The sequence below is a fragment of the Chelonoidis abingdonii genome, chromosome 6 (genome assembly GCF_003597395.2).
Source record: "Chelonoidis abingdonii isolate Lonesome George chromosome 6, CheloAbing_2.0, whole genome shotgun sequence".
NCBI classification, from domain to species: Eukaryota; Metazoa; Chordata; order Testudines; family Testudinidae; genus Chelonoidis; species Chelonoidis abingdonii.
In genome coordinates this window covers 24,723,114-24,795,202 of record NC_133774.1, presented here as the reverse complement: position 1 = coordinate 24,795,202, position 72,089 = coordinate 24,723,114, and the positions used below count along the sequence as shown (strand labels likewise).

The window sequence follows — 72,089 nt, the reverse complement described above, 5'->3', positions numbered from 1 at the left end:
GTCTTGCTGCAACAAAAGGGATGACCATTACTGTAAATCATAGCACGTAGCCGCTTTACAGGCCCTCCTAGAAGCTGTCTGCCAGCAACCTGCAGCCAGGATGGGTTGTTTACAGCAAATCAAGTGGTAAAAAATCCCTGATCTGAAAGTATCTGCAGTCTGACAGGAGAAGGAAAATAGTAACGTTGATCATACTAGAGGGGTGCGCACTTTGTTACTTCTGTAGACCAAGTTGTACACCCAGTGAGAGAGAGCCATAGATTAGGCTGCTGCTGGTGATATGTGTAGGTAGCTGCAGGGAGTACCACAGAGATGCCCCACCAAATTGGCGCATGGGGGTGGATGGGAAAGGATGTAAAGGAGAAGGTAATGGCGATCAGAAAAGAGGGTAGAGATGGCATCATGGGATTACAGCCATCCCCCAGCCCCTGCGTGCAGAGCAGCTTTGTTCTCCACTGTCCCGTTACTTGTTAACTTACCCTCCTCCCCTTCCCACCTGACCCCAGAAGTTCACACCCCTCTCCCACTAGAACACTCCTTTGTGTGTCCCCCCACAGACAGGGGCCTTCTTCATCCAGAGTCAATACTGGCAGAGGTTGATCTGAGAACTCCAGGATATTTTATAAACAGAACCTCTTCCCCTCTCCCTGCAGCAGATAGACAGCGCAGTGCCATGAAATCAAGCACAGGGCCTCACTTAGCTTGGCGAAAAATAATTTACAAAGTGAAGCTAATAACTGCTATGTTTGAGCAGGAGTTTTGCACAGTGTACAATGGCTGGAAGTCAAAAGGACAGACGAGTGTTTGGATAGCTGGGCATCTTATCGCTGTTTGAACTGGAAGATTTTAAGAGGAGTCTTGTGATAAAGTACCAGCATTCTGATCGCAGTCTCACCAGTTAAACCACCCGGGGAATAAACCTGATGGGCAAAGCTGTGTCTAATTGACAGATCAGAAAGGGCTGGGGAGAATTAAAGCACTAATTGGCCTGTTAGCTCTTTGAGTAGCAGATGGTTCAGGAAGGAAGTGGAAGGAAGAAAGTGACCATGGCTGGCTGGCTGGCTTTGACAGATGAGCTGCTCCCTCACCTCTGCTTGGCCTACGGGGCGGAGGAATTCTGTGATAGCAGAGAAGGTGCTGCACAGTGCTTTAATGGTGATGGGGGGAACAGCGTAAATAAATCCCATGTGGTATCTACAAGCAGAGACTTTCCATATGCTCTGTGTGAACAGAGGAAGACTGGCGCAGAGGGGATGCCTTGTTTTAGGGTGGGTTAGCTGTTGCCTGATGTAGCGTCATTTGATAAAATATAGCACGTGGCAATTTTAAAATAGAAAGAAAGTAAGTGGAGGCTGCTAGTTTCCTAAAATGGGAATCTCAACATTAGAGTTCCTTCCCCTGCACTTCCTTCCCTCAAATGGGGAGAGCCACTCCCTTTGAGAATGGCCAGGATTAACAGCTGAAGGATCATACAGATTGGTTTGGGGAAACTAGGCATTGAGTGAATCTGAGGCTGCCCTTTTTCAGATGTGGGCCAGTCACGACCTAGTTACAGCATTCACAAGTAACATACCTGCCTGCCCCATGCTAGGGCTGAATGTGCAAGTGAGCACAGTAGTGAGGCATGTGTTTTTCTGTACATGGTGTTTGTGGCTAGAGCTAACTGGAGAACAAAAACTCCCCTTCATGGCAATTTTCAGGGGAAGTTGCAATTTGTTTTCATTCTGCATTTTGTGTGGGTGGCCAGGGCACTAACCTGGGATCAGAGAGACCCAGGGTCGAGTCTCTGTTCTCCCTGCTTCAGAGTGATCTGGGATGAAAGCCTCTGCTCTGAAGCAGGCAGAGCAGGAAAAAAGATTGAACATCTCTACTGTCTCTGATGTGCTTGACTCCTCGAGGAGGGGGCTGCTCAGGCCACTACTTCTGGAGGGCTCCAGCCAGGTATGGAAGCCTGGAAGAAGGTCTCAAGATGATGTGCTTGGCACCCGCAAGAGGTGGTTATCCCATGCCTAGTTCCGTAGCCTCTGGCCCTCTCCCTCCAACCCTTCCCACTAGCCCTTACGCCAGTACTGCTCCCTGTTTACCATAAAGATGAACCAAGTGGGCTCTGGTGAGGTCCCATCACAATGAACTGCTTCTTGTTCCGGGGTGCAAGGGAGTTAGGGATGAGATAAATCCTAGAGTGTCCATGATCAGGGTCTGGAGCACTCTGAGTCTATACTTACACTATCAGCTAGGGATGAGTCCCAGCTTATGTATGTATACCCACAATAGCTCTTATGCCATTAGCTTGCTAAGAGGAATAGTGTAGCCCTGGTAGCCCAGGCAGAGGCAAATGGTGGCACAGGCCAGCCACACTAGGTACCCCTGCGGTTTAGGCAGATTTGTTCTCAGCATGGCTAAGCCATGTCACTGCTGCTGTGGCTACACTCCTATGCATCCTTGTGCTAACTCTTCTGTGGGAATCATACCCCTAGCTCATGATGAAGATGTAGCCTACGGGTCTGACTATACAGGAAGTGGAGGTGTGATTACTGCATGGATCAGCATATCTTGCTAGTTTTAATGTAGCTAGCATGGGTAACAACAGGAGTGTAGACATGGTGGCATGGGCTAGCAATCAGAGTCTCAGCCCTCCAAGGAGTCTGAATGCAATCTCAGCTCGCTAGACTTTGCTGAAGCCCTTGTCACCACGACTACGCTACTCTTTCTACCTGTGCTAGTTTAGGTTACACCTTCACTTGCCGTAAGATTCCACTGAGCAACACAGCCTCAGACTGGGAGACACTGGCTCCAGGCCCATATTTAAGGAAGGGAAGGTTCATAGTGGGAGGTGGATGAGATGTACTGCAAAACCTAGTACTACTCAGGGGCACACACACTCACCCACGGCCTGCACTTGTGAGTCACCAGCCAGCTGTTGCATGTATAGTGTAAGACCAAATGAGAGTGTCAGGCTATATTTGCATATTACTATGTTTTGCTACTAAAGGTACCTTCATACATCTTCCAAGTAAGTAATGATGCAGAGTTTTCAGGCTGTTAGGAAAAATGCTGCTTTCAATCTCTCTGTACATGTCTGTCCTTAGTAACGAAACACATGCTGCATTACATTTATATGTCACTTATTGCTAGTTTGAGGCACAGTAAAAGAAGATGGAGATTATAAGGTGTGTAAAATAGTAGGGATCTGCAGTAGGAAGCAGATGCCAGTGACCAAGAGAAATTTAATCTTGAACCTTATAGATCCTGAACCACCCTGGGCTGTGACTTTGTCAGATCTCATCAGAAAAGCAGAGCTAGGTCTGGTCAGTACTTCAGTAAGAAACATCCCAGGGGATGGAGGAAGTGGTGTTGGTTATTTAAGTGGAATGCTTCTCTCTGAGCATACCAAGCCAATGCCCATCATGCTACTAAAGGGCATTTACTGATCCAATTAATGATCACCTTACGTTAAGTGCTGAGCAAACATGTAAATAAGAGAGTTCTTGTTTCAGGGAGCTCTCTGTCTAGGATTGAGATAACATTCAAATATGGGGTGAGGAAGTGAAAGGATGAGGTAACAGCAAAATGAACATGTCATGTGTTATAAGTGGCAGTCTAATCTCACTATTTGCCTAACCATTGCCAGTTGTCATCTTTTGTGTGGGATGTAAAAAACCTTCCCAGCTATAGATGGGGTCCAGCCACAAAATACAACTCTGGATTTTGAATCCCTTGAAAGTTTGGGGGTGGAACTGCTCAGGAAACTTACATTTTTCCTTTGAATAATTTTAACCAGATTTATTTAGGGATGTTGGCTTCTGGGTTTCTATTAAAGCCAATATCTAGTCATGGCTCAGAGATGCCATTTAACATATCCCAGAAGTAAAGATGTTAACTCCAGTAGCCTGTCTAATTTCCAGGCTGAGTAACTACATTCTTTCCACCTAAATTTCCCTTCTAGTACTCTTCCCTGCGTTCAGTACCATGCTATTGTTCAGTATTGTGGTGCACAGTTAAACAGCTATCACCTTCTGTCCACATTAGAAGAGGAAGTTATTCCTCTATGTGTGTTATGATTTTATTTGCTGAGATTAGAGTTTAAATAAATGCAATGCCTCAGACTGTTGATTGGTTTCAGGCAGAAACTAACTAGTTGAATACAGTTTCTACCTTGGACTGTAAATTAGAATATTTTTAAACTAGAACTCGTTGTCAGTAAGAGAACTTTTCACAAACATTTCCACAAAAAGTTTTCCCCCTTTTTTTATCATCAGAAAAGTTTGAAATTTGAATGCTTTTTTTGACCAGCTCTTCTTGAAACTCAATCCATGTTCACAAACAAAAGTTTGCAAACTTCAGCAAAGTGTTTGGTGAATTTGACCAAAGACTCAGATTTGTATCAAAACTTCCTAATCAGTTGAGCTCTGTTTGATTTCCATTCTTGTTCAGAAAGCTGCTCACCACACTAGTCCCATTATTCGTCATTTCTCCAACAGGCTCGGCAAGAAACACACCCACTGCGGTAGATTCTGGTGGCAAGGAGTCCAGCTCTCTCCTCCCTCTCAGTTCCCAGACACAGTTCACTGGAAAATAATAGCCCAGGATCCAGTCTGCAGGCAATTTGGTGGGTTTATTGCGGCTAAACAAGGAAGTATATTCCGAAGTCCTTCACACCAGTTGGGCTATCTCTATACGAAAGTTAATTATACTTGCAGTGTCCCTCCTGGGATGTGGGGGAGGGGTGCAGTGTTGTGCTTTCACTTACAGTCTCTTATTTGCTTATTCTGCCTGTTTAAACTAAAAGCAAGGCCAGAAGCAACATTATTATGTCTCGTCCCTATTTACTTCACATTCTCCCAACAATTATTATCCATCTGGAATAAATGCAGTTAAGCCAGTGGAGTTTCTCCATATTTACAGAGCTGTAACTGAGGCCTGATCTACACCCAAAACTTCGGTTGGCCTAGCTACATTGCTCAGGGCTATGACAAATGTAAAACTCTGCCTGACATAGTTAGGTTGGCCAAGCCCCCCCACTAGAAGAATTCTTCTGTCAACCTAGTTATCACCTTTCAGCAAGATGGATTACCTAGAGCAGTGGTTTTCAACCTGTGATCCATGGACACCTGGGGGTTCGCAGATTAAGCGGTCTGCATCTCCATTTGAAATTTTTTTAGGGGTCCGCAAATGTGAAAAGATTGAAAACTGCTAACCTACATCAGTGGGGGTAAAAAAAACCTTTTGTCAATGTAGAGAGTGTCCACACTATAGCAGCACAACTGCAGTACAATGCTGTTGTCACATAAAGACATACCCTGAGTGCAGAATCTGGCTCACGCCCTTGCAGCCACAATGGAAGAAGGGGAACCAAAAAGCTCGTTGTCATATTTGTGGATGGTAAATGAAAATTGGTGAATTGCAGCTATTAATAATTCATGAGCCTATGAAGCTCCAGTGTACTTCATGTAGCTTTCCAGATCCTCTCTGCTACCCTCCTCCCCACCTAATGTACACCAGCCACTCATGCTTTCCCTCGCCTGAGCTGAAAAGTTTCTTACCAAATGCAAAGGTAGAACCACTTTTATTATGCTGCTAGGCTGCAGCAAAATGACACAGAGAAAAACTGTAAACCTGCCTTGTGCAGACAAAACTGTCTGAGGCCCCGTCTCGTCTTTGGAGGGGAGAAAATTGCAAACTGTCATGTTCTTGTTGTGTTGGCCTTTTCAAGTGAATCATATAAATGTTCTGTTTGATTTCCCCACGCACACCTCTCCCCTGATGTGTTTCACATTCTGCCGCTGCCCAGTAAAATCCTTGGTATGTGTTCATCAAACATCTTGACTTGTTCTCATGGCTTACAATGGATTTGAAAAAGGTCAGTGTTCTCACCAGGCTAATGTCACTGGTGAGAGGAACCAATCAACAACAGCTCAGCAAGATACTCTTATTGGCCCCAGTACCATACTATACTTTAACTACTACATATATTCATGCCCTGGAATTACTCCAGGCAAAAGGCTGAGCTGTAAAGCCTTGGTATACGTTCATCTCTCACTAGATGTAAGCCTGGTCATGGCTATACGATGAAAAATGAATGATGACTAGTGTGAGTAGATTTGAAAGCCCTTTAAGTAAAGTGATGGTGCTATAGTTAGGTGCAACGGATGAGCTTTTCTTCTTTGTCTTTTTTTAAACATTGTTTCCTTCTAAATCATCACTGTCAACATTGTCCTGTGAAGAACTGCAAGATGTATTTACACGTATTAATAGCTTCAAAGGATTTTGTGAGATTTTCGTGAGTGCTAAATCAATAGAGTGTCTCAAACTCTGAAAGTTACTCATGTGAGCCTCCCAAAATTGACCTAAAAGAAAGATTGATCACTTTTTTCCCCAAGCAGCTTTTGAATCTTTGGGGATTCTGTTCTTTCTGCCTTTGGTTATTTATTACCACTCTCTGGCAGATTGTTCTTTTTTCCTGCAAGTTGCAAGATTTGGGCAAATACAAAGTGGAGTAGCCAATCTGCCTGAGCAGCTGCAAAAGAGTCTGAATGGGTTCTGACATCTGTCTGCCTTTGACTAGGAGAAGGAGGCTGCTGTTTAGAGCCCTAATACAGGCAGGTGCAGACACAATCATTCCTACTGGAGTGATTGTATTATGTCCCATTCAGCATGTGCGAGCCTTACAGTGGATGGGCTTAAAGAGCTGATCGTGCAGTTAATGGGAGTGGAGAGTATGCCAGCACGTCCCTCGATGTGCTCATCACCTTGCGTGTTTGGGCCACAAAAGGAATAAAGCCCATGATGTTATGAATAAACAACAAGGCCAAAGTGGCCTGGCCAGCCTGAATAGATCTGCTGTGAGCATGAAGCTATAGGTCAATGGTAAGGTTGGGAAGGTCTTCCTGTGAATTATGGATGTGTGTTCCCTACCATAAAACAACATTTGGCTTCTAACCCTCAATCTCAATCTGCGACCACATCATAGGGAAATGTTAACGCAGAGCAGTGGCTGGAAAGATTCGATGCCTGGCATTTGACAGCTGTAATTTAAACAGCTAGAAAGTATAATCTTTTCACAACATAGAAAAATTGAAGGGTGCCAACAATTTTTCCTCTTCTATGATTGTTAGCAAAGTGCAGAAATTATCTTATTGTGTTGGCTTGTGCCTTTTTTGGGGGGGTCATTCAGCACCAGCAGCCAGGCAGAATCAATTTATCAGTTCAATGAAGTGCACATTATTCCCTATCATGTCACACTTATTTTTAAAGCACGGTGCAGCGATCAGAGGAAACACACACACACATAACACACATTCATCCACAACAACACACACACACACCACACACACACAAACACACACACACACACACCACACACAAACACACACACACACACCCAAAAAAAAGTTCTCATTAAAGTCAGAGAGAAAAATCATTACTGACAAGGATGTGTTTAGCAATGGCGCACAGGCTTGGGAGTTAGGCAACTTGGTTCTGTTCCAAGTGCTTTGCACGACTGCTTGTGACCTTGTAAGTTATCGCACTCTTTCATCATTGACCCCTTGTCTAATCAGACTATAGGCTCTGCCTGGCCATGGCCCAGGAGAATGGGATCTTGAGCTTATTTGAGGCTGCTGGGTGCTGTGTTAATACAAATAATAATCTTACATGATTTGTTGACACATCGCTAAGACAGGTTTAGGACGGCTGAATTTGTGATTAATGCATAGTACTAGGAATAAAAAAGTCATGAGGTCTGGCCCGCAGACTGGGCCGTCACTCAACTGAATTTGCTCATCTTTCAAATGGATGTCATGGAGTGCTGTCGGGCATAACATAAATTAAGATTTGTAATGCTCTTTTTAGACCTTTGCATTATTATTATTATTCAGTTTGAGTCTGAATGTGACACTGGTAACATTGCAGCTTCAGCTAAAAGGATCACAAAATAAGCTACATGATAAAGGCTCAGTCATAATCAAACATTTTTTGTAACGGTTTGTTTCTGAGAAATGAGTCTGGCCCTTGTTGCAGGTGACACCACTTGGCAGAAGAGTTACAGACATTTTTTGCTGAGGACTGAAGTTGGGCTATTTTTCACCCACAGGTCACCCTATTTGTATAATGCCTTTGAGATAGAGGGTTCAGATCTGAGGCAGGTGCTCAATGACTTGAGATGAGAGAGGCCTTGTGAGGATTTTAGGGATATCTTAAAAACCAGGAGAAAATGAAATCCTACCCTGCTCTCCAAGCCCTTAGTGTGAGAAAGTGAGTAGAAGGTTTCTGCACATGCTGGAATTTACAGAGTTGGGTAACAGGAAGACTGCTTAAGCTGCGTATAGTCAGAGAAAGGGGAAATGAAGGCAAAGAGGGGGATTTCAGCAGGTGGGCAAAGGGCATTTCCTATATAGGTGTTGCTGTGAGGTTGGCATATTTTCAGACACAGAAGATGCAGAAGAAAATTTTAGGGCTTAGAATAATGCTAAGCTTATGGAAGAAGTGCAGAATATAATATGTCAGTGGGTTTGTTTTTAAAAAATAGCTCAGATACCTTGTGTGTGTCTCTGGCTGTCCCCAAAAGTAAAATAAATGCATTCAAAGCAGAAGAATGTGATCGTTTTACACAAATGCAAAAGCCAAACACTGACAGAATCCCAAGAGTAAAGTGCTTCCTTCAAGCCTGTGTCTTAGTGCTGGAGACAGAGGCAGCCAGTGACTGCAGCATCTCTGTCCATGAGTCCTACAGAATTGTAGTACCATCTGACCTTTCCTCACACTGCACTAAGGTAATAATTGGAAATACATCAGTTTTCTAGAACTGGAAGAGACCTTGAAAGGTCATTGAGTCCAGCCTCCTGCCTTCACTAGCAGGACCAATTTTTGCCCCAGATCCCTAAGTGGCCCCCTCAAGGATTGAGCTTGTAACCCTGGGTTTAACAGGCCAATGCTCAAACCACTGAGCTATTCTTCCTCCTTTCCTCCCTCCCCTTCACTACACAGTGTGAAGCTGAGATTGAACGCATTGAAAAGCTCTTGTTCAAAAGGGGGTTGGCACCAATCCCTACTTGAAGCTCAGGCTGCAGTGATTCTAAAACATGCCTATGTAAAACTCCATTGACTGGCTCCTGTCCCTGCCTCAACCCACCTTCATTTGCCTAATAACAAGGACGGCAGCTGATCCCACTGCAGATACTGTCCATCTAGGTATAAACCAGGTGTCATGTGACCAGGACATGGGCAGGAAGGACCAGTGGTCAGAGCTGAAATCAGAGCCCAGGGTCAGAACCAATGATGCTGGATCAGTTTGTATAGTGAAGATGGTGAGAGCCATTGAATCAAATTGTAAACCCTGTATGTGACGGGACCCACTTTGAGCTGGGGGTGCAACAGCACTCCCCTCCCCCGCACCTCTAGTTCCATCACCAATCTCAGAACCAGAGTCAAGGCCAGGAACTGGAGCCAAGGGCCAAACTTAGGTTACTTAGAGTGAAGTGGAGCAGGGAACAAGCAGCCACAGGTGCTATCACAGCTTTGGGCAAATGCTTTGAGCAGCCACTGAACAACTCGTTAGTTAGATGACTCAAGGGAAGTAAAAGGAAGCCTTTCCCACCAGTATTAAAACTGTCTTAAATGCCTTCATTTCTTTACGCGAAGCTGGTCCAATGTGCAGCCTGAACTCCCTGCAGATGGTCACATGTGGGTGATTTCATTCCCTTCTGTGCATTTATCCCCTAGACCACAACAAAGACTAAATCTAGCTCTTCTAACAATGCAGGCTAGGCAGTGCTAGTCCTGCAATGTAGGCTGGGCACATCACATATTAATTACAATTTGCAGTTTAATTGTACATGTAAGCCTCTTGTTGAATATTCAACTATTTAGTCACAGTACGTGTAAGTTAGTTAAATTGATGTGCAGAGGTCAGTTGTGAGAATTCCTTGACTGATGATACATATTGAGTGTAATAAACCAATATGCTGTTTTATTTGCCTGCAATTTACTGTGATCTATTCATCTTTAAGGCAAAAGAAGTTTTAAATATCAGCTCAAAACTGGCACGTAATGAACATGGCCTCTTTGACAGCTTGGAATCTAATGGAATCTGGTGAGAAGAATGGCAGAAGACAAGATGCTCGAAGCAGGAAGAAGCTAGCTTCTTTTCCCCTCAATATTTGGGCAAAGAAAGCACTGCCTTTCCATTCCACGCTTTGCAGACCTAGCCTTGTCTGATTACCATTGCCCTATTTGCTTATTGCATTGTCTGTGGAGACCTTGTCCCATTTCTCTCTTGTCTTCCCTTTAAAACATGCTTGCACTATGTGTCAGAAAACCAGAAGCGCCTAAATGCCTACTCATGCTGTCTTTACACCAGTGTGAGAGCAGAATCAGGCCAGAAGTGTCCATTTTTACCTGTGATTTTGTTTTTAAACTCAATCTATATAGCCATAATCAATGTTCTCAACACACAGATAGCTGGACACCAAATACAAGAATTAGTAGAGCATTATTGAAGTTGATTGAGGAAACGTGTGAAAAGAGATCAGTCTTACATTGTGCTCTGAACATGGCAAGCCTTGCACTGGCGCTGGCAGCAGGACATGCCATAGTCAATGGCCTTCCACTCTTGGCCCAAGGCTTTGCCAGCTGCAGGGTCTGTGTTCTCTGAGAATCTTAGAGGAGAGCACAGATAGAAGAGATTCCAGACACAGGTGCTGGAACTGGGGGTGCTACCGCACCCCCTGGCTTGAAGTGGTCTCCATTATACACAGAGTTTACAGATTGGTTCCATGGCTCTGAGCACCCCCCACTATACAAATTGTTCCAGTGTCCCTGATTCTAGAGGCTCCAAGGATGTAGGCCTATGTGGTATTGTGGATGTGGCTGTTGGATTTTCATGAGCATGTTGTATATTACCTCATCCTTTCACGCAGCCATCCATACACAAGCACAATTGCCTGTGGAAGCTATTGCATATTTGATTGGCATTATTTCTTTTCACCAGACACTCAACCTCTTAATTGCTCCTTTTTTTTTAGTTTTCATGGATGCACATTTGCACATTTCAACCATCCCTCAGTTTTTTTCACAAGAGCACTTGAGACTTATCAAAGGGCTTAGTCTTTCATGCGGATACAGAAATCTCATGCACTCATGCTAATTATGTATGCCAAAGATTTAGCCTTAACACATCCTTTAGCCTTGGATAGGTCCCCAGCTTCCTTTGTGAGGCTGACACTCAACCTTCATGGAGTGGTTTCTGGTAGCATGTTACGAGCTATTTCACCCTACAGTCTCTCCTATTCTGTCTGAAAACCCGTCTGGAAAATTCATATTGACAGAAAATATAAATACAACATATATTGCTCCTGAAGGTGCTTTCATACTGGATAACAAGACATCAAGCAATGCTTTATAGAAATGCAAAGGATTATTATTGTCCAGAGCAGATGGAAAATACTAGTGTGAATACACATCAAGCACTTTCAGAAATATTACTGGGAGAGAAGATGGTGATCTCATTGACTATACGGTTCTGCATCATGACTATCAGAGTAGCGAGTGAGTTACTGGAAGCTCTTTAATTGTACGGTTCATGTTATAGTATGGTGGGTGCGTCTGTAGCACCTTTCCTATGTAACTGTTTCATTGTGATAGAAAGATGCTCTTGGGGTTAATATGTAACTCTGGGCACATAAGATCTGGGTTCAAAGCTTAGCGCTTACATAAACATTCTTGGTGACTTTGGGCAAGCCACTCTCCTCACTGTTCCCATCTGTAAAGTGGGAATAGCATCATTCTACTAAACATTCAGACCGGCAAATGCAGGGGCAGGGGAGGAAGGAGGAGAAAATGCTGGTGTTACAGTGCTTGTTTTGTTTGGTAAGTGCCTATGAGACTCAAATAGACAGCACTAAAACATATATATTTACAGCCAGCTCCTCAGCTATGGAAAGCGGCAGAGCGCCACTGGAGTATGTGAAACTGCACTAATTTATACCAGCTGCGCGTCTGATAAAGTAGTAGTATTGAAAAAAATTAATGTGCTGCAAGATATGTATTTCCCAAGAGCTGAACTGCTCCACTAACAGTTATAGTGGAACTATCCTCGGCTACTGCAATTTCAGGGACTACGTGTGATTCTCTTTTCTTACTAGAAGTGGCTAACAAAAACTGGAGTCTTTTAACATTACACATGTGAGGGGCTCCAGAGAGGTTGAGCAACCAGCATAGTGACTTAGCTGCATGGCCAAATACAGAACTTTCCACTTGATCCTGTTTTACGATCTCCTGCTGCCTAAGTGGATGATCTAGCAGTTATTTTCATCACTGTGATCTCTGTTTTCATCCTCCAGCTGAATGGCATTAGCGTGATTTGAGAAATTAAATTAACCTAAACCACTTTTTTCTTTTGAGAAAAAATATTGGTAATTGTCCTCTCATTGCTAGTTTATTGTAAGTAGAAAAAAATCTGAGCAGCCCCACCGAGCTGGCTTCTTTTTCTTATATCCTAACATATCCAGCCTCTTTACATTTTTTTTTAAATGCTGGGTGATTGACATTCAGGTTGGTATTTTACTAACAGAAATATTTTTTCCCATGATTTCTAACTTTGAAGTTTCCTTCTTTTGGGTGGTTAAATTATATACATTTAAAGGCATAACATTTAACTGAGATTTCCATGGGTCGGACTTATGCAAGACTGACATCTACTGTTAGAAAACGAAATAACTTCTGGCATTTTATAGCTCTGGTATGACTTGGTACAACATCTTCTTTCACTGCATTTCAAAGTACCTTTTTGGGGAGAATATGGCAACTTTACTCTCCTGATACTTAAATATAAATATGGGTCATTGTAATATAATTCAATTGTGAGACCAAAAGCAGGGTGCAGTGGGAAACCCACTACGGCACACTAGTTAAATGGGATATTTCCCAGGGAACTAAACTGAGCCTAATGATTCCTAGGACTGCTGCCTACATGGGACTATTGCTTCAGCACCTACATTGTAGTAAGTCCTGCCTCAACAGGGCTAGCGGGGGTCTGATTCTTCACTACCTTATACCTCATGTAATCATTTTATAGCTGCACAGGTGCAAACGTCTTCAAGGCAGTAAAGAATTGGGTCCATGGTCTTTAAACAATGCTAGGAAGGAGAATTAAGACAGTGAGGGACCAAGGAGGCTGGGTTTTGATTTTGTTAAAACTTCTTGGTTGGATATTGGTTTGGCAAAATTGAAATTGGGGAAGGTTCAGATCCAGGTTTCTGATATGGGAAAACTGAGGTTGTTTGGGGTTCCCTAAAGCCGGGGGTGGTTCAGATTGATGTTCTGTTGTAAGGAAAACATCAGTTCTCTGGGATGTTCAGCTAATAGGGTTCCTTTTGATCCCTCTCTAAAGCTAACTCTCTTTTCAGAGTGGCAAGGTGGACAGCCTTCTCAGCAGCTTGTTGGCACAGTATTTATCTACTTCAACTACACTTCCAATCCACCAGGGTAAAAATCACTAAGCTGTTTATGTCTGTTATATTTACCTCTGTAGTGAACCAGCAGGCTTGAGATGAGCAAAGCAATTTATGAACCACTTCAAGAATAGAGTGGTATGCTCTGTTAATTGGAAATTTCATTTATGTGGGATGAAAGGCCAAGCACTGGGACATCCCAGTGAAGTAGATTGTACTGTCCTTACAGTAACTGGAAAACTGTATTTGTTGTCTCAGAATAATAAAGAAACATCAACTTGAGTAACTCAACACTTGCTGCTACTCATTCTCTAGGAGTCTAGGACTTACTGAGGAGAGCAGGAAGAGCCTAGCTTTTCCTTGGGGACTCCCAAATTCTCTAATGTCCCTGTCAAACAGTTTAATCAGTGCCCGTCACTAGCAGCCACCTACCCTGCAGGTTAGATCAGTCAGAGCAGCAGGGGACTGTGGGAAAAGAGCACAAAAATTCAGGGGATCCAGCCTGTTACACCAGAATTTGACATTCCTGCATGTACCCCAGAACATGACAGTCACTACTGCAGTCAGCCATTTTGTATGATCAACCACTGCCAGCTGAAAACCAAATATTATATAGCTAGGAAAATCTTAGGCCTTTGTGAGACACGGTCAGATAGCTGCATGCTTGAGGTTTGTTAATTAGAATGGGAAGATGGGACTGGAAGTTATGAAGGACATTGAGTGAATAGCAACCTTGGTTTTAGATGCCCGTTATTGATTTGGCTAGAAATACTAGAAATATTTTGAGACAATGAGTAGTTTGTTGACATTAGAATTGGTGACCCAGTGAAGGTTATAATGCTGACTCACTATAGTCTATGTGTTTTGTTAGTGTTAGCTATAAAAGATGTTTGGTTTTTTTGCATACTTAGCAGTATATAGCACTTCATATGTTCAAAGCACAGCTCTCAGAAATTCCAGCTGCAGCTGTGAGTGCTCAGCTTCTCTGCAAACCAGACCCCAGGGTCTCAAATTCAGCATCCAGAAAATGAGAAACCAAACTTTTCACAAGAGGTCAAAGTGACTTGCCCAGTACCACACAGGAACTCTATGGCAGAGGCAGGGATAGAATCCAGGATAGCCAAGAGGACTTCATTCACTAGCCACCATTAAACTTTTGCATCAAACGAGGCAGAGGTCCTACAGAAAACAGCCTCATTCATTACACAACCCTGATTCATCTCATGAGCAGGTCCAGCCTGCCTAATAAGTGAGGGAAGGCCCTGTAGAAAATACAGTATTGATCATCTAATTAAAGACTGTTATAATGCATATGTACATGGGAAGCAAATTAAGGTTGCACAGTGAAACTTCTCTGGCATCTTATCCTGGTCCCAGTCTCCTTGCCCCAGCCAAGCCATTCTTGGGGATCTCCATCCAAGTCCCAGTATTCACTCCCCTCCCCGCAGCTCCTCCATCTTTTTTGCCCATCAACTCCCATATGCCCTGTTGGTCAACTCTCACTCTTTCTCCCCACTGGTTTTTAGTCTGACAAACTTTTCACATGGACTGAAAGTATTTACAATACATCCAGTAAACATGTGGGTGAATAGACTGAACTAGCTTAGTAGAAAACATTCTTAGCGGTAGAACTCCGTTAGAAAAATCAGTTCCTATTTTTCCAAAACGTGGTAGCGGCAGCCCCATGGTGTTGTCTATTCATGTAGTGTAGTTAAACAGTTTATACTCAACGACATTACATTAATGAAATCTGAGAGACTTTGCTTCAGAGTTTAAGGCCAGAAGGGAAGATTAGCGAATAATCTAGTCTGAGCTCCTGTAAATCACAAGCCCGTTACATTTCACTATTACCATTGTATTGAGCCTCACACATTGTGTTTGACTAAAGCAGATCTTTCAGACAGGCATCCAGTCTTGATTTGCAAACATCATGAGAGTGCGAGGCCACCACTTTCCCTGCCAGTTTGTTCCAAGGGTTAATCACCCTTGCCTTACTTCCAATTTGAATGTGTCTGGCATCGGATTGCAGCTACGGATTCTTGCTATGCCTCTCTCTGCTAAAGAGCCTTTAAGTACCCAGTATTTTCTCCCCATTAAGGAACTAACACACTGTAGTCGAGTCCCCTTTTTGATAAATTAAACAAATTGAGCTCTCATTGTAAGGCATTTTCTGCAGCCCTTGAATAATTTTTGTGACTTCTTTCTGCAACCTTTCCATTTTTTCCCCCAACATCCTTTTTAAAATGTAGGACATCAAAATTAGTTGCAGTATTCCAACACCAGTCTCAGCTCTCACGTCCCTATACCTCCTTATACAGCCAACGATTGCACTGGCATGGCTAGCCACAGCATCATACGGGGTGCTCATGTTGGGTGGCCTGTCCACTATGCCAGTCCCTAAGTCCTTTTCAGAGTGTCTGCTTTCCAGAGTGTACAGCCCCCCACCCTGTAGGTGTGGCCTAGATTCCTTGTTGATGCACAACTGTGCCTTTGACTGTATTAAAATGCATTTTGTTTGAATACGCTCAGCATACCAAGCAATCCAGATCGCTCTGAGTGCTCTGTCCCAATCACTATTTACCACATGGCCAGTCTTTGTCATCCTTTCCCATTCCACGTTGAGGTCATCTACCCAGCTCCTCACAACCAGCCTTTTTCTGGTTTCAACTCCTGGCTTGCTCACTCCTCCTCTTCTCACAATCCCCCCCTCCCCGACTTCAACTTCCACGTTGACAACTCATCCAATCTCTTAACTGCACATTTCCTCACTCATTCAACCTGCAGACCTAGATCAACTCCCCTGCTCCCCAAAAGGGTGGCTTACTTGACTTGGTCTTCATCAGCCACCGCTCTCTCTACTGAGCTTCCCCTCCAATAGCACTAGGGATGGGGGTGATACTCAGTATTACAGTGTCCATCAAGTACTGCAGGCTTCTTGACTGTTCTGACTCTCCTCCCTGCTCTTTCTGTTGACAGGGTTATTGATTCTCTTTATGCTCCTCTCCCCTCTTCACTTTCCAGGCCCTTTAAAATCTATCCCCAAACTACCTCTATCTTTAGTTTTGCCTTTGCAGCCTCATGACCAGCCTCTTTTAAGAGGGGGCTCATTTTTAGGGTCCAAGTCTTCAGGTTCAGTTGTACTGAGATGTAAAATGAACACTACCAATGTGGTCACTCTGCTGTACCCTACAATCCACCACATGCCCACGCTGAACCTTATGAAAGACACAGTTACCAAAATTTTATTTTTCTTAGTAGTCTACTTAGAACAAGATTAAAGTACTAGTACAATATTTAATCCGTCATTAACACTTCCATTGTCCCTCACTTCATGTTACGCCTTAGTCACCTGGCTCCATTTTTTGCAATCAGATACCAAGAAGTTGTGTTGCATCATTTGTGTAAAACGGTCTTTCCATAGACACATGTAATGTCTGAATAATATAGAAAGGTGTTTCATGGTTGATTTTTATTGGCTCATTTGAAGACCTATTTCAAAATCAACCTAGCGCAAATAAGATGTTACAATGGGATTTAACTGCTTTATGAAACTGATCACCCTTTTTACACTAAACCAGGTAGGGAAATAAAATCTGTTAGAATTCTTCTTCAGCATGTTTGCATCGACAGCGTTTCAACTGTAGCAGCCTCTCCACAGTATCAGCAACTGTTCGTTCACCGTGCACCTTGTTATCTCGAGTACGGATATTAACTGTTCCACTTGCCTTCTCCTTTTCACCAACAACTAAACAAAGCCAAAATCCACAGATTAGTATAATTTTTGCTCAAGGCTTGATTAAAAAATAAATAAAAACCACACTTTTCTTTAAATAAGAATTATGAATAAGAACATACTAATGCTTGACAAGACAACTGAATCCTACACTGCATCCTCCTTTGCCCCCATCCCTAAACTTAAAGCTACCTTTACTAATTCCAGCAGACATACTGAATAATGAAAACCCCGTGACTGACAGTGCTTCTGTTAACAATACTGTGTTATACTTCTAGGGCCAGATTCTCATCTTTGCTGCACAACTTCAAGACTCAGCTCTTGGGCACATGTGCACAGACTCATTAATGCATCGAGATATATAGGAATGCAGCCTGAATCAGTGATTAGAATGTGGCATTCCTCATTTAGCATACACTTGACATGGGAACTATCAAGTTATTGCAAACCATTTAATGTGATCTTTGACTAAGCCAGTGTCTTGCCCTGTTGATTGAAAGGCACCAAAATATTTTTCCTGATGCAGTGTCAATGTATTGAGTCACTAAACAGCAATCTCTTCAGCTAACAAAACAGCAGAGATTGGCTCCATAGCGTGTACTACCCAGTCATGCACAGCTGGAAGGATGCTGGCTGTGAAAGAAACTTAAAAAGGAATCTACAGGTGTAAACTGCTGCTTCTGCCTCACTCACTCACTGGGAAAATGGGTTAGATCAAATTTCAGCTGCATACAAGAAAAACAAGTCAACCATTGTATTACATGACCACCACATGCTATTTCTTTACCTAGGATAAAATTATACTGTGCAAGCTGAGCATTTCTGATCTTCTTGTTCAGCGTACACCCAGGATCCACATCTACATCAGACATTAATCCAGCATCATGGAACTGCTGTCTGACCTAAGTAATAAAAGGACAAAATCTTACTTAAACCCTCAACCATGAGAGAATATGTAGGTTTTGAGTGAAAGGGACCATTTGAGGTTTGACAGCCAAAAATTAAAATTAGATTTCTGTTTTGCTTTCGTTCAGAGGCAGACACATTTTGATAGTGCTGAAATTGGTAGTGCCGAAAATGTGCACAGGACACTGAAATATGGAAGAATGGCTTGGACATGGCAGGAGATCCTCACACACACTAAATCACTAAACAATCTAGTACCCAGATCCATTAGGATAGATACTCTACGAGAATTTAACAATGTTGAAGCCAGGAGAGCTATAGGTCTTTGTGATCAGAAGAGCCTTTAAAGTTTAGGCCTAATGAGTTTGAAAGAGATATACATAGCACTATTTGGGTGGACTGTATTTTGTTTAATAGCGCAAAGACACCTGTCTTTTCCACCCCCATCGTTACTCAAAATGAATGTGGGCATTGAGGGTCCACCTGAGTGGAGTCAGTTGCAGGATTAGGATATAAATGTAAAGATACTTTCTCCATGGGTTTTCCCTCTAGCTGCAGAGCTGAGCAATTGCCTTTGCCTCCACAGTCAGAAACATTCTCTCCAGCATCAACATTTGTTGCTTGGATATCCAGAATCCAGACTTCATGCTTCTGATGATTAAGGTCCATTTAGAATTTAGGCAGCTTAATTTATCGTCTGAATACAATATAACTTACTTACAATAGGAATTTATATAAAACCGTTAATTAAAAACGGAACTTAATGGCAATTAAGTAATGCAACTAAATCACAAATTTATCTTGGAAAAAATGAATTCACCTTTTGTGCATATTCATCACATGTTGGTCCCACCGGCACCACCATCACTTGCTGAGGAGACAGCCAGAGAGGCCTTCAGAAAAAAAAACAATTATGTAGTATTTGGTGTTAACTCTTTTAGACATGCTTAATCCCCCCTTACACCATCCAGAGTGTTCACTCCCTGGTTGGACAATAAGTTTATTTTTCAACGTTACCATTTGCCTGCATAGTTTTCAGTTAGGATAGCAATCATTCTTTCCACAGATCCTAAGATGGCCCGGTGAATAATAACTGGCCTTTTCTTATCATCACCATCATGGCTGTAAATAAAAGAAATATTGTAAACTGATTTAATATGCATACAAGTGACAGGAAAACTAGACTGTGTAACTACTATATACTAACATTTTTAGCTGTACTCACCTCACAAAGGTAAGGTTAAATCTGACTGGGAGCTGGAAATCTAGCTGGATTGTAGCACACTGGTGGTATCGGCCAATGGCATCTTTAATCTTAATGTCAATCTAAGAAACAAGTCAAACTTTTAGTAGGGTCTATAACAAACAGCAATGCCCTCTTATAGCAAAGAGATTTTCAAACACTTCACACTGAGTGAAATCTATTCTAAGGAACCATATGAATACATCATCTATGCCTCTCTTCAGCCCAAGGTAAGACATAAGTGGTTTTTAGGGCCTGGTGTTGAGCCCTCTGACAGAAATAAATACAGGAGGTTCACTAATTCAGATTAAATTTGCACATTGGTTCAGTGCACTGAACTCACTTTCCATGGAGTTCTCATTGAATCTATTCAATTGTACATGGGAATAACTTTAAAAAGTAAAAATGAACAATTATCATCAAAACCAAGACTTCTGCAACATGTAGCTGAACAAATTCCAGGCCTATTTAACTTAAAATATTATCTAATCAAAACGTGTCAGCTTCATAGCCTACATTACATGCTAAAGGGCACACCTCCATCAGTGAGCGCTATCAGTTGAGGAAGAGACCATGGAGTAATGAAGATCATACTCCTTTATTTTGGATTGCTCAGTTTCATCAAAGTAACTTGACTCCCGGATCTGAATGTATGCATATTATGCTTTTCTTTTGAATTCAGGCTGCAATCCTGAAAAACCCTTGGCTGAAAGTTAAGTATGTAAGGAACTATTTGTAGGATCTGGGCCTTAATCATTTAGCAAGTTGTCCCTATTATTCCACCACTCTACCACTGGTGGGAAGGGTGGGGGAGGAGACCTGTTTTTTTATTTTATTTACATACAAAGCCAAACTTTTAAATCAGTTTAAGCTGTTTTACTAAACAAACTTCCCAGTGACCTTCAGTCAAAACAAAAAGTGATTTAAGTTTTATTTTTGGGGGGCGGGGGCAAATAAACATGGTGCCATTTGTTGTCCAAGTATTTTGGTGTTAGTCAGTTTTTCTGGATTTTTGAACACTTTAAACAGACAATTATTCATCAAAATTCTTAACAGAAGTTGTGCTGCCTAGTATTCTCATTAATTTAGTCACCCAATCATGAAGTTAAAAAATAAAATCCCACTTAGTTTAGGGCTTGACTACATGCACAGCTGCACCAACTTAACTTAAGGTGCAATTTTAAACAGTTTTAGTTAAACCACTGCAAGAGGCTACATGGTAATTATTTCAATTCAGCTTTACTCTATTAGGAACAGGTTTAAGCTAACCTGAAATATATTCACACAGATGTATGCACCAGTCTAAAATGATTTAATTATGTGGGTGCAAGCTTGTGTATAGACAAGATCTAAGGTGAATAATGAACATTTGTAACCACCAATAGTTTGCTGACAGTCCACATGGTGAAATTTGTTCAAATCATTTTGTGAATATTTATAACTAACCTACATTCATAGAAATCAAATCAGTTTGCTACTGATCTGTGAATGGAAAAGTAGGCTATGTTTATTGAATAGCTTATTCAAAACAAGTCATCTGAAAAGTTTTACTCAGATGCCTGTAAGGGGCTTACTGTTCCCTGAAAGAGGTGTCAATATTATTCTAACTCCATTTTCCTGGATAGTTTTTGAATGCAATACTCATGTAAAATTATTCACACAAGAAGAATAGAAGCACACTATAGTAGTTACAAAATTGCAAATACCAGAAGCAATATTTTACTTCAGGTAGAATTGTTCATGGCTAGTGTATAATTAAAACTTGAATATTAGAAACCAAACTAAACTGCTGCTTTAAAAAAACAAAACCAGTGAGAAGCTACTGATCTCTAAACAGAAATTCCCAATACTCCGAAAACTTTCATACCAGGCGTAATAGTGCCACCTTCTGTTCATGCTTCCCAAAGTGTTATCTATTTGCTCATTACAGTAACATTAATCCTTATTGTTTTGTCTGTGTAAATTGGGTTGATTTCATGAAATAAAAAAATATTAAGCACAAAACAAGTTCTTGGAAGTTGTAGCATCTAACATGAAAACAACTAAGAACTTTGCCTCACTACTTTAGAGTTAGCCATCAAGCTACATACAGGAGGGAAAAAATTACATCCCGGGAAAGCACATAACTCCAGACTGAGCATCCTGAGACAGCATAAAGGACAAAGGAATTTATTTCAAAATCTTTGCTTTCTAAGGGTAGGCTTTCATATACATGACTTAGCAATTCCCTCTGGAATACATTTCATTTTATATCCTCCCTCCCAAGCACTGCAGGATGCTTTAATGAAAAATTAAAACTACTCAATGCACCTGGCTGAGTCTACAAAGCTAGATCATGAGGGAGTTTGTAGGATGACACTCAGAACTGGGGTCTGTCAGGGGACGGATGAATCCCAAGCCTCTCGTGTGATTAAAAATACCATAACATCTACTCTAAATTTACTATCATTTTGGGAACTCCAGAAACTGTGGGGTTTGGAGTACTATACTTCTTTGAAGTTCTCTAAGGAGTGTTTCTAGTGCTATTCCACTGTCTATCCGCAAAAAAAAAATGTTCAAATACTATGGTGATGGGAGTGTTATCCCCTCAATAGTGTTGAGACACTTACTCAGGAAAGATGCTAACAAAATATTTTAATTTACTAACCTTAGGTCCATAGAAAGCTCCATCCCCAGGGTTCAATTCCCACTTCTCACCAAATTCATTGAGGCTGTTTTCAAGTTGCTGGGGAAAGGATACGTGTTTTTAGTGTTTCACTTTTTATTTATTTCATGTGCCATATTTTTTCTTCCACATAGTACAGTGTCAATTACACACACAGAGAGCTAGTGAATACTAGGTCATTCACTACCTAATTGTCAACAATGCTCAATTATAACTGGGGACCCAATCTTGCTTCCCTTGCTTGTGCAGTTGAATTTAGCAGTACTACTATCATGATTAAGGTGCAGCTTGGCTCTTGGATGGTGGTTCAAAATTCTGAGCACACACATACTTGAGAAAAAAAAACTTATCTTGCTTTCTTCTCCATTTTAAGTAGTCACATCTTCTGGTCCTTTCTTTAAAATGAATTCAAGTTCTCATATCATCATCTACCATGATCTCCATACACTGAGAGCTATTACTAACCCATGGCAGAAAAAATTAAAAATGGCTGTACGAGCTGAATTGCTTACAGCCATTGCTGCCACCAGCCCACCTGGAGGTCCATTTTTCCCCCTCAGACATTCCAGTTTCCCACTACTTGAATATACAGCTAAAACCTCTAAACAGGCCAGTGAAGTTACCTATTACCTTTTCAGCTTGATTCCACACTTCAATATCTCCAAGGAACTTTTCAGGACGAGTGGAGAGGTCCAGTTTGAAGGAAAATCCAAACACACCATACACAGCTTGCAAGAACTCCAGACAGCTCTTTATCTCCCCTTCAATCTTTTCATGAAGACAAATCATATTTAAGGCTTTGTGTTGTTTGCATTTTAACACATCATCTTATTCAATAATATGCTTTACCTGCTCCATGGCACAGAATATGTGAGCATCATCCTGCTGGAACCTCCGTACTCTAGTAAGTCCTGTAAGGGCTCCTGACAGCTCGTTACGATGGAGAACTCCAAAATCTGCCATACGCAGCGGCAACTCACGCCATGATCTTGGTCGATGGTCAAACATAAGGCTAAAAGAAAAGGTTCATTAATCCTGAATGAATTTCAAATAAACTATTAAAGATCCTCAGTGTACATTCTGATAAGCCAGGTGCTAGCAATTCCAGTAATACCTACAAGTTGTAATACAGCACAGAGTCAAACCCAGAGAAAACTTTCAGGGGGAAAAAAATTCAGGGCTGTTTGGAAGAATGATAAAGAAGGTTTTTCCTAAGAGCCATACAACATCTGAGTCAAATATTACAATCTGGTTTCCTAAACTTCACCTGTGAGATGGTGATACATAGACACACACGTGTTTTTTTTTTCCCTCCCCCCTTTATCCTCCCACATTCGCAGATGCATAATGCATTCAACAGTTTCTGCCATTTATTTTGGTCTTGTGCTGGTCTGTTCAGACTTCTGAGTATCACATTGATGATCTGGCTTTTCTCTATTGTTCTGTATAATGTTTTTCTAGGTTGCCCTTTCTCTCTCTCCAGATGGTGTCCATATTATCACTTCTCATGGAAGTAGTGTTGGTGGCATCCTTAAAGTGTCTCTTCAATATGTCCATCATCATCTTACCATATTTGGATCTTTAGATTGGTTTGCTCTACTTAGGCCTGGTCTACACTACTCGTTTAAATCGATTTAACGCTGTACCCGTCCACACTACAACGCCCTTTATATCGATATAAAGGGCTCTTTAAATCGATTTCTGTACTCCTCCCCGACGAGAGGAGTAGCGCTAAATTTGATATTAACATATCGGATTACGGTTAGTGTGGACGGAAATCGACATTATTGGCCTCAATTCTCCCGCGAGACTGAGGAGGCACGCAGTCCTCACCATCAAGCGAGTACAATTCGGCTAAAATCTTTGATTTAACATACTCGTGATTCTGGGTTCTTCAGTGCCTTGAGCGGAATACTATTCGTACCTCAAGGTTTAAGGTGCGTGTGGGTCTGCCGTGAGTGAGTGTGTTGTCAGACGCTGATTAGTTGTCGCATGGTGCCACAGTCGTGCAGCCCCTGTACCGCTCTGGGACAGCTATGTCTGACCTCGGATGCAGAGCGGACAGTGTAAACAGGACGAAGAAGGCCCCGACGCAACCTTGATTACCGTTCCGTTTGCTGCCAGCGTGGAGCATACTTATCAGCATCGGGCTCGGCCGATGCAGTCATCAAATCCAAAAAAGAGCTCCAGCATGGACGTACAGGAGATACTGGATCTGCCTCGCTGTTGGGGGGAACGAATCTGTTGTATCAGAGCTCCGTTTACAGAACACGAATGCCAAGAGCGCTGATTGAAAATACTGAAATCTCCAGATCGCACAGCGCCGACTGCTATGTGGACAAGGTACTTGGGAAGCCAGAGGACTCCAAATGGACGCTCATGGATGGGGGCACGTTGGTTACTGAGGGACTCCAGCTATCCCACAGCCAAGCGTCTCTGGAAGTATTTGCATTTCTTTGGCTGAGCTCCCACATGTCTTGTAGGTATCAAACACAGTGCGTCTGGCTCGCGGTTCAAGTGGAATGTCAGAATACATCTTCGCTCATTTCTTCCCCCCCGCCCCCGACGTTCGAAGAAAAGGGAAAGATAATCATTTCGTTGACTTCTTTCAGATGCACCTCTATGTTGTTACTGAATTGCTGTGGGGACGCCGATGGCCTTGCGAGCAGTGAAGAGGCAGTTATCGCTCCTCTGCCCTCCCGGGGTAGACGGGTACAATAGTGACTGATATCCGATCCGGTCACGCCATAGCCGGTTGAGGTGTCTCCTTGGCTGGCCTTAAGTGAGGCTGAGTCCTCCCCAGCCGAGTAGTAAGAACAATTATTACGTACAATATGCTGGCAGTCATCGTCGGGCATCAAGCCCGTGAGTGCCCTGGCTGGCCTTAAGTGAGGCTGTCTGGGGGCCCAGGTAAAAAATGGAATGACTCCCAGTCTCCCATAAGATGGAATGAACGCTGGTAACCGTCTCCTCATAGCAACTGGGCCTGAGCCCAATCAGCCCTCCCTTTCCTGTGTACGAGAAAAATCTGACTGCCTGGACCTGTCCATACGCAGCAGCAGCTGTTGCCCTCCCCACAAAAACCGCTAATCCTGGCTGGAAACATTGCGCCAAGAGCTGCCTCCCCTATAATCAACAAACATGGTTCTTATCCTTGCATTCTTTATTAACCTTCATGACACAAATGGCAGCACCGCCCACGGTAGCCCAGAAATTTGGGGGAGAAGGGAAGCAACGGGTGGGTTGTGCAGGGGCACCCACCTATAATACTGCACGGAGCAGCTGTGCCTCTGATACACTGGTCCTCTAATACACTGCCCTTATTCTAGGCAGGACTGACTCTATTATGAATCCATAAGGACGGGATTGACTCGGGAGTCAACCCAATTTGCTTTTGCGTTGCGCCCTGCCGGCCGACTTTTTATCCCGAGAAGCACTCATTGATAAGCAGCGACAGTAACAGAGGGGAGAGATAACCGCATTCATTGCCAGTTTAGTATCCGGCAAGTAACGGTACACGAATGACTGTAACCATCTCTGCTATCATCAAAAGCAAGTGAATTCCTGTGTGTAGCGCTGGCAGTATCGCCTCTCGTCCGCGGCATTCATACACATACGGTGCGGAACAAAAAAAAAAGCTGAAACGGCCTCCATGGTTGACGGCATGGCGCTGCCAGGCGAATCTAGGAAAAACGGCGCGAAAGATTGTCACTGATTTCCCAGGAGAATGACTGGGACGACATTTACCCCAGAACACCGTGACAATGAATGATTAACCAGAATCCAGGGTGGGAATGCAGGAATATGGATACGCCTACGGTAAGAGCTACCTGCACAGATGGCAACGCTTCAGAAATCGATGTTAGCCTCGGACCATGGACGCACAACGCCGAATTACTGTGCCTAGTGTGGCCGCATGAAATCGAATTTATAATATCAGTTTTATAAAACTGATTTTAGCTAATTCGATACTATCCCGTAGCGTAGACATGGCCTTAGAACAGGGCTGGGCAAACTTTTTGGCCTGAGGGCCCTATCTGGGTGGGGAAATTGCATGCAGGGCCATGAATGTAGGGCTGGGGCAGGGAGCTGGGCTGCAGGGGCGGGGTGTGGTGTTCAGGGAAGGGCTCAGGGCAAGGAGCTGGGGGTTAGGGTAAGGGATGCAGGAGGGGTTCAGGGTGCAGACTCCAGCCTGGCACCATTTATCTCGAGCGACTCTGGGGTGGCAGCAGTGCACAGCGGAGCTAAGGCTCACATTACTTTGCCCTCCCCTTATTGATGAACAAACCAACTTGTTTTGCTGTATCTGCCAAAAGCTGTGTCTTCTCTTCCATTAAGGCAATGTCATCAGCAAAAACAAGGTCACCCAATTGTGCTGAATCATAAAATTCCTCGGTTGCCTTCTGCAGCTACTTTCTTCATGACATAGTCAGTGACCAGGACAAACAATACTAGGAACATAATATACTCTGTGTCTTACTACAGTTGTCACTGCAAACCACTGGCTGGTGTTGTCACCATCTCAGACTGCACATTCAGCATCATCATATAAATCCTTGATTACTGTAATTATGCCATAATATGCCATAATTCTCCAGAAACTGTCTCTGGGTACACTATCAAAAGCCATCTGGAAATTTATAAAATGTATCACAAAAGGTACTTGCCACACCACACTTTGTTCTATAATATGTCTGAGAACAACAATGTGGTCTGAACATGATCTCAACAGTCTAAAACCCACTTGTTCCTCTCTGAATTGAAGGTCTGTTTGTTTCTTTATATGTTCCAGAATGATGTTGCACATGATTTTGCCAGGTACCGAGAGTCATGTGACTTCTCTCCAGTTATTGTAGTTGGTAAGGTCACCCTTCTTTGGCAATATTATTATAAGGTCTCTCTTCAATGGGGTTGGGTTCTTTTCTTCATTCCATATTCTACCCAAAAATAGAAGGAAAGTCTGGACAGTTATTTTGTCACTTTCTTTAGGCATCTCTCCAGCAATGTTAGCCCTTCCAGCTGCTCTCTCATTTTTGAGTCTACTGATGGCTTTTCTAACTTCTTCCACTGTAATGCTCCTAAAATCAATATCAAGCTCTAGAGGCAGGTCTTCAACATGTATTTTTAGTAGTTCACTTCGGCTCAATTTATTTAAAACAGCTTGAACACGTTCTCCCCATCTTTTCCTTTCCTCTTTTTGTAGTAAGAATCTTTCCATTTGCACCTTTAATAGGCCCTCCAGGACTGCTAAAGTTTCCTGTTCGTTATTTGATTGTCTTATACAAGGTTCTAAGGCACCTCTTTGGCTACCATATTCAAGCTCTTCACATCAATATACGCCCTTTTATCTCTTCTATCACTCCTTTTTACCTTTCTGTCCAGAGCTCTGTAGTCTTCTTGCCATTTTTTTTGTCTCTTAATGTGAGCTTTTGCTTTACACTTATTCTTTGTTCCACTGCTGCCCAAATAACATCGTTAATTCATTCTTCCCTTTTAGATTTCATTCTTATTAGAACTCTTTGCACTTTGTAGAAACCACTCTGAAGTTTCCCTCAGAGTATCAATGTTTTGGTCTTCCTCATTTAACTCCATTAGAACACCAAACCTGTTATTCAGTGCAAACTGAAAGCACTTTTTGTGCTTGGGACTTCTAATTGTGTGCTATTGATGTGCGGTCTTCTTTTAACCTTCTTCATCTTTAACTTGATCTTCAGTATAGTGATACAAAAGTTATGGTCACTGCCCACATCTGCTCCCCTGTACATATCTCTTCCAGCAAGCTGCAAAATATTCCTGAAATGCAGAAGTGATCTATCTGGTTCTTTTTAATATCATATGGGGAGTTCCATGTCACTTTAAGGATTTCTTTTTGAGAACATTTTGTTCTACCTATCACTACCTTGTTCATGCTGAAAATTTCTACCAATTGTTCACCATTCTGGTTCATGTTCAAACACCTGCCACACTTAGCCCATAATTTTATCCAATCCATCATTGCTACTTCCAACCTTTGTGTTAAAAATCACCCATAGTCACTATGTCATGTTATGTTCTTGGACCTTGGTTAACACATTCTGTAACAAATCATAAAAAGCATCTTTTTTCTCATCTGGCGTTTCACCAGTTGGCTCATAGCATTGCATGACAATGAATTTAGTCTGAAAGCGAACAGGGATAATTCTTTCATTGACTGATTCCCGCTCAGTCAGTGCCTACTCTACTTCGTTTGACACTAGGATTGATTTGTGAGCTTCATGGTCTACCATCCTCATTCCTACAGAGATGATGGCCATATTTGTTTCTCTAAAAGTGTAGTTTGTTCAAAACTGTCCATCTACACTCACTGATTCCAAGGACATCAAGATGGTATCTATCCATTTCCTTAATTACTTGAGCAGCTTTATTAGTTCCTTACACTGTTTTCATACTCCAAAATCCAATTTTCATCATTGATCTGGTCTTCAGCATAAGTCTTCTCAGGACACGGGCTTCCTTATGGTTCTAACCAATGCCAGTCATATTCTTCCCATAAAGTTCACCCATTGCATACACTAAAAACTGGCACTGCACCTATGCACAAATACCTATATCAGGCATACAACGTTTTGGGGATCAAAGGAGGCAGCCAGTTTTGAATATCTAGCCCTTGAAATTATTGATTCATAGCATTCATAACTGTATCACACTGAACTTAGGCACTGTAGAGTATATGCTCCTTAATTATCAGATATCACCCTTGATAGTGTTTCAAATGTGGGTGCCTAAGCAACAGGTCTGTATGTGAGAGGTGCAGACTACTGAAAACCACCACGAAAGCGTGTACATCTTGGCATCAACTAAAATCAACCAGAGAAAACACGAGAAAGAGAAAGCTACAGAGCTGAACTGAAGATATCAATTAAGAATGTGTCTCTAAACTAGAGACTTGTGAACAGCTAGAAATTCATACATGATCTTGCATCAAATTAAGCAATAGTATTAAAATAAATTATTAAAAAAATACCAGAGTGCACCTGGCTTGGATTTTTTCACAAATCGAGTGGAAAATATGAAAGCTGGAGCTAGTTCAAACAAATTGGCAATATTTGATGAAATAGGTGCTATATAAATACCAGTGTCCTGGGCAGTTCATGGGCTTCAGAGCAAAGACTTCCTTCTCCACCTCAAATGAAAACATGTTTTCACTGTAATGTTGCCAGTGCCCTGATGTAATCCAGACTTTGCTGTTGTAGATGTTTGGAGTGACAACCTCCTGGAATCCTCGCTTCCGATACTCGCTCTGAAAGAATAGACCCAAGAAACAGAAGAATTAATAAGGCAGGCTAGAATAGCAATGCTCAACCTGTGGCTTAAAGCGACATTTGTCTCTTTAAGACAGCATTTGCAGTGTATGACTCAATAAAAACGAGCAAAGTTGCTCCCCTGAAAGATGCAAGGCAATAATGAGTAAAACAGGCAGGGGGTGCCAAGATTCCTTCCCATTCTTTGCAGCTGCCAGACAGGGTGAAGGGGTGGGGAATAAGAGAAGAAACATGTTTCTCCATCCCAGCAACGATAGAAACAATCAAGAATCAGTCTCCATTTGTTAAAGTCACAAAATAATTGGATGCGCCTCGTGATATTGTATTGCAATGTTTGCACTGTAGTGCAGCACAAATACATAACATGGTGCAGTGACAATATAAATATCACAGCAGAATGTCAAGATGTTTTCCCCATCTCTTTTGCTTTCTTACATGCCATTCTCCAAAAAGTAGCTCTCCAACTCTGCCATGCTAAATTCAATAACCTATTAAACAAACATATATTACACCACCTGTGTACTGTATACAATATATATTTTTTAAAAGCAGAATGCATAACATTTAAAATTAATCCCAATTGTATTGCTATATGGTCTTCTAAAACCTTTTTAGCTCTTTGTCTAGAAATCTTATTATAAAACACAGGAGATAAAAAATCCAAAGATATTACTTACCCTGATGAATTCAATTAATGTGTTGTAGATGTAAGCTCCCTTTGGCAAAAAAAAACAACTGCCAGGACTGAGCTCATGGAAGAAATATAGTTCTTGGTCCTGCAGGAAAACATTGGTACATCTTAGTTTTACCTGGTCTGTTTAGATTCTGATCATACCCTTTTCCTCTCACAATGTTACAGCTAAAGTCAGGCCTGAAACATTAGTTCTTACTACACATCACTATCCAGATTACAGTATTGTTTAGTTTTTTAAATTTAACCCTACTATAAAATAGCAACATGCAGTAGATCTGATATGCTTCCCTGTGTAACTATCTCCCTGTCATGAGCAATAGCTTAAGCTTAAGGTTTCCTATTTTAATATTGATGTCCCTACATACACCTGTCATTTCATGCATCTGTGTGTGATGGCTTCTTAATTACACCCCTCAAGGTTCATCTTATCTGCTATTACTACTAACAATAACTAGTCCTGCTGTGACATTTTACATCTCCCCAAAGCACAGTTCAAATAATTAATCAGTAAGCTGATACTTCACTGGATTGTGTTCCTGCTTTAGGGCAGGAGGTATTTTAGTGCGTTGCTGTCTCCTTTCTTGAAACAGAAACAGCAGATTAACAGTTTATTCAGGACTAACTATTAATCATCTTGTCCAAAACAATGCATTTTCATTAAGATGATTTTATTTTACTGGAGGACAAAGAATAAAAAATGTGGCATAACTACAAACACTAGAAATACACGTCAGCAATAATCAAGAAGAAAAAAGTTAGAGTATATAATGGATTCTAGAGATGTACAAAGAAAAATCTCTAAGCAATGAGAAGCTATAAGAGCCTCCTCTAGGAACAAGCTTCCTCTTGGGCTTCAACACAGCACTAAAATAAACCCATTGCTGGCTATAGATCTCCTGCTTTACCCAAGATCAGAGTTTTCATGTTTTGTGCACAGTTACTCCGTGTAGGACAGTTACCATCCTGTTTAGGTTTTTGATTATGTGTAAAATAGCCAAAAACTCTCTAGAAAGATGCTTATTTGTCTACAGTCCATTGTAGTGGTTTTGGGGCTCCATTCTGAAGAGGACAATCACTTAATTATGAAACTTGTTATTGTATTTTCTGTGAATCACATCATCTGAATTCTGAGGCATTAGCAGATAGGTGCTGTCTTTCATATGCTTTTTAAATCACTGAGTAGTCTCTGGCCAGAATTTTAAAAATACACTAAGTTTGTCTTACACGTCCAATCTTTCTGTGATCTCGATTTTTAGCCTCCTCCTGGAGCTTCTCCCATTCCTTTAACATTTTTACATCTGGGAATGAAATTCCATAAAGCCTTTGGAGGGTTTCCATATCAGACTTGCCTTCCCAATATGTTGAGGAATTCTGAAGACAGATAAAACGGCGTAGTATTAGAAGGACAACAGCATCCGCCATTATGACTGCCACTGTACAAGCTCTGTGATATGTTCTTTAAAGGCATGCAATAAATTAAAAACGGAACAGCTATAGTTAAAAATGAAACTGATAAAGGCACTATGCAAAAAGAACACAAGCATGAATACAGAGCTCTTAGATTTTTAATCATGATGAAAGCTAAATTTACACACTAAAAAATAAAGTTCCCCGACTGTAGCAAAGATGCACAAACACAAGTTGGCTAACTGTGTGAAAAGGTGGTTTAAAGATTTCCTCTGCTGCCCTCTACTCCTCAAGCTGCTTGTGCATGATCAGTCCCCTCTGGCTGCCCCAATTTACAATAAGAAGCAGTTACAAGGGGCAAAAATTACAAGCCAGGATTGGCATAGCATACGGTGTACACCCCTTTTCTTGAGCCATGTCCCCTCTCTTGCTATGCTATCACAATATGACTGCATCACTGGAAGGTCACTGACATCAGAATGCTCCTCCCTCAGCGGGGCTAAACTAAGTTTTATGATCAGATTATACCAGCAGTGTGGCACAAAGGGCCAGACCCCCCCCCATTTTCCCAGAGATTTGGCCCACGGTGTCAATACATAAATATCTTTGTTTGAAATTAGGCATAGAATCTCAATGCTTACCTTATGAATTTTTAACGCCTTTATTTTGCCGGTATGTCTGACATGAGGGCCCCTGCACAGATCTATCAAGGGACCACATCTGTGGAAATGCAAACAAAGACAATGCTCAGTTAGCCCACATTATGTTAGTAAATACTACAGACAGTGGCATTACAGTGTGTGTGCATGTATATATATATTTTTTACCTGTAAACTGTAGTAGTTGGAGTGTTGACTTTTTCATTCAAGATACGACACTTGAACTTATTATACTGGGAGGGAACAGAATGGCAGAATCTATGTTAATTCTTCACGACTCGAAACTGCGATTCAAAACTCAAGTATTTGTTATGTGCTATTGCCACTGTATGAAAATCTATACTACTAATTTAAAAAAACCCTTCAATGCGTGTTCATGTACAAACTAATTCCCCTCCTCCGATCCCACAGATGGGAGAGTATCCTATGGCATGGGCTAGATAGAGAGATTAAAGGATAGAGAACAGCTTTTTGTAGCACTTGAGTGTTCATGTGTGGCCTCCTATTCAGGGTAGACCTTCACAAAAATCAATTTTGCTCTATACAGAACAACATAGGTTCATCTTGATTTCTGGCCATTGGGTTCCACAGCTGAGGGCACTCTTCTAAAAAAGCTTTTCTGATACTAAATTCTGAGAGGTCTTGAACACATGCAACTCCATATTATTCTTTCACTCATCTGCAAGGAATATATGATGGTGTGGTATGAAGCTTTTATCAGCATCAGTTTTGCATGGACACTTCTGAGGAGTGGCAAAGTTCATTCAAATCACTTGGAATTTACATAACTTATACAGTATATATGAGGATTTAGACAAAACACTCAGAGCTCTATTCACAAGAGAATTGCAGTGTTTCTTTTAAAAATAGGGCAACCAACGATATTTATGTTGTTTCCTTCAAAGCTTATAAAATTGCTTCCCTCCTACCCCCGTAATCCTTGTGTATACACCAGTATTACTGCGGCTGATCTCTGAAAGAAAAGTAATTCGGCTGACAAGCAATTAACCTAAGAGCCAACAGAAGTCTAGAAAACATGACCTATAAGGAAAGATTAAACAAATTCAATTTTTTCAGTCTGGAGAAGAAAAGACTGAGAGGGGACATAACTGTTTTCAAGTACATAAAAGGTTGTTACAAGGAGGAAGGAGAAAAATTGTTCTTCTTAACCTCATAGACTCATAGGTCAGAAGGGACCAATATGATCATATAGTCTGACCTCCTGCACAAGGCAGGCCACATAACCCTACCCATACACATTTATAACAACCCCTAACCCATGACTGAGTTATTGAAATCCTCAAAATTGTGATTTGAAGACCTCAAGCTGCAGAGAATCCACCAGCAAGCAACCCATGCCCCACGCTGCAGAGGAAGGCGAAAAACCTCCAGGGCCTCTGCCAATCCGCCCTGGAGGAAAATTCCTTCCCGACCCCAAATATGGCGATCAGCTAAACCCTGAGCATGTGGGCAAGACTCACCAGCTAGCACCCAAGAAAGAATTCTCTGCAGTAACCCAGTTCCCATCCCATCCAACATCCCCTCACAGACCATTGAGCAGACTTATCTGCCGATAATCCAAGATCAATTGCCCAAATTAAACTATCCCATCATAACATCCTCTGAGGATAAGACAAGCAGCAATGGGCATAAATTGGAGCAAGTGTGGTTTAGGTTAGACCTCAGGAAAAATTTCCTGTCAGGGCAGTTAAGCACTGAAATAAATTGTCTAGGAAGGTTGTGGAATCTCAATCACTGGAGCTTTTTAAGAGTGTGTTAGACAAACACTTGCCAGAGATATGGTCAGAGGTTCTCAATCTTTTCCTTTCTGTCCCCCTCCCCCCCCCTCGCCCCAAAAATGCCATAAAAACTCCATGGTCCACGCGTGCCACAACAGTTTTTCTGCATATTAAAGCTAGGGCTAGCATTACGGGATAGCAAGCAGGGCAATTTCATGAGGCCTCATGCCACTGGGGGCCCAGTGAAGCTAAATTGCTCAGGCTTCAGACCGAGCCCCATGCGGCGGGGCTTCAGCTTTCTGCCCTGGGACCCAGCAAGTTTAATGCCAGCCCTGCTTAGTGGACTCCCTGAAGCCTGCTCACAGCCCCCCAAGGGGCTCCAATTCCCTAGTTGAGAACCACTGTCTGGACAATACTTAGCCCTGAGTGCAGGGGACTGCACTAGATGACCTCTCAAGGTCTCTTCCAGTCCTACAATTCTATGATTTTCATTTCTTCTAAGGTCTGTTCACTCTGTTAATACTGAGCAAACAGAGATCAAGCAAAAATACTACAATATTGGAAAATGCTCGTGTCTACTTCAGCACTAGCAGTATGGTGATTTAATGTATGTCCATCTGGTGGACATTACAGGATAACACAAGACTCCTTGTTGCTTAAAGTAGTATAGAGATTATTTCATACTCAGACTTAGTACTGTCATCTAAATATTGATTTTAAGAGCTTGCTGAATACAGCTTCAGACGACATCTGCAAAGCCAGCGCTTACTATAACTAGTGTTTTACGTTCTCAAAGAGTTATAGCCCCATCCCATTCATGTTCACAACATCCATGTAACCTATTATTCCAATTCTGCAGACAGGGAAACGAAGTAACAGAAAGACAACTGATGAGAGTCAGTGGAAGAATCAGATTAGAACTCTGGTGTTTCAGGAACACAGTCCCATGATTAAACCTCATTCAAAAAACTAAGAATTGGTATATGTGCTCACCTTTAAATATTAAATATCCCAAGTAAACCCATATAAAAACCTACACCTTTGGAAATATATTGTCAATTTGCTGCACACATTATCAACGGTGCATATTCCACGAATACCAATAGGAGATGCACCACTAACGTTCCACAGCTAACATTATTGTGCAGCTACAGTAAATATGAAACAGTCTAGATCAACTTACCTTAAACATTTCAAGTAGAGTTTCCTTCTTAATTTCCAGTCTTTCAAATGGCTGTTTTTCCTTCATGATCTTCTTGCATAAGGTCTCCAAAGCAGAGAAATCATTACTGGACACACCTCTACAACAGAAAAAAATAAATTTGCATTCTCTCTTACTAGTAATCTCTGCCATAGTTCTGCCCCCACAACATATCAGTTCATGCACTAGAGTCATTACAATGAGAGAAATAATTTTCATCAGAAAAAGGGCTGGTCAAAGTACTTTGCCTCAGGAGCAAGGGGAAGCAGGAACTAGACTGTGACTCAGACTCCCAGATTGTGACTTCACTCTTGCTCTTTGGGTAGCACAGCTACGCATTCTGTCTTTTTCTTGATCTGGAATGCAGGGTTACAATCCAGCCTTCTGGAAGTGAAATGAAAGAACCTACCCATCCTCGAGGTACATGTCATAATAAAATCCATTTTCTATTGGTGGGCCATAGCATAAACATCCACCATAGATTCGCTCCATAGCTTCACCCATTATGTGAGCACTTGAGTGCCAGTATACCTAATGAGAGGGATAAAAAGGGGATCAGCTTGAGTATTTATGTACAAAGCATTTCAAGAACCTCTGAAATCCATATAGAAGTCTTTTGATGATTTGTTTTTACAGATCCTTGAAGGAGGAGATCTAGTATTAGAGCCTGTTGCACTGTGGGATATGATTCACATATTAATTTGCCAATTTACCCCCCCAAAATCATGAGTAATTATCTGACAAATTGTATTTGCTAATCTTTACATCTGTTAAGTATTGGAAAAATATATTTCATAAAATTTCTCTCAAATGGTTGGGGAAGGAGAGAAAATTCACTTAGTAAGTTGCACTAATGTTAATTGACTAGCCTCATTTATTATATTCATATATCATCTATCTACTTTAAAATAGCAGCAATGGAGTGGTAATACAGGCTGGGATCCATGAAAGGACTTACGTGTTGTGATACAGCATTGCAGCACCTAACTTTTAGGAGCCTAGAGAATGAGAGAACTACACTGTGATCCACATAGCCCAGTTAGGTATCTAGGCTCCTATACAATGAGTGAGGAGAGACAGGCACATTAGAATGTGATCCACGAAAATTCAGCACACTTGGCACTGAGCCACCCAAGCTAGCCAACATGAGACGCCAATGACAGAGAGTGTGCCAAGTCCGGCCCCTCTCTCAGAGATAGGCACCAAAGTCTCTGCGGCAGAAAGGTGCCTATCTTTGTTTGCCATCCACAAACGGGAACCTACAGCATGGAGAATCAAGTGGTTAGACACCTATGCTGCTTCTTGCAGAAATGAGTTAAGTGCCTGCCTCACTCTACACAAAATGGCTGGAGGAGGAAGAGACACCATCTGTGATATACCTTTTAGCCCAGTGATTAGAGCACTCACCTGGGATATGGGAGACCCAGGTTCAGTTCCCCTCTCTCGGCCTGAAGGGGAGAAAGGATTTGAACAGGGGTCTCCCACACTTCTCAGGAATGCGCTGTGACCACTGAGAATGGGAGATTCTGATGTGGGGCACCCTCCGTCTCACCCATTGAAGCTATTCTGGTGAGGATAAACACTGAAAGTGTGACTAAGTGGGTGAGAGAGAGAGACTCTCTGTAGTCTGGTGGTTAGGGCATCCACCTGGGAAATGGGAGACCCTGAGTCTAGTCCCCCTGTTCCAATCCTTCTTTCATTATTTCTCTCTCTTTCTCCCCCCTTCCACACCATCCCAGATTTCAAAGGGACCCAAACTGGTAGACATGCTCAAGGGGCACCTAATGGATTGGGCTCTGCATATGACTTAGGAAGCCAAAAACTAAGCTTCCCCCCAACACCTCCCAGGTTCATGAATTGCTCTGGGGCTAAGGCAGGAGACAGTTGTCTGAACCCTTATCACAGAATATCAGGGTTGGAAGGAACATCAGGAGGTCATCTAGTCCAACCCCCTGCTCAAAGCAGGACCAATCCACAACTAAGTCATCCCAGACAGGGCTTAGAGTGGGGTAGCAGTGCTCGTGCCACAGGATCTAAAACGTAGGGAACTTCTACAATTGAAAGTTAAACGCTGAGTGAGTTTAGGTGCCTAGAGGGTTAGGCAGCAGGCAAGCAGGAGTTTCATGGATCACAGTGGTGCTGCGCACACGGACTTAGGTGCTTAAACTGGAGTTTAGACACCTACATTACTTTGTGTACTGCACCCACACAATACTTAGTCTGAAAGATACAATTGGAACATAAGGTCTTGATCCTGCACCTGTGCAGGAATTTTCAAAATCAGGGCCTAAGTTGTTAGTAAGTCTTACACGTACAACATGAGATATATAGCAAATAGTCCATCTTTTCACATGATAGGATTTTTTATTAGTTTGCGTTTTCAATTAAAAATCAAATGAAGACAAAAATTACACCTGACCATTAATTTTACAAAGCTACTATTTTTAGTTTTGTCAATAAATTAAAACCAAATCTATATGACTGCATGTTTTTAAATGTACATATCTGAAAATGCAAATTTATGCATCTCACCATAACTGGAACTTGTCCACGATGCACATAAATAGAATTATTTTGTATGCCTTAAACTATATCATATGTGCAATATGGCAGAGTTAGTTGATATGGGAACAGTAAGTATGAATTTAAGATCTCAGCTATAGAGTTGAGTGCTGCTTGCCCTGAATATCATTTTTAAAGTGTACTTAATACTACTTTCCATATTTACATTAATCTGAATAAGCAACCGTTAAAATAAAGAGCTACATTTTTATGATGTGCAAAAAGACACTAATATAAACCCCCCCACATTAATGTAATATTAAGATTAAGATTGCAGATTTAGAGGCTTATTCTTACCACAAGAGTCCTAACATAGGCTTAATTACCACAACTGCTAGCAAAGCAATTGCTATTCATACCTGCCAGCATACATATATCTGCAGTAGCACACATCTTTCTTAAGAAGTAGTTAGCAGAAAATAAGGTATGCACTGCACAGCGATTTTCATTCTTTATTCCACAAATGTTAAAGGTAGTTATGCTCACTGAGAACTAAGTTCGGGTTTTGAAGTTTCTCATCCAAGGGAGGGGAGAACCAGTTTAGTGGAAGATACTTACTGCTTGAGCATCTTCATCTTCAAACTTGAGCAGTTCCAGGGTACAGTCTTCCTCCAAGGGACGGTCTAGATCCCAAACCACTTTGTTCACTTTAGCAATAACAGTGTTGTCAGCTAAACCTTGACTATACAATAAATAATGTGCATGTCAGCTATTGGAATCAACAGATGGAGACACTTCCCCATAACCTTTCCCCTGCACAGTCAGGATGGGATTTTCAAGAGTGCTTAGCGTTGACTTAAGTCTGCTTCCACTGAAGTCAGTGGTAGAACACCCACGGATGGCAATGGAAGCAAAGTTAGACCAACACTGAGCACTTAAGAAAATCCAACACACAATATATTTTTTTTTTTATGATGAAGAACAGAAAGAAACTAAAGGTAGTTTATTTAACAAAATTTCCCACTGTGGTGCACTCTTACTAACATATTTGACTTATTTAGGGTAGTACTTGCTGGTAATATGACTCTTCTGCAATAGGAGATGCAGCCTCTTTTAAGCAAGTCCCTGAATGAGATCAGATTTTTCTTTTTGAAAACTTCAGGTAGGTACTATTACCTTTACATTTGTCTTCACTAATAAAAAACCCAACAATTCTTAAAGATGATAAGTTTGGCAGTCATTTGAACCTTAAACTGAAATTATTAAATGTTTGAGCAGATCAGTAGTTCAGATGGACTGACTGCAAAAGAGGAAGCACACCATGAGTGTTTCTAAAGTACTTCATTTAGAGCTGAGTAAGTCTCCAAAAAAAACCTAGTCTTTCCTTCTTAGTTTATTTCACCTCAACTTAGAAGAAATCAACTCTACTGGAGATCATTTGATGTCTAAGAACCGTACCAATATTGTTCAGAAACATCCACTGATACTGAACTCACCCTGACGTGAACAGGGACACTAAATTAACATAGGTACAATCTTTATTTTTATGATAAAGGGCACTAAATTAAAGTTTGAGGCCAAATTTTCAGAAACTAACTATTTTGACAGATGAATGAGCATGCAAACAGCATGTGCACGAACTGTCAGCCTTAAACATATGTACCAAGAAAACAAAGCAAAGCTTTTAAGTACATTGAATCCCCTAGCCACAATAGGGTTAGTGTTTCCATTTTGAAGTTTAAGGTCTTCTCATTTTAATATTGAGCATCATAAAACATGACCATTAAATTTTCCAAGATGCTTACTACATTGCCCAAAACGACAATAAAAGTTTAACCATTTGATATTCACTCAAAGTTAGGGTAGTGCTCTTTTTGACATGTGCCACACATTTTAATTAAAATATTTTTATGGGTGACTCTCACTGAAATTAACAGGTGTGTCACCCACCAGTCTTCCACATGTCAATGCAGAACAGATTAAGTTATGTGATGCAATAGCACCCAATCCTGCAAACACTTCAAGCGTGTTTGTAACATTATTTGCATGGTTGATTAGTTCCCAACTCAACAGGAATAGTCATTTAGTAAAAGTTACTCACATGTTTCTGTATTTACAGGATCCAGCCCATAAATAATTATTTAATTTTAAAAACAGCATCTTCATAAGGCAAAGAATTATGTTTTGAAATGAGAAAACTGTTTAGTTTGAATTTATAGTAAAAGCAAGATTGCTAAAAAATTATGCCTTAATTTTATTCAAGTTGTGCTAAGAAATAAATAACCCATCATGCTAAGGACTATCAAAGATCACAGATGGCAATTTGCAGTAGTTGAGTCTGAAACTGATAGCATAGGTCACAGAAGTCAGTCATACCTAATTCCACAAGCAATTTGATAAGGAGTGGTCTTCCAGGATTCAGCATCAACCTGCTTGCCATCAGGTAATGTGACTTTAATGGGTTTGCTGTCTTTTGCAGCTCTTTCTGCTAGAAGTGCATCATGTTCTGCTTTAAGTTTATGATACTTTTCTAGACGCTCATTGATATATTCAGGCCAGGGATTCAGCTACATATAAAAGAATGGAGAGAAGGAGAAGTATTTAGCAAAGACTTCCAGTTCTAACGAAAAATAACTTTAAAAATTAAGCGAAGAAGGTAAATTCTTCTGAAGTGTCTAAGTGATTCAGCAATCTGAATCTCACTGATCTTCAAGTCACTTGGGTCCTTTTAAAAGTTTTAGTCAGTATCCTTTTTCAAAAGATAGAGAAGGGCCAGGCTAGTTTCTTAGCAAAAAAAAAAAAAAAAAAAGCAGCTAATGTGATGCAACAAGAATTTGAGAAGCACAAATTCTACTGTAGCTTAATACACACTGGAAAAAGCAAGCTGCCGATGTTATCACAATAATAAATGGAAATGGGGAAAAAAGAAAAATCTAACAGCACACTGTTTGAATTACAAGCAAAAAGTGTTTATATCTTATGCAGCTCAAGATCTCCTACTTCCACCTCCTAGAGGTATACAAACTCTGACTCAACCTTATTCTAATGCATCAAATCTTACTAACATCCCAGCTAACCTGTACTGATGCTCTACCTTCCCTATCCATCTTCACTTCCTTCTTCCATTCCCATTTAACCTGCTACTCTACCACTCTTCCCATTTACTCCGTGAATAGTCTGCATCCAGAAGTGTTGCTAAAGCAGTTTAAACGCTAGGTAATCGTAATTAATTTCTAATTTAAAGACAAAAAAACTTTAGCTAGATTAAGATTATTTAAGTTAAACAAACATTGGCTTGTACCTGGTTTATAGTAAATTGCTTAAAATTCTAATATGCCAAATAATAAAAATTTCAGAAAGTATATAGTTAAGAAAAAACTATGATTTTCATGTCTATATTACTATGTCTTCTCATTAACTCAAAATCAGAAAACTTAGTCACTAGAAAGACAAAGGTTACATCATCATTACAAATGCATCCCTCATCCTGGTGCAAAGCAGAGGACTAATAGTAAATAGGGAATTACTACAGACCGCTCTACAAATCCAATGTAACCTGTGGTAATAGCATCAAAGAAAAAACTATTTTGCAACTATTTCACTGCCGCATGTCGTTACTATAAATCAGCTGGAGCATAAGAGCACACACCATAGTACCTGTAATGAAGCACTTCTCAAACTGTGGTTTGGGACCCCAAAGTGAGTCTGGCTCAGACTTTTTGGGACTGGGGCCAAAGCCCAAGCCCCACTGCCCAGGACCAAACCCAAAGCCCAAGAGCTTCAGCCCTGGGCAGTGGAACTCAGGTTACAGGCCCCCTACCTGCTGCTGAAGCCCTTGGGCTTCGGTTTCGGCCACCATCTGGGGCAGCTGGGCTCAGGCTTCAGTTCCCCCATGCTGGGGTCGTGTAATAATTTTTGTTGTCAGAAGGAGGTTGTAATGCAATGAAGTTTGAGAACCCCTGGTGCAATGCATTGATGTCCTTGGTATGATATTCAGCAATGAAATTAAATTGTTTAAAAGCATATAACTGAACTGGAAATTTACCTCTGTGCAACCCCCATCACCAGATCCTTCTTTTGTTTTCTTCTTTCCCCATTCCTTCTTTTCTTCCTCAGCAGCTATCTAAAAAGACAAATTAAAGTAAGATTAGTTTCTCTCCTTTTTCAATGTCAAGTTTAAAACTGTACCTAACTATATAGGTAATGGAGAAGGTGCCCATTGGTTTAAGCACAGCACACTACAGGGCTTCAGGAAGTCTTGAATCCTGATACCAGCTCGTCTAAGGATATGAAGAATCCTTGTCAAAGTCACTTCATCTTACTGCCTCAGTTTCCCCAGTTCTAACTGGGTACATAAGACTTACCAACTTGCTGTGAAGAACAGTCAGTAACTCCCCATTTCTAAGGGACACCATTTCTGCTCCGTATACTCTTCTGTGTTTTGCTTTACCTTTTACTAAATATGCAAGGTGGCAGCAAGCTCCACAGCGCAGGGATTTCCTGTTTCTATCCACCTGTGAAAACACCTTGCACGGTTCTGGTTCTCTTCACTTTTAAAGTTAGTGCCGTCTAGAGCTTGAAGTCCAATCTGAAGAATCCCAAGATCACATCACTTTTAAATCACTGGCTGAGAGATGACAATTTAAAGTGGAAAGGGAAATATTTGTATCAGCACTAGTCTCTAAGGCGCCACAAGGACTCCTCCTTGTCTTTAAGGGTTTCGCTACGCGCTGGCCATTTTCCTATACGTGTTGCTCTGCAGGGTTTCAATTGGCTTTTTGACTTCCTGGGGCCGGATCCTGCGCAGCCCTTGTGCCGCACAAAGCCCCACTGATTTTACCAGGGATCACGGTGGCGAGGGGTCCCGATGGCAGGGCCGGGGGAGCCCCTTATCCTGCGGGCTTTGCGGGGCCGGTGTAAAGCCCCGTGCGGCGGCAGGGCGGCACCCGCCTCGCTGGCGCTGTCAGACCACACCCGCGGGGCCGGGCGGAGCGGGCCGGGCCGGGAACAGGCGGCTGGAGCGAGAAGGGACCCGCCACGGGGCCGGGCCGGGACAGCCGGCTCGAGCGAGAGGGGACCCGCCACGGGGCCGGCGCGGACATGCCGGCTCGAGCGGAAGGAGGACCCGCCACGGGCCGGGCCGGGCAGCCGGCTCGAGCGGAAGGGACCGCCACGGGCGGGAGTGCCTGGGGTGAGCCAGCCCCAAGGACGGGCGGCTCAAGGCCGGGTAAAGGACTTCGCCCCGGTTCAAACCAGCCGGGCCCAGAGGGTCCGCGAGTCCAGAGCGCTGGGGCGCGGGACCCACACAGCGGCCCTGAGGCGGGCGGCGGGCGCGCACTCACTGGCTCCCTGCCCCGCCCGCCATGCCGCACGCAGCCGGGCCCGGGCGCCGCTCGGAGCGAGCCCACGCGCAGGCCCAGCCGGCTTTGGCAGCTGATGCAACGGGAGGCGCGGCTGGTCCCGCCCTCGGCAGCAGGAAGCGGGTTGGGTCCGGAACTGAGGCCGACGTGGGCCGGCGCTGCCCGGCACCGTGCGGGAGCGCAGGGCACCGCCCTGCTGTGCCTGCCCTGTCAAGGGGCCTGGCCCGGCGGCATCGCTCCGCCCGGCCTGACGTGAGAACGGCCTGAGCCAGCTGCTCCGCGCGGGGCTCTGCGGGGCGGCCAGCCCGGGGATCTGTGCAGGGCAAGCCCCTCGCCGGCCCAGGGCCCGGGCCCGTGTTTCCTGCCCTAGCGGCTACAGCCTCCTGCCGCTGCCCTGCGGTGGGTAAGCCTCGGCAGCCATCGGCGTGAGGCCCCCAGCCCGCGGGCCCGGAGATGATAAACTGGGCAGCCGGGCGGCTATGGGAGAAGGGGCTTGACTAGCCCATAGCAGGCTCCACAATCGCTCGGCTACCCAGAGATCCTTGCCGAGCTCTTGCCACGAGTCCCTTTCCTCTCCCTTGTTCCCACCCCATCATGCTATTGTGGGGCTCCACCCAGAGCTGATCTCCAAACCAAGCTCAGGTTACTAAAAGATCTGTTTTGGTGTGGCCTCTTTTGAACCCATTTTGGCAGGGAGATGGACTCTATTGTGCTCGATAGAGTGGGTGAGGTAATAGTTTTATTGGCCCAACTTCGGTTGGTGAGAGAGACAAGCTTCTGAGCTCTGTATCTAGCCACAGCCCACCTGGCTCACTTCCTGGCTCCCAGGGATGGGAGCAGCCCTGCCTCTCTTGCATCAGTTGCCTGAGCTGGCTACACCTGTGAGTGACCTCACCCTGGAACCTGGCTCTGTGCTGAAGACCTGAAGAGCTCCTGAAAGCTTGTTTCTCTCACCAGCAGAAGTTGGTCCAATAAAAGATATTACGTCCGTCACTTTGTCTTTATAATATCCTGAGTCTGACATGGCTATAAGTACTCTGTTGTACTAGGACTGTTCCACTTTAAACTACCATGGTCACAGGCCCTGATTCTGAGCCCAGAGAATAGGGGACAAAGGTGGTTTACACCACTGGGATACTGGGTCTGCCAGTGTGACCAGTGGCATAAACTAGAGTGGCCCGTGGCTGTTCTAATTTACACCTGAGCTGCAAAAGTCCACAAAGAACCATCCAGCAGCATAGCTAGAGCACTCCAACCCACCACAGCCCTCCACCAATACGTCTTGCTAGCCCTGGGCAGGCACACCCTGAGCCTGGAGACTCTGAGGGACGAAGGCTGTCAAGCACATGGGAGAATTCTGCATTATATTATATAAATATTTTTATTTATCTCTGTTTGCTTGAGCACTGTGGTGTGGCTGTCTCTATGAAACACTAAGGGTTAATTCCCACTGGTATTCTCCATATGTACCACTGGAACCAGGCAATGACTAATTCAATTGCTGTTGCTCAGATGGAGACTTCACTGAATCCATGTCTGGAGTCTGCTTCTATACCACCTGGAGAGATGCATAAACCAGATTAACTAGGTTCTGGTGTTCCAGGACACGCAAAACTTTAGAATGGCTAAATGAATTCAGGGGGGAGACTGAGAGGCTGAGCATGGAGCACCCCTTCACAATGCTGGGGGATGACTGACAAAGGGGTACCTATCTATACTTGCAAGGAATGGTTTAGGAAAATACTATGTGTGTTGACCCTTAGTTGTTTTAATGCTTTTGTTCTCTGTTCACTATGTTCCTATGTCTAAATAAATCTTGGTCACTGAATTTTTATATAGGTCATAGGCTTGTTGCAGGCAGAGAGGCTGCCAAGGCAAGCAACAGTGGTCTGTGCCCGGAGTGTTTGCGCCAATAAACACACCAGGGTAGAGAAGCAAGCAAAGTTTATTTGAGATCTCAAAGCGGTGCTGGGAGACTTGACATGCCTCAGATCCAGCACACCTAAAACAAGCAGTCTGTTCCTTTAGATCCATGAGAACTTTTCTCGCTGACTAGCAAGCCCCCGTTTCCCCTCCCTCTTCTGTCCGGCTGCAGCATTCTTTTCTCACACACTTTCTTTGTCTTCCGGCCTACCCTCTCCCCCTTTGCTGCGGGACATGTTGCTGTATCTAAAGCGACCTTTGAAACTTTTCTTCAATTTAGCTCCGTGTATTACAGCGGACTGGGCTGTTACAATCAGAAAACTAACTGTACATTACATTTTAAGCTATTAACACATAGGTTCATGGAGGAACATGAGGAAACATGGTTCCAGGTAAACATGGGGAACAATGGTTCACTGAGGCTACCACGGAGGCTTCATTGACACTCTGATATTTTCACCCTCCGGTACCTAGGGTTATACCTAGTGACCCACAACTCCTCATTTGAGAATAATCAACAAACTTTGGCTGAGTTTCTCATACTTTAAGGACAAAAGCGATTAAGCTCTAGGAGCTGGAGTGCTTTACAGCAAGCAAGAAGGGAGAAGTACGTTACACAACCGCCACACCAGTGAAGGAGGCGAGCAATGCCTCCCCCAGTCCTCTAGGTTGGGTAACCCCCAAGAGAATCAGAAATAGTGAATAGGAAGCCCTTCTGGGCTTTCCACTGTTCAAAGCCTGTTTGGCTGAGGATGTGCTTGTTTAATATCCTGTGCGTTTTCTGGACTTAGAACAGCTTCAATCCCCTGTAAGGTGCACACCCTGCCCTGTGAAGCCACATTCCACCTCAGAAAGTGTACATGTATGTCTCCATGATCACAGATCAGATGGTACTCCTGATGCGGTCTGTAAGGGCAGTGGGCCAAGTCTCTGTACTCAACGATCACTCCGAATTGGCCTCAGCTGGTCATTCAGAATCCAAATTCCTAAACATACTAGTATCCCACTGCAATCGCTTCCGCCTCGTGTATTTGAAAGTGAATGATTTATTGTAAATAAGCATGATTAAAGAATGTTGTATGTACTTTAAGCAGAAATAGAAATGTTGCAAATCAGGTGCCAGGAAGAAAACATTAGGCATAAACAATGGTGCTATGGGAAACATTAACAGAAGATGGTAATAGTTAGAAGGAAATAAATATGCATGCCTAGCCCAGGTAAACTTATCAGAGTTTGCTTCCTTTGTTATCTTGTTAAGTTTTGCCCTTTTATCTGTTAAATAAGACTGTTTAGGCCTTGCATGGCTGGTCACATTATCTGTATGTTATTAGCAGAGCGCTGTGCTAATAAAACAGAGTGGTCTGACAAACTGTGAGTCCTGAGTCTAACTTTGACAATATTCATACCATCTTTCCTGTGGTGTATCTATATAATCTGTTATTTAACTATTCTCAGGTACTTTTCAAAAGGCATCACCAGTTTAATAGCATAGGAGGGGGGGTTACATTATTAGTCACCTCCCAGGCCAGGGCGCACGCTGTAGAATACCCAACTCAATCGAATACCACATGTCCAAGCGGTCCCTACACAATGTCCTCGTCCGCTCCCAGTGTTAATTCCTTTGTTCTCCATCCAGGGATCAGCTTTTAAGTCTCTTTTGATCAGGAATTCCTGATCCGTTCACATTGACTGTTACCGTATTAATCCCACGAGAACAGAATACTCGTTTAGCCGCACCCCGTGTTCAGATTCCTAGGGAGAGGTGTTGCCAGCACATCCTGTAGATTCCTTGTATGATCATTCTAGAAAGATAGTGTCGAAGAGGCGAGCAGAGAATCGTCAGTGGACAAGGAGGGTTAACTAGCACTATCCACCTTTACTATTTTCCGCTGCTGTTCGAAGGCACAGTGGACTCTGAAGCGGATAGGCCTAAGCTACAATAGTAGAATTCTCCGTAAGGTGGAGGCGGCTTTTCTGGAGTGAGAAATCATGGGTCCAAACGTCAGTCAGCCAATTGACAGCTAGTCACAGCGGTGTTTGGATAGAACCTTGGTTCCGATGAGCTCAAAAGGCCTTTCCGTGGGAGGAGTCTTGTGTGGTGGGACTTCAGTGCAGCGAGTTGCGGGCTGTCAAGGAGTGGCAGGCTAGCTAAGATAGAAGATCTTGCGGTAGTGCTTCCTTACCTTAGAATAAGAAACCTATACACATTTCATTAGTATCCTGGCAGATAGTGTTTGCAGATCTCCATCAACGTCTCGCAATGTGTGCTAAATTTTCAAACCCTCCTTTCCTGGTTTGTCAGCTCAGATGTGCTTGGACTGTGAAATGGGGTCAGTTTATATCTATTAGCCTGAGCTGCCATTTTTTTCTTTTTCGTTAATTTTCTGTTTTTGTTCTTTTTTTCTTTTGGCTTCGTTTTAACCTGAAGGGGACCTCCACTTTTTCACTTATTTTACACTTGGGGTTTCCAAATGACACATAGAACATTGTCATTGTACAGTTACCTTAGTCTATTATTCGTATATGCCACACATACTTTTTACTAATAATACTATATTACAGAACTTTGGAAGCCAAGCTGAAACACGCAACCACTTTGAGGGTTCATTCAGTTCAACCTCAGTCCAGTAGCTTTCCCATCCCAGCCCTGGCTAGATCTGAGGTGCCAGAAATCCCATGATACAATATGGGGAGTGGGTTAACTTTTCATGTCCTTGCTTTCAAAGACTGTTGGTATGCAAATTTTAACAACAATTTTTGCAATTAACAATTTGGCCAATGAAGTTTCTTTTTCTTACTTAAGGAAATGCATTAGACTTTAGTATATCACATTCTCCTGATTTATCCAAACACTTTGTATTCCAAGTTGAACAAGACAAGGATCTGTATTTTAATTTAACCTTTTTGTTTGATTTTAAACTAGACTATTTTATAAAAATATTAAACACAACAATTCCAGCCACAAGACAAACACCACAAGACAGAACATAGAACACAAAACATAATTCCTATTGTACCAGTAAATGCATGGTACGTTGAATGCTGTTCAGCTGGCATCAGTTTTCTCTGGTTATCTGAAAGACAAAAAAAACAGAGGTCTACCCCTTCTGGGCAGACAATCTTCACTTAAAATATACAAATACCCTTGTTGGTTTCAGGCAAAACAGAGGGATTACCCCATATTTTCTTGTATTTGTTTCATAGGCAGCCCAGGTTTCCAATTACATAACACTGTATACATTTTTCAGCTAATTTAACTAAATTGTTCATAGCCAAACCAAATGATTGCAATCCAATAATTTCTTTGCCTGAATATATTTACAAACATTTCACAGATGCTAAGAACTTTCTTCTTTAGCATTTTTACAAAGTTTAACTGCTGTTCCCTCCAGCAACTACAGAGTTAACTTCTCACTCTCCCTTAAATCACTTGCTTGTCTCCCAACAGCCACTTTTATTAACTCAAATCACCATTCCAAGTAAGTCCTGGGTATTTGAAATCCCCATGCTTATACTTACTTACTTCTTCCTTCCACTACACCCTAAAGTTTTTCAATCTGTTTTCCAATCTCTCTGTCTGTTGCCTGCCCGCCTGGGCCCGATCCTGCTTTTCTTGCTGAACCGTCCCTTCCATGGGCACCAACTTGTTCCACTACCAGTTTAGCTACGAGGGTGGGCTTCTCAACTAGCCCCCACCCCTTCTGGTCTCTTCCCTTAAACATTCTTACTCACAAGACTACCCGAGTCCTCCCTCGTGAGGCTTGTCACCTGGACAAAAACACATGGCCCATTGGGCAAAGGCCATTCTTAACTATATCAAACCCCTTTAGAGGGTTTACCCAGAGACCATCCATCTGCTGCATGACACTAACAGAACAGAAATTACATCAGAGCAGAGGAACCTTACAGTCAAGCCAGGCTTTCCCACTTCTATACCACTCGGACTGCTACAGGGGACGGGACATGAAGATCTCAAATTCGACTCAGAGCTTCTCGCACGCATGGCTTCCACTCCAAGGAATTAGACCGAGAGGTTTCAGTTCCGCCACACTCCTAACGCCCAAATGAAACAGAGAGAAAAAACCAACAGTAACCGCTAAAACAGAACAGAACGCAGAACCAGAATAGCATTCCTTATCCTATTAGGGTTTACATTTTACTCATGCAGTTCTCAACATAATAACACCAAACAGACAAGCCAAAGCAAACATAAAATTAACAGGGTAAAAACAAACTGATGGTGTAAATCTGCAGGCCCCCCCTCTTCTTAATGCTCACCAAACGTGACAAAATTCTGTACCAATCTATCCCGTGTCAAGGTGAATCAGGCTGACACTACAGGATCGTTGGGGGAAGCTTAAAGAAAACGCACATATAACTGAATTTAAAGCTTCAATTAAAAAATAAAGAACAACGACGGGGAGAGTTGGGATGCTCCCAACATCACTCAGGAAAACATTAATCCCTAAGCCTAAACCCCTTTCATCCTTACACACGTATGTCCAGACTGGCCACTTCTGTGTATAATGTTCAGAGAAGGGGAAGAGGTGGACGGGAGATTATCCTGTATAAACAGCTTGGTCCAGAATCCAACATGCTTCTGCTTCGTTGGGAGGCTGTTCTCTTATCAACCCCTGGATCTCCTGCGTCGTCTCTTTCAGAGATCCCATCCAGGTGGCTGCCTATGGCTTCTTTGTGTCACCAAGCCACACCGCTCCGGGGTCACAAGGCCACTGTTAGATTCTTACCTGGACAGTTTAAGCTTTGCAAATGTAATCTCAGTTCTGTAACTTTATATTGCTTTGGTTTCCCCTCGATCTATATTTTTTTTTCTTTTCTTGTACTTGCATGTCTTGCATTGATTCTTACCTTGACGCAGAGCACTTTCTTTTTATCTCTGGGCCAAGCTGAATTTCAAAAATTAACCGTTCCCTTTCCTCAATAGACAAATTTTGGCTCACGCTGTGTCAGGTTTTTTTTGTGAATTAAACGCTCCTCTTACATTATGATCTTAGTCTAATTGAAGACCTTCTAGTAGGCATTGTTTAGATGAAGTTCAACAACATTAAATATTCCAATTCTCTAAATACCTGCAGGTTGATGAATCCATAATGTTACGTACATGTAATATGCGGGGTACCTTAGGGGTGAGGTGGACATGGTTATACGGCCCCCCCCCCCATTTTTCCACTTACACCACAGGGAGGGTGCCTGTCCATTGCTAGGCGCTCATAAACTAAGGATTTTTTGCCCACAGGGTACTCACACAGGAGAGGCTAACGAGGAGGCCACGACCTCCTAACCTCCCTTCAGCAAAGAGTGTCGCTAGTCTCGGGAGACGCGCCGCTTACTCTGATTGCATCCAGTGAGATGATCAGACTGTCAGTAGCCCACACGAGGAAATGGGAGGGAAGATGGGTAACGCACACTCCTAGACCAGGCAGCTTCATCACTCAGATATGCCAGACCAAAGTCAGCCCACCATGGGTCAGACCTCCTAAAGGATCACACTAGTTACCGGGCTTGCGTTAGAGTAGTCCTGGCACGCCTTTTGCTTCACAGGGTAACTCTGGGCGTCTTCCGGTAAACAGTCAACACACGGGCCCCCCAGTACCATTCTGCATCGATCTTGCTTTTTCAGCTACAACAGGGAGAGAGGTGCACTAGGACAATAGGGTCTCCCCTTCTCTAACAGGCCCCCCTCTGTCCTGCACTATCCCTAACTGCTTTGAATTCCGTTGCACTCCGCCAGACAAGGGGAAGAACAGGACTACAGTGGGATTTTTACAAGAAGCTCTCCATACAAACAGTTTTCAGAGCTACCATTCGCTGACAAAACAGGAGTAATTGAAGGATTGTGTTATGAAATTAAGTGAATCCTTCCAGTGGCCACCTTTTTCTGGTCCTCTAGTTAACTATTGAGGCCCAGTCTACCTGGTACAGAACTTTTGGTAACCTACTTTTGGCATTGGATCTGAATCCAAACACCTCCAGTTTGTCTAGAATGCATTCCTAGGGGCGTACACCATGCCCTCCCCGACTTTAAGTTCCTGTCCCTCCCAGGCTGCAGGAAGACACTGGGCGTCCCCAGGTCTAACAGAAAAGTCCAGACCAACTGGGCTGTTCCTACTTATCCAGGGACCGGTTCTACCGTCCGCCCTCACTGCTTCTCCACTACTTGAAGCGCATTTGACTGTGACCCTCCGGGTCGCTCACACCGCGTCTCCGCCGAGCCCCGGTGAAGTCACCGGTGGTGCATTTGGCCGTCGGGCGTCGGCTCGAAATCGGTCAGCCGCAAGAGGGGTCGGCGAAGGTGATTTTAAGCTCTATGCCCACCCAGGGATCGGCCAAAACTGTTGCAGGCAGAGAGGTTTCTGCCGAGGCAAGCAGCGATGGTCCGTGCCCGGTAGTGGCTTGCGCTCAATAAACACACCAGGGTAGAGAAGCAAGCAAAGTTTATTTGAGATCTCAAAGCGGTGCTGGGAGACTTGACATGCCTCAGATCCAGCACACCTAAAACAAGCAGTCTGTTCCTTTAGATCCATGAGAACTTTTCTCGTTGACTAGCAAGCCCCCGTTTTCCCTCCCTCTTCTGTCCGGCTGCAGCATTCTTTTCTCACACACTTCTTTGTCTTCTGCCTCCCTCTCCCCCTTTCTGCTGCAGGGACATGTATGCTGTATCTAAAAGCGACCTTGAAACTTGCTTCAATTTAGCTCCAGTGTATTACAGCAGGGAACTGGCTGTTACAATCAGAAAACTAACAGCTGACATTACATTTTACAGCTATTAACACATTAGGTTACACAAAGTGTAAAACATGGAGGAACAATGGTTCACCGAGGCCTACAACAGGAGGGCTTCATTGACACTCGTGATCTTTCACCTTCCCGAGTTACCTAGGGTTATACCTAGTGACACCGACAGGCTCATGGAGGAAGTCTATAGCAGACACCAAACTTAGTTGGACATGCTGAGGACGTGATTTGTAAACCAGGGGATGGGGGGGAACTGTAATCTGATACCTGGTGAACTGGTCTAAGAGTGGGTGTGACTTGCAGGATTCTACCCTGAGAGAAGTACAGACATGGGCTTGCCACTTGACAGGAGTGCTCATTCAGATACACTAAAATTTTGGTCGATGTAAGTTACATCAGCATACAGCAGCCAAAGTATGTGTATCGCTCAGGCGTGTACATACATGGCTGCTTGCATTGGTATTACGTGTACTCACCAGTAATGCTTGGGTTGATGCAAAGTGCAGCATACAATAAGTAGGTATCCCAATGTGCAATGTGCCATCATCTGGTGCAGTGCCTTGTGGGAACTTTTTGCAGTGCAATGTGGGATAGAAATGGACTTGCCCAGCCATCTATGGAACCTAGGGATCAAGTTCCCAGCATGCAAATTTCTCCATCTCATAATGCCATCCATATCCCATAATTTATGTACCTTTTAAAAAAAAATCCCACAAATCTATGTGGCACTTTTTGCTGGATGCCATCCCTGACAGAAGCATGGAGCCTGCAGAGTACTGCACTATTATCATGACATGAACATTGCAAATACAAGATGCATGATTCTACTGGTAATAACATAAGAATAGGGGACATGACAATTTCTTCAAGGACAGTTTGCTGAGAGACATAGCAAAAAAGTCAAGCTTGTCAGTGGCATTCACAGAGCAGCTGCAGACAGTAGAGTGCTGGTTCTGGGCCTATGAAACAAACACTAACAGGGAGGATTGCATTGTAATGTAGGTTTGGGACGGTAAGTACTGGCTGCAGAACTTTCAGTTGTGAAATGCCACATTTCTGGATCTTTGTGCCAAGCTTGCCCCAATCCTCCAGCGCAGGGAAAATGTAATGAGAGCTGCGTTGACAGTGAAGAAACAAGTGGTGATCACATCACACTCTGTGGGAAATTATTTTGGAGTTGGAAAATCCACACTGGTGACCATTCTCATGAAAATTTGCAAGGCAATCTTCTGCTCTGCAGGAGTGTGACTCTCAACAATGTGCAGGAAATAGTGGATGGATTTGCAGGAATGGAGTTCCTGAGCTGCATATGGTGATAGAGCGTGTGCATCTCCCTATTTTGGCATCACCTTACCACGGAGTACCTCAACTGAAAGAGCTACTTTTCTAGGGCTATGCAAACACTGGTGGATCACTGGGGACACTTCACTCATATTAATATGGGCTGGTCAGGGAAAGTATAGGACAGTCACAGCTTTAAGAACACAGGACTGTTCAGAAAGCTGCAAGCAAGGAACATCTTTTCTGATCATTTACCACTTGAAATTGAAAAGCTAATAGTTCTGGGCGACCCAGCCTACCCCTTCCTTCCCTCATTCATGAAACCATATACTGGTTCGAGTACTGACTCTGCAGGTACAGAATGACGGTAGATTGAAGGGACACTAACAGTGTTTATCACTAGATAGGATTTCAGTGAGAAAAATATGCTAATAGTTATAGGTTCCTGTGTTGTGCTGCATAATATGTGTGATGCGAAGTGGGGAAAGCTGCCACCAGGATGGGTGATGGTGGAGGGTCTGTCTGCTGACACTGAAGAACAAAACACAAGGGCTCAACCTGGAGCTATGCGTCTGAGGGAAGCTTTAAAAGAGCACCACAACTTCCAGCCACAGTTGTGTTCTGTACTGTTCTCTAGGCCTGAAGCTTTGGGTGCTTACAGTTATAATTAGTACTGTGTGTTTTAGTGAAGCTATGAATTATGTGGTGCTTTCTGTACATTTATAAATATGACTGGGTGTTTTCCTAACCTTTTTATTTCTGCACAAACATTCTGTGCTTTGAGTACCACTATGCATTTGACAGTGTGTTGCAAGCTAGTACAAATAAATCCCTATTGTTAAAAAATAAAATAATCAGGTGGCAAAACCAGGGCAAAAGAACAACATGCAAAAGGCAATGCAACACAAACTTTTAACAGAATTACAGAACTTAAAAACTGGAAAGGCAGCAAACATTTCTGTCCATATCAGTCCAGAAAGGTAGTCCCTTGTAGCCAGTGATGAGCTGCCAAAATATTAACAACAGGTTCCCACCTCCTCACTTCCCGAGGGGGTCGTGCCCCATCCAACCCCCCATGTTCCTTGACACACCCCCCCCGGGACCCCTGATCTATCCCCTCCCTTCCCTGTCCCCTGACTGCCCCTTGCTGCCCCATCCAACCCCTCCTCTCGTTCTTGATGGCCCCCTGGGACTCCTGCCCCATCCAACCACCCCTTCTCTCTGTCCCTGACTGCCCCCACCACCTCATCCAACCCCTGCTCCTTCCTGACTGCCCCCCGGGACTCTTGTCCCCATTCAATCCCCTTGTTCCCTGCCCTCTGACCGCCCCGACCCCTATCCACCACCCCACAACCCACCAAACACCTCCTCCCTGCCCCCTTAACACACTGTCTGGGGCCAGGGCCGCGACCGGTGCCATGGGGCCCAACTCCCTGGGCTGGGCCGGAGCCACTCGGCCAGCACCGGGACCGGTGTAGCGGGATCCGACTCCCCGAGCCGGGTTGGGCTGGATCCGCTCGGCCGGCATCGGGAACGGGCTGGGGCGCTCGGCCAGGGCCAGGTGGAGCCAGACTGGGCCGCGCGCACAGTCCGCCCCCACCCGGCTTACCTGCCTGCTGCTTGTTTCAGGCTTCCAGTGAACATTTGATTCACGGGAACCAGGGGAGGGGAAGGAGAAGGAGGGCGGAGCGTTCAGGGGAGAGGGGGAGGTGAGCTGGGGCGGCGGGGGTGGGGTGGACAGCTGCCTGAGCCTTTGTTAAATTTAAAAGCTTTTTAGAACCGGTTGTCCTGGAACAGCCGGTTCTAAAAAGGCTTCTAAATTTAACAACCAGTTCCTGTGAACCGGTGCGAACCGGCTGGAGCTCACCACTGCTTGTAGCTACAAGTACACCTGCCATGGTTCTCACAGGTCAGTGTGTATGAAGTGGTGGTTTTCAGTACTGTCCCTGGCGTGGAGCGATAGGGATATATGTGCACTGTGATGTCAGCTGGTATGTTGGGGGAGGGGAGTAAATGAGCTGCTACCATGGAGTTTTCCAAGGACTGTAAAGGGTGGGGAGTCTGATTTTTAAACCAATAGGTCAGCCAGGGTCTGCAGCATTTGGGCTTGCTGCCTGAGAAGGCCCATTATGTCCTGGTACATCTCCTTGTCCTTTTCCTACTGGGACCCCTTTCTCCATGCTGTTGGTCATATTAGTTCTCCAGATCCTTCATTCAAGGTCTGATGCAGCTCTGGCTTGCAGGATCTCTCAGAGCAAGCCCTCCTTTGCCATCTTTCTTTGCCTCACCAGGGTCTTGCATTCTACAGATGTGCAGGAGGCACCCTTCAAGACTGCAAAGGCAGAAGCTGCTGATAAAATAGACAGATGTATCATTGGATTTATAGTCACAATGGAAAGAGAAAGATAAGTTTCAAAACTCCCTTCCCTTATTCCCATAACAACTTCTAATAAGACATGCTTGTTGACACTTCAGCTTTGGAGCACCTCAGCACACCATTACTCTCTAGTCCCAGCCATAGTGCCCATCAGGGGTGAGGGGGGCAGAAAGAAATTTTGACTGCATGAAACAATAAAATTGCAGTCCCTATTCCACAGGTGCAAGTGTAGGGCAACGGCACTGAACCTGGAAACTATTTTCTAGTCACAGCTGGTTTTAACTGGTATCCAGACATCCGAGAAATTTGTTTGCCATGGAAAAGTGTGGAATTTGCATTTTTATAGACAATCTTTAGTTTTTATATTTTTTGAAAAATAAAAACATTAACTATTAACTAAATATTACTGAAAGTACCTGTGTCATTTAATACAATGCATGCAACCACCCCCTCTTGTGGTTGTTTTTTGAATGCATTTTAAATACACATAGCTAAACATATTCCAATAAACTGCTTCCGGCATATAGGGGTTTGTGTTTTAATGCATCTCAAAGTTCACTTCAGCCTCCAGATGTTAATAATTAAAGTTATGAAAAGGTGCTGTGGCAGGGCTCTGACCTTGCCCCCATGAGTCCTGCGCTTCTAGGTGGTTTATGCTAGCCTCACTGGCTCACTGTGATCCTCCATGTAGCCCTTCTCTCTCTAGGGCCAGGGTTATAGTCTACTGAGCCCTTTTCATCATAGGCCAGCAAGGAGGTTGGTGAGAGAACTCCCACAGTCTCTGCTGTTCCTGGGGGCTTATTTCAGAACAGTTTAGCCTCCTGTCCTGACAGGGGCCTGACTTCCCCTCCCAGGAGATGTTCCGGTAGTGGTGGGTTGGGGGAACCCAGCCCTGCCCTCTACTGCGGGTTCCAGCCCAGGGACCCTACTGGTAGCAGCTGTTGGCAGCCTACCTTTCACTGCCAGAGTTGTTACATTTCCCTGGGCCACTTCCTCACAGCTCTCCTGCTTCTCCCTTACCAATGGTTTGAGGATGTCTTCATTAACCAGCCCTTCAGCCACATTTCCTCTCCTCTGGATCCCTTCTGCCTGACTGGACTGAGCCCCTTTTATAGGCTCAGTGGGGCCTTAATTAGAGTCAGGTGGTCACATTAGCTTAATGGCCTCACCTGACTCTTTGCAGGTTAATTAGAGTCAGGTGTTCTCATTAGCCTGGAGCAGCCCCTGCTCTGGACAGTCAGGGAACAGAAAACTGTTAATCCAGTAGCCAGTATATCTGCCTTCTGCTATTCTGCTGTACCCAACTGCCCTGGGTCTATCACAGTGCCAAAAACTTAAAATCACCCCTAAGGACCATGTCACTGAGTTTGGCAAGGTTCTGTACTGTATGCAGCAAGGCTGTAGATTATGTCTGAAGGCAGCCAATTACAAATTGCAATTCTGTTAATTTGATTGTAATAATTGATGGCACTGGTAGGCTTTGAACTTGCTTAAAAATTGTAAATATATCAATAACGCATTGTGTTCAACTGATATCTATATATATTGTGGCTAGGGAAACAAAAATTCAGCTTTCCATTTTAATCATGGAAAAACATGGATTTTTATGATTGAGGTGGGTTTTTTTAGAATTTTGTTTTTTTTTGTTTTGTTTTTTGTTTTTATCCTGGTAAACTAGGATCACTAATGATATCTTACTCCTAAGGGTAATAGAGGAACAGAGAGCATAGCTTCTACTGGCCTCCCGAAACCACGTGTGTCCACATACCACTAGTTTGTTTACTGCAATGGTGCCTGCCAAAGATATTGTAAAGTGGCATGATAAAGTGTCCTGTGGCAGAGGAAGAAATAAGGCAACCATACCTAGAAACCTTTAAGAGAATTTGCAGAGTATCTCCATGAAGTTTCACTGAGATCTCTCAGGAAGATAAAAGGGGCATCACTATGTACATAAACAAACTGTTCCTTATTCCCCTTCCCCCTGCCTTACCCAGTAGGGAAGTAGATATCTATTCTACCTCTTCTTGTATGAGCAAAACAATTATAAGCTGATACCACTGCTTGTGAACTTGGGGATGGACCAAGCACCATCTTTACATTTTAATTTGCTAAGGAAAATTGAATGTACAAACTTACCAAAGGTCCCTTCCCCTTCATCGGTCTCATCCATGTTTGGTTGGCTGGACTGTTGAGGACTATCAAACAGGTCCTGGCTCATGGCATGGCTGGAGTCCCCATATCTGCCACCTCCCCTCCTCTTCCTTGCTGTTTACTGGGGGGTTTCTGTCTTGTGGTCCGCCAGGTATCCACAATAGTTTGCGGGGTGCTGGTGTGGTCTCTGCCGAGAATAGTATGCAGCTTGTGGTAAAGGTAGTAGATCTGTGCTTAGCATCAGATCAATTGTTGACCTCCCTGGCCTTGTGGAATGCCTGCTGAAATTCCTTCACTTTCATGCGGCTCTGCTGATAATCCCTGTTGTAACCCTTCATGTACATCCCCTGTGCAATCTTTTCCTAGATGTCCACCTTTCTACAGCTGGTCCATAACTGTGCTTCCACAGCCTCTTCTCCCCATAGGTCAATATATCTTCTGTGTTCTCCAGGCAGGAGCACTGCTAGTGTGTGGAGCTGGCATGGTCAGTTGGGCAGTTGCACACAACAAGGGAGAACTGCTAGGTGTACTTGCCAAGATGGGCAATCAAGAAAAGACATTTCAAAAATGCATGGGAAATTTTAAAGGGGCATGGCCTCCCATCTCTATGACTCCTGGACAGTGGAGTTTACAATTGTGACCAGAGCAGTCACTATCACAAGGAATAGGGTGTTGTGGGACAACAGCTAGAAGACCGTTAGGGTTGACCCAGGTCATGCAGTCTATACACTTGCAGCATATTGACCTTAGTAGGTTGACTATGGCTCTAACCCCTTTAGGGAAGTTTTACTACAACATTGTAATGGGGCATTTATGACAGGCTTCAGTTTAGACATATGCACAAATAAGGTCAATGCAAGATAACATACATCAGCCTAACTTTGTAGTGTAGATAGGATGACCAGATGTCCCAATTTTATAGGGACAGTCCCGATATTTGGGGCTTTTTAAAATATAGGCTCCTATTACTCCCAACTCCTGTCCCGATTTTTCACACTTGCTGTCTGGTCAGCCTAAGTGTAGACCAGGCCTGAGGTCTCAAAGATACAGATTGCCCTGGAACCATAAGATAGGGATAGGGCTATTATGCAAGTTCTACATGGCAGAGAGAATCCTTATTGTGTTGGCTGCTTTCTGGCCCCTTGCAGCAGCGATTTGGGGTTCTAGATTTGTTGGAGTTTTATTCAGATAGTAAAGTTTACTGTGATAGGATGTTACAGACATGCTGGACATTACAGACCCAATGAAATGCTAAAAGACAAGCCAAGAGGATTAACATTAGTAAAATTATATTAATCTATACACAGACAAAAAGAAAAGGCAGTTAATAAGACTACTATCCAATAGTTTAGCCATACATGTAGGAACCTAAGAAAAATACAAATATTTTTGCTTTTTTTAAAAAAATTAAAAATAGGGTGGGGGGTTGAGGGGAGTTGGCTTGGATTTAAACATTCTCTTGCAGTGTTTACAACCCAACATTGTTTCACTGAGTAGAGAATGTGAACCAAAAAAAAATCAACCCCTTCACTTCATTTTTGGTTTTTGACCAAACGCCAGATATATAGCATAAATCGTGAAAAGAAATGAAGTTTTTAAAATGTTGATGTTTAGTTTGATGGTGACCTTTCAGACTAAAAACAATCAGTACAGTTGGTTTAAAAGATTTAACAAAATAGTGTAACACCCCAAAAAATTATGTTGACAAGTAAGGAAAAGAAAAACTGCAACGGTCAGTAAAAAGTGGATAAAAGATAACTAAATGTTAACACTGGCAGATGTTTAACAAAAAATGTACTATTATTTTGTCAGAAGATGGCAGCAAAGATGCAAGTTTCTTCAGTGTATAAAACTAGTTGCAAGGGGGTGACCTGTTTATGACATTGGATTCAGAGAATGCTATTTCTGAGATAAAAAAACAAAAAGTATTGAGCTCTTTTATGATTATGTTTCTCACCTCAGGCTCAGTCAGTTTAATTACCGATGGGAGAATGAATTGAGCCAGCACCTCAGTTGATGTAAATAGTTATAAACTGTTGATTTCAATGGAGTTATGATGATTATTACCAGCTGAGTGTCTGGCCTGTTTTGCCTAATGTCAAACTCACTTGAAAGTTGTGGTTGGAAAGACTGACTGGAATTAGAATGTTATTGGGTTCACATTCTGCTTAGGAGAGACTGAAAAAAGGAGCCAAGAAAAAAAAAAGCCAGTGAAATAATAGGGAGAAAAATTGCAATGAGACTGTGAAACAGAGAGGCTGGGGCAAGGGAAGTGGGAGTGATGAAATGGGGAAGAGGTAAACATTTTAATTAAAAAAAATACCACATACCCAGGCCACCCACTTGTACTAGCCTCTTTTGGGGGATCCTTTTAGCCTAATGTGCGTAGCACAGCTTCCCTGTAGGTAGGAAAATATATTTTAACTTTTTCATGTTTGGTTTAAATTGAAGTATCCTTGTAGGAGGAATAAGGATTCAAGGAAGAAAAGGTCCAGAAACTCTCACTAGTTTTGCAAACAAAAACATATTTGAAAAGTTTGCAAAAAGCTGAACTCCATGAAATTCATCCATTCCTACCAGTGTTAACAGTACATAACTTCAGGCAGGAAGTTGGTCTTTTCCATGAGCCCATCACTACTGGACTGGCTGCAGAATCCACCCTGCCATTGAATTTAGTGTCAAAAATCTAGATTTTCATCTTTAAAATACAGAGTTTATAATTATGGCTGCTAGCCTTTATGGCTGTGAATCTTCTAAATAGAATCTGATGCAGTGTTGTGCTCTGGAGTCTGCAAAGAGCCAGGAACTATAGACACCTAAACCATCTACTTCATATAACTCTTATTCTATTATTTATTTTCATTGCTCTGTTCTGTAAAGTGGCATATATAATATGTCCTTCCCCCCTAGAGACAATTGACAAATGCCCACATATGAAAGAGCAGAGTCTGAGGCAGGAGTGAACTAATCCAAAGGGACTGTTTCTTTTCTCCAGGTTTTGATGAATTATCTTTGGTTGGGCTGGTTTGGTAAGGTGAAAGGCCTCTCTGAATTATGGCAGTAAGGCAGAAATGAAAGAATAAACATAGAAGGAGCTTTAGCAATACATGAAGTACAAAAACACCATAGGAAACTGACATTTAAGCACCTGTGTGAAAATAACTTCAAGGGTCTAGTTTAAACTGGTATACATTAGGAATATTGAGAGATGAAGCCTAATCTTTTATTCCTAAATCACCTTTCTGAGTCCTCTGTATCATCAATGCAGTGATCCCTTAGGGACATTCGATAAATAGGTAATCTTCTATATTAGTAAAGGGTCTAGTTTTGTTTTTACATCAATTGTGGCTTTGTGGGCAGGGTGATTATAGATTCCAGTCCTAAAGGTATTGAAACAAATTACTACAGTTTTCTATTAAAATTTACACCCAGAAACACTAGATGGAGGTTTTATTTCTGTTTTTCATTTTAAAAAATTCACTTTTGGAGATTAGTCTCAGAAATAATCCCCCTGTTTGTGGCTCTCATGGTGTTGCCATTATGCACTTTGAATCTTATGTTTAGATTATGGGGAGTGAGATTTACGACTTTTGGGTCTCCCCTATATTTTCACTGACTCACTGTGACCTAGGCAAATCATTTAAAATGACACTCAGGTTAAAAAGTTGGTATATATATATATATTTAAAAGATCCTTAACTGTATCATTAATCCTGTTAGAGTATTAAAACAAAACAATTCCAAACATGTAATTTAAATTTTCTCTCTCCTCATCCCCCCACTCCCAACCTCTCTCTGTCTCTGAGGCACACCCTAATATTTCTTACCTCACTTAAAACTGCCTAACTTCTAGTGCAAACTGTACACTTTTCAGCATCACCAATCATCCTACAAAAACAAAGCTTCACTGCACATAAATGGGGTGCAACCAATTACATTTAGTAACTTTTTTATCCCCAAACTGAGAGATTTTTTTCTGACCACAATATTTGGCTCTTTATGCTTCTTCATACTGTGTAACTCAGTGTTTAAAGTTAAGAAGTGTGGTTTTATTACTGATTTTGTAGTAATGGAACTTTGTTGATTTCTGATGGCCATTCCCCCCCCCCAGATATTATTGAAATCTTTTTTTCTGGGATGGGCTCTAAACAGATCGCTTTTCTGAGCCCCACAAAAGAACCACAGTGGAAATGTTTAAATAATAACACCAATAAAAAGGAAAGTCTTGTTCCACAAGGAAATAGAGGTTCACGTTTAATCCACATCTAATTCTTTATTACCAGTCCTGTATTGAAAGCACTGCCATTCAGTTGGGCCTATTAATCCTTTGGTTTTCAAGTATGGCCTTGCTGCATGACAATGTATGCTAATACATTATAGCATAACACCATTTGAATGGTCAAAGGTAGAACATACATGGGGTGTCAGATGGGTTAATGGGCATTGTGCTCACACATTGAGGAAAGAATAGGAGAAACTTGTATGGAAAAAACTTCTGCCCCCCACAGACTTACAATTCTACATCTTGTTAGCTGGCTATCATGAAGTAGACGAAGGGTATGTCTACACTATGAAAATTAGATCAATTTAATAGAAGTCAGTTTTTTAGAAATCGATTTGATACAGTCGATTGTATGTCCCCACTAAGCACATTAAGTCGGCGGTATGCGTCCACAGTACCGAAGCTAGTGTCGACTTTTGAAGCATTGCACTGTGGTAGCTATCCCACAGTTCCCGAAGTCTCCGCTGCCCATTGGAATTCTGGGTTGAGCCTCCAGTGCCTGATGGAGCAATAACATTGTCGCGGGTGGTTCTGGATACATGTCATCAAGCCTCCCTCCCTCAGTGAAAGCAACGGCAAAAAATCATTTCTCGCCTTTTTTCCTGGGTTATCCATGCAGACGACATACCATGGCAAGCATGGAGCCCGCTCAGCTCACTGTCACTGTATATCTCCTGGGTGTTGCTGGCAGATGCGGTACTGCAGTGCTACACAGCAGCATCTCCTTGCCTTGCCTTGCCTTGTCTTGCAGATGGCAGATGGTACAACTGCTAGCTGTCATCATCATCCTGTGGGTGCTCCTGGCCAACCTTGGTTAGATTGGTCGGGGGCGCCTGGACAGACATGGGTGCTCCTGGCCAGCCTCGGTGAGGTCGGTCGGAGTTCCTGGACAAAAATGGGAATGACTCCGGTCATTCTTTTCTTTAAGTTTTGTCTAATGGAGATTCAGTCCTGCCTGGAATATCATGCAGCTGGAGGCTTCTGCCTCAGGCTGCTCTCCCAGTCGGCAGCACTGCGCGGTCGCATTTACCCCAGCCTACCCTTTGCTCCCATGGCTCATGAAGCCTGGACAATAGTAAGAAGCAGTTCAACTATAGGCTGAGCAAGTGCAGAATGGTGGTAGAATGTGCCTTTGGATGTTTAAAAGCTTGCTGGTGCAGTTTACTGACTCAGTTAGACCTCAGCAAAACCAATATTCCCATCGTTATTACTGCTTGCTGTGTGCTCCACAATATCTGTGAGAGTAAGGGGGAGACGTTTATGGAGGGGTAAGAGGTTGAGGCAAATTGTCTGGCTGCTGATTACATGCAGCCAGACACCAGGGCGGTTAGAAGAGCACAGCAGGGTGCACTGTGCATCAGAGAAGCTTTGAAAACCAGTTTCATGACTGGCCAGGCTACGGTGTGAAAGTTCTGTTTGTCTCTCCTTGATGAAAACCTGCCCCCTTGGTTCACGCTCCTTCTCTGTAAGCCAACTGCCCTCCCCTCCCCCTTTTGATCTCCGCTTGCAGAGGCAATAAAGTCATTGTTGTTTCAAATCATGCATTCTTTATTAATTCATCACACACATGGGAGGATAACTGCCAAGGTAGCTCAGCGGGGGTGGGGGAGGAGGGAAGCACAGGGGTGGAGCAGTTGTAGGGGTACCCCCTAGAATGGCATGCAGCTCATCATAGAAGCGGCATGTCTGGGGCTCTGACCCGGAGCAGTCGTTTGCCTCTCTGGTTCTTTGGTAGGCTTCACACGGCACTGCTGCAGGTCCCAGTTATAACCTCTGTCCTTCATGCCCTTGGAGATTTTTTTCAAATAGTCCCACATTTTGTCTTTTGGAATGGAGTTTGGATAGCACAGATTCGTCTCCCTATACAGCAGTCAGATGCAGTACCTCCCGTTCGGTCCATGCTGGAGCTCTTCTGTGATTCTGGGACTCCATAGTCACCTGTGCTGATGAGCTCTGCATGGTCACCTATGCTGATCAGCTTGCTACACTGGCCAAACAGGAAATGAAATTCAAAAGTTTCCGGGGCTTTTCCTGTTTACCTGGCCATTGCATCTGAGTTGAGAGTGCTGTCCAGAGCGGTCACAATAGAGCACTCTGAGATAGCTCCTGGAGGCCAATGCTGTTGAATTACGTAAACACTACCCCAAATTCGACCCAGCAGGATCGCTCTCAGTGCTAATCCCCTCGTCGGGGAGGAGTGCAGAAATCGATTTTAAGACCCCTTTAAATCGACAAAAATGGCTTCGTCATGTGGACGGGTGCAGGGTTAAATTGATCTAACGCTGCTAAATTCGACCTAAACTCGTAGTGTAGACCAGGGCTAACAGTTATAACCAGTGGAAAAATCAAAAAATGTAACTTTAGACATCAGTAGAAAAATAAGATAATATTCACAGTTTCCACTTCTCAACATTTGTTTCAAACAGTCTAGTGTATGGGGTCTATCTGATAGCAAGTTTGTGACTTCAGTCCAGTTCCTAGTGGACAAACGTTCACTTCATCATGGGCACTAGCTAACAGCCTTGTTGCCAGTCGTCACAGAAAGACAGGTGACTGACATGACACGGAGTCACAGATTCCAAAGCTAGAAGGGACCATTGTGATCATCTAATCTGACCTTTTGTATAACACAGGTCACAGAACCTCCCTGGCACAGGGCTTCCTTTCAAGGAAATCCATCCAGATCAGGATCGAGCCACAGTGGCATGGTAATATAGGGAAACTGAACACATTATGTGGATAAATACAGACTTTAGCCTCCAGAGCTGTCACTTTGGCACCTTCCATGGGCACGACTTTTCCAAAGTTTTCTTTCTTTATTATGCTCCCTAGGGTTAGAAATGAATTCCAGGCACCGAGAACAAGGAGTCCTCTTTCTCTCAGGCACATATGCACTTAGTATTTTTAGGGAAAACATCACTTTAAACAGCAAAGAAAGATATTGTATTCTAGGTATTAGGGTCTTTTAACCTTTTTCTTAATTGTATTCATGTTGTTGTTGTTACAGACATTTCCAATTAAATATATTTTGTCTGCAATGCATGTTCTTGGATTATTTCTTAGCCATGACTCAAATGTTCTGGTGATCATCTCATGAACAGGCTTTATGGTGATGTTTGATGGAAGCATTCCAATAATGTTATGGGGGAGGAGGGGGGCAATAAGAGAAAGCTGCATCTGAGGAAACAGCATCAGAGCAATATATAACAATTTGCTCTGTGAATTTTGGCTAAATGCTCACTGCCAGTTATGTAAAAAGTTTTTTTTTTATTTGTGTCCTCTTTATATGGAAATATTTGAACTAAAAAAATATACTGAAGTTGAAAGTTATTGCAAGATCCTATAGTTCATATGTAAGGAATTTGCCCATATCTAGTTCTAGGAAGCCCTAAAATAGGATTTTGAGTGACTTTACTATTAGCTACCTAGTAAAAGCTTTGTTATCCAACATGTTGAAAGAATGGGGGGTGCCAGTAAGTCAAAAATTCCAGTTAACTAAGATGGAGGGAGTTTGGGTGCAGGAGGGGTTTCGGGGTGCCAGATCCAGGCAGTGCTCACCTCGGGCAGCTCCCTGCAAGCAGCGACATGTGCAGAGACGCGCAGCCAGGCGGCTTTGCATGCCGCCCCCACCCGCTGGTGCCGCCCCCGCATTGTCATTGGCCGTGGTCCCCAGCCAATGGGAGCTGCGGAGCCAGTACTCGGGATGGGGCAGCACACGGAGACCCTATGGCCATTCCTCTGCCTAAGAGCATTTACCATAGCCAATGGGAGCTGTGGGGGTGGTGCCTGTGGGTGGAGGCAGTGCGGCCTGGCCACATGTCTCTGGACATGTCGCGGCTTACGGGGAGCTGCCTGAGGTGAACACCCCCCAGATCTGGCACAACAAAACCCCTCCTGTGCCCCAACCCCCACCCCATCCTGTACCCAAACTCCCTCCCAAAATGCCAGTTTATAGAGCTTTCCAGTTTGTGAGTGCCAGATAACACAGCTTTTCCTGTATATGAACTAGGGTAGGAGGATTCCAGACCAACTTTCCCAGGTCAATAAAAGGATTACCATGATTCACAGCCTGTAATGAGGGGCAAATGGATGGACTCCTACTTTCTTCATGGGGAAAATAAACACACATCTGATTTGTTTTCCTGCACAATCACTCCTTCCCCAGCTCTTTCACAGTTTGCAGTAATATGGGCAATTTGTTCATCATCTTTAATATTTCTCCTCACCTCCCCTGCCAAGTGGCTTCTGCATTTACACACACACTTCTCGGTATGAAGCTCAGACTGGTCTCCCTCTCTCCATCTTCTTCCTGTTTAGAAAAGGGGTTGAGGAGGGGAGAGGAAATACTTTATTGTTGCCACTTCCAGCCTCAGAACACTGGCCTACAAGGGGCTGCAATTTGCACCCTCACTATTAACAAATCCCAAGGACTAAATCTGCCTACAAGACCTTCACATGTCCTTGTGACAAGGCCTGAATATTTTACTGCCTTCTTAGCAAGGCTTTCAGAAAAGCTAATGGAGAATGCACACACACGCCTGGTTTTTGTTGCTTGTTTGTTTTTAAATTTCACAGTGATCACTGTCACAGTTACAGGGATAGCTGCACATCTTCCCCCTCTGAGTGCATCCCTTTGGATGTCAACCCCCATGCCTTTACCTCTCCTGGGGTGGAATCACTCAGTGCTCCCACTCTTAGACCAGGCCTTGGGCTAACAGTACTCTGTATGTCGACCATGTTTACCCAGCAGATCTGGCTGGATACACTACCTGTGATTATTATGCTTGGTAGCCTGTGACCAGTGGTGAACAGAGTGTCCAGACAGCCTTCTTAAACCAAAGTATTGTCTAATCTTGAAAGTAGGACTAAAGCTGTCACCGTGACTCAGTGGGTCACAACTGAGAATACCACATTCAGGACAAACTGCTGAGAAATAGACACACTCCAGAATTGGTGGTTATTCCTCCGTAAGATATACCAAACCACAACAAAAGTAAACTTCTTTCTCACCACATTGGCTAACCAGAGGTCAGAAATGAAGCCCCCTTAGGTATTCCAGTTCTGGATTCAACACCAAGATTTAATGATGTGTGGTTATTTAAAATAAATTTAATCAAGCAAAGGGTTCTTCTAATCCCAAAGGACCAGCCCCATACCAGGTCAATATACAACTCAGATCTTACCCAATATTCCCGCTGTTGCCAATCCTTTAGTATCTAATATCTAAAGGTTTATTTATTAAAAAAAAAAGTTGTGAGTGTTAAAATTGATTAAAGGAATCAAATACATACAACAATTGCGGTGTTCTTGCATCAGGTTTGGTGCAGTGATGGAATAAACTGCTGGCTTAAGTCAGGTCTCTGGTTGCTTCCAAATAATTGGAAGGTCCTCAGTCCCCTGCTTAGAATGCTTCCATTAGTATAAGTCCACAGTCCAGAGGTAAGATCAGGAAAGAGGCAAAATGGAGATGTTTCCAGGGCCTTTTATAGCTTCTGCCACATGGAGGGAAAGATCTCAGTTTCAGTTTGTGGCAAATAACTCCATCTTGTGTGCCTGTACAGTTTAGTCACATGCCCTTGCATGCTTTGATGAGTCATAACAGAGGTCATTACCCATATTCTAGCTAGAACATCCACAGGAAGACCCATCAGGTAGAGATAAGCCTCTTCTATAGTGCATTGCAAGCTAAGGGTTTTCAATGGGCCATTCAACTTGAATAGTCCCTTCACACTGTGCTGGCTAAACTAGATGTAGGTACCTTGTGGGTGTTACCCAGGAGCAAACATTTGAAATAGAGGTACATAGTCAATATTCATAACTCCTGATACCAAAATGATGCATACAGATAGGATAAACATATTCAGCAAACCATAACTTTTCCATTGACACCTTACAGGACATACTTCGTACAAGATTTGTTGCAATCTTATAACAGTGGTAGCAACAATGATCTACATGGTCATATTTTAATCATATAACATCACAAAAGCATAAGGATTTTTAAAGAGAGAACAGATATTAATACAGCAAGTTGTCTACAAATATGTCTATCTTACCTAGAGTCCTACGATCCTTGGATAGATACCCTACACAGGCCTCACTTTTCCAGCGACCCCTCACCTCCGGGGTCTGGTTGTCAGTCTATTCCCCCCATCTGTCCTCTGCTTGAGGGAGTGTGACCTTCTAAATCTAGACAGGGTCTTTGTTCCCAGGTGTTCACAAGCTTGGATCCCCCCTTTACAAACTAGGCCAGAGAACTCAGCAGAGGGACAGAGGCTCTTGCATTGTTGCTTCAATGTGGACATCTTAAGCCATTTGTTCAGCCTTCTTGTTTGTTTCCCAACAGTCCTATTGATTTAACCCAGTAGTCATACAGTAGATATCCTGATAACCAGGTCAACATACAGGATTAATAAATTACTACAGAGTATCAGAGAGGTAGCTGTGTTACTACAGAGCAGCTCCACTTCTGTCACAATCATATTATGCTGACCCTGCATTCTTTATGTGGGCTGAGGGGGGAAGCCAGTTAGCCTGGTTAGCCGCACTGTGGGAGGACTTGGGTAATTTTGAGGTTTTGTCCATGAGCCTCATACTGGCTGGTAGCCATGCTCAGGCACCATCCCCATTTTAGGAATTTCACCACTGCACCTTAGGTTATCCTTTTCCTCAAAGTATTTAACCTCCTAGGGCTCCCTCCTATGGAGGTCTAATCTTGATACTTGACCTTGAGGGATAATGATGACTCCTAGGCCTGGTCTACACTGGGGGGGAGGGAAGAATCGATCTAAAATATGCAACTTCAGCTACACTATTCTTGTAGCTGAAGTCGACGTATCTTAGATTGACTTAGATAGACTTACTTTGCCTCCTCGGGGCACAGGATCAATGGCCGCCACTCCCCCGTCGACTCCGCTTCTGTCTCTTGCTCTGGTGGAGTTCTGGAATCAACGGGGAGCGCTTTTGGGGATCGATGTATCACGTCTAGACGAGATGTGATACATTGATCCTTGATAGATCGATCACTACCCACCGATGTGGAGGGTAGTGTAGACATACCCTTAGTTTACTTTTTTAATTCTACTTCCATAGCTCACCATAGATGACCTCAACAGAGAGGCTGTAGTCTAGTTTGGGAAAAAAATGCTTTGCTTTCTGGCTGTATTTATTCTTCCTACAGTCCTCCTTCCTGCCTATCATGACTATAGTATTGTCTCAGAGGAGTCCAAGGTTCAAAGTCTTCATTTTCTCACTGCAGGATGGCTTCACAAACTGGCACTGTCTGATAGTAAATTCTATGTGAGCAATAAGTATTATCTACAAAGCATTTTAACAAACCTTTGCAAATCCATCATTATACCACCCTCCACTTAGGGCACTAAGAAAATACTATTCCCCTTTCTACTGAAGGGGAGGCAGAGGCATAGAGAAATTAAAAGACTTGTTCAAGACCATCTAATTAGGCATTGGCAAACTGGGATTAAAACTCAGAAGTTTCTGCCTTCTGGTCTGCTCAGCAGACCACTAAATTAAGCTATTTTATGTACATTGGGGTTGTAATTCCTTATGTTCTAAATACAAAGGAAGTTCTTTAACATCAAATATATGCTCTTTGAAGAAGGGGGTTTAATTGTTTTTGCAAGGTACCCAGAATACTTATGTTCACTTAAAAAGTAATATAGCATAATTGACCGTGCATGGGTGGTGCTTGGGAATATTTCAGTGCTTTCCTAGTTGTTTTTGTCAGAACTGCTGGAGTTATACTAAGTGCAGCCTAATTGGAAAAGTAATGAGCAGCTCAATGCTGGATTCAGGTTTGCTTTGGGGTTTCTTGCTTGCTTCAGTGCTTCGTTCTTCTCCCAATAACAGCAGGAGGATGAAGGTAAGAAGCATTGGTGAAGTGTGCCTCTTAAGGGAACTGCTATGATGCTTTTTTGGGTGCATGTGACCTAGCTCCTGCCAGTCTTTCAAAGCAAAGGCAATTGAACTCTCTCTCAAGCAGATTTAATTGCTGCTTGCAATCTCACTCAAGCACATTGTTCAGAAGCCATTGTGAAGATCCCTTGATATAATCAGACAATTGTCTTCTGTATGTGGGATTAACCGACTGCCTCCTATCAAATGTTGGCTTCTCTGTTCTAGTATGACACACTTGATTCAGAGGGAGGAAAACAGGCAAACATATCTTTGGGATGTGGGACAGCCACAAGAAAATCCAGACTGTCTCACCCACATCAGAGCTGGTGACAAATCCACTAGCAGAAGACCACAGCCCTCTTGCAAGACATACCAGCTATAACTTCTTACCCCCACTTCCTTCCACCTTAAAGTATTGCCTGCCACTGCATTTTTCTTTTAATATATTTTTGTTCCAATAAAAACATTTATAACATGTTTTCCAAAAGGCTTAAAGTTAAAAAATAAATTAAAAAATAGAATTGGAAGAAAATTTGTTTATTGGAAAACATCTGTGTATCCTTAAAGTAATAAAATGTACAGGAGTTCATTACCTATCCATTCCTGTAGTTTTATAAAGGGTTATTAGCTCTGCACAATTTTCCATTAGCATACGCATTAGAGATTCCATAGTAAGTAGAGTAACTGTTTCTTTCCATGGCAAATACAGCAACTATTTCTTTTTAACTTTGTTTTTTTCAATGACCTGAATTGAATTGAAACAAAACAAAAAGAAATAAAATGTTAAAAATATTCTATAAAAATGGTACATCTGTTAAGGCTGCCTGAGGACAAGTTGTTTGACAAATGTCTACTTTTTTTCAGACATGGGAATTCTTGAGCGAAGTGGGATGCTTGGTATGTTCATTTGCATGCCAATACCCAGAATGCTCTTCCAGCTCACAGCTATTTGATATCTGTCTCCAAGCTGTGGGAAGAAAACAAAAGGTTTTGATGTGCTTGCATTGTGTGGGCACTGAATTCTTTAGTATGGCGTAGGGGTGTTATTGTGCAAATTAAAGTGGAGACCCTTTTTTTCAGTTTCTAGAGGACTTTTTTTTTTGTTTTGGTCTTAGACTTGTTCATTGTAAGGCAGATGTGATGTAGATAAGGTAAGCAGGTGTTGATTGGACATTCCCTGTGTTAGACCCTGCTGAGTTAATCTCACAATAATAAATTAAAACTTATTGCAGTTTTTATTTTCAAAGTGCTACACAAAATGTATCTAATTAACTTCCCTCCCCTCCACCTCTGACCCATTGAGATAGGCAAGGTGATAACCTGACAAAGAATATATCTGCAGATCAGGCCTGTTCTTCAATGTCTGTAACTTGGGCAGAATCTAAAAATAGGTTCTGTTGAGAAATAAAAGACTTTCCCCCCTTTTCTAAAAAAGCAAACATCATGCATTCACTTCTGAGAAAACAACTGAATCGCTTGGAAGCAATAAATCAAGTGTGATTGAACTTGGGGAGTATCATATGTATTTCTTTCTGTTTAAATTACTCTTCAAATAAAAGTAAAACCTCTGACTGTCTTTTTCAGATGCTATTAATGATGAAGCAGTATATAAAATAATATATTACCAATTCCTCTGCAATGCCAAAGACATCTGTATAGGAGATTTGCCTGAGTAGAGCCTGCAGGACTGGACGCAAGGGAAGTACTATTCATATAAGTAGGAAATATAGTTCATTAGGAACAGCAAGACTGGGTTGCATATTTTTGCCCCTATACTCTTTAGGCAAAGGTTTTTTGATCAGAGCTTAGCTTGTATATTTACGGTACTATGTCCTCTGACATGGGTGACAAAAATGCCACAATTTAGATAAACATGAGGGAATAGAAATTTCCATTGGCCACTTGAGTGAAATTAAGATTGTTTTCCTTTCTATGGGTCTGGACCTAAAGATCACTGGAATGAGCTTACCCCTTCACCTGGCATCCCAATCAAGAGCAATGACCAGATCAATGGCTTTACAACAGACTAGACCAGCTGTCCTACCTCTGTCTTAACTTCCATTTTCTCTCATTTTATCCTCCCCCAGTGAACTGCATTATCAGCAGATCCATCTTTGGGGCGGTTTTCCCACTTACACTGTCCCCACAACTGTCAGTTTCCCACAACTGACTTCTGACTGTGAGAAAACCCTGTAGGCTTCTGCCAGCAGCACTTGCATTACTGTGAGTGAGCAGCAGCTCAGTAGGCCCCTTCCTCTGCGTTGTCAGCAGAATCCCCATCCACAAGGTGGGGGCACCTTAATGAATATCTGGTTCAGCTGAAAAATGTTGACATGGAGAGCCAAGACAAAGGGGACCTAGAGTCCAACAGCTCTCAACAGTTCTGGCAACAGCCACTGAGAGAGAGGAGGCAACACTGGGCAAGGGGAGGGTGTCAGAATAAGGGAGAGACCTAGCGGCGCTTCACTCAGAAATGAGGCAGTTAGAGGACAGGGTGAACAAACCCCTTTGAGATGAGAGAGTAAAAGGAGGCACGGAAGACCT

The 72,089-nt window shown here is 43.0% G+C and overlaps 1 protein-coding gene and 1 long non-coding RNA gene across 3 annotated transcripts; both read right to left on the bottom strand.

The window, feature by feature from the left end:
* Positions 1 to 16,664: 16,664 nt before the first annotated feature.
* Positions 16,665 to 42,951, bottom strand: TARS1 (threonyl-tRNA synthetase 1). Of its 2 annotated transcripts, none has more exons than XM_075066892.1 (19): positions 42,841 to 42,951; positions 41,544 to 41,621; positions 39,875 to 40,065; positions 38,117 to 38,240; positions 35,406 to 35,527; positions 34,979 to 35,096; positions 32,225 to 32,289; positions 32,039 to 32,117; positions 31,215 to 31,361; positions 29,974 to 30,072; positions 29,108 to 29,274; positions 22,845 to 23,007; positions 22,626 to 22,763; positions 21,978 to 22,055; positions 19,313 to 19,413; positions 19,105 to 19,209; positions 18,908 to 18,980; positions 17,969 to 18,083; positions 16,665 to 17,193 (listed from the first exon to the last, which is right to left on the bottom strand). In XM_075066892.1, exons 5-19 carry the CDS (start codon positions 35,498 to 35,500, stop codon positions 17,045 to 17,047), a joined length of 1,692 nt encoding a protein of 563 aa, XP_074922993.1. In that variant the 5' UTR covers positions 35,501 to 35,527; positions 38,117 to 38,240; positions 39,875 to 40,065; positions 41,544 to 41,621; positions 42,841 to 42,951; the 3' UTR covers positions 16,665 to 17,044. The 2 variants fall into 2 exon arrangements, with proteins under 2 accessions (XP_074922993.1, XP_032619099.1); XM_032763208.2 differs by lacking the exon at positions 42,841 to 42,951 and adding an exon at positions 41,863 to 42,012.
* A 4,614-nt stretch (positions 42,952 to 47,565) lies between these two features.
* LOC142046967 (uncharacterized) lies at positions 47,566 to 49,351 on the bottom strand. Its single transcript, XR_012656074.1, has 2 exons — positions 49,274 to 49,351; positions 47,566 to 47,855 (listed from the first exon to the last, which is right to left on the bottom strand). It is a non-coding gene; the product is annotated as an uncharacterized LOC142046967 (long non-coding RNA).
* Positions 49,352 to 72,089: the final 22,738 nt, after the last annotated feature.

What these genes read in the sequence shown, in the direction of transcription:
- TARS1 (XM_032763208.2), bottom strand. Translation starts at nt 41,913, where the DNA reads ATGGTGTCCCTTAGAAATGGGGAGTTACTGACTGTTCTTCACAGCAAG. An exon ending in GTGATGGGGGTTGCACAGAG is followed by an intron (nt 40,066 to 41,543) that starts GTAAATTTCCAG and finishes TTTTATATGTAG; the next exon opens with CTGAATCCCTGGCCTGAATA. An exon ending in GAAAACTATGCAGGCAAATG is followed by an intron (nt 18,981 to 19,104) that starts GTAACGTTGAAA and finishes TTTTTTCTGAAG; the next exon opens with GCCTCTCTGGCTGTCTCCTC.